Source organism: Macadamia integrifolia, chromosome 2 (genome assembly GCF_013358625.1).
Source record: "Macadamia integrifolia cultivar HAES 741 chromosome 2, SCU_Mint_v3, whole genome shotgun sequence".
Classification (NCBI taxonomy): domain Eukaryota; kingdom Viridiplantae; phylum Streptophyta; class Magnoliopsida; order Proteales; family Proteaceae; genus Macadamia; species Macadamia integrifolia.
In genome coordinates this window covers 2,291,047-2,362,019 of record NC_056558.1, presented here as the reverse complement: position 1 = coordinate 2,362,019, position 70,973 = coordinate 2,291,047, and the positions used below count along the sequence as shown (strand labels likewise).

The following is a 70,973-nucleotide window of genomic DNA, read 5'->3' as shown; positions in this document are numbered from 1 at the left end:
GACAGAGGCACCTTGCCGAACCACGTATGTCATTGCATTGTGGTTGCATGATTGTTTTTCTTTCTGTTCTGTTTTATTTTCCTCACTGTGAATTGGGTTCAGTTTCTACAAGAAAGAAGCTGATCACCTCATCACTAAATTGGCTCTTGGTTGGTATTTGTGGGCTTCAACATATATGTTTCAACAGGAGTACAAAACTAAGAATGAAGTATATGTTCTGGAAAATTTTGGAATTGGTGGTGAAGGTTGGTGTCAGTGAGGTGGCTGTTCATGTGGATTCTATGAATATTCTTGATGATCTTAGAAGCAAAGTGGCAGTTTGTTTCAATTCATTACCTCATATTTCAGAAAGAAGTTACAGTTTTGAATCTTGGTCTCTCCATTTCATTTGGCTTGGTTTGTTTCAACATAAAGTTAGTGGGTTATCAGTAATAACTCATAGTACAACAATAGAACTGTCAGTGGATGAATCTACTGAATAGAACAGACTACAAATAGGATAAAAGAAAGACTTGACTCCACCTTGTTACTGCCAAAACAGAGTCGTAAGAGTTCATGAATATTAAGTTTTGAAGAGTAAGAAATGAGTCAAAGAATAAAATAAAATTTTGTACCCTCTTATTGGATAACCCTGATGGAAGCTCCTTGAGGATAGAGAAGCATTATCTGGGAAATAAAAAACTCTGGGGCATTGAACTGACAAGTCAAATAATCTTGGGGCTGAGATTCTGGCATTCTTTTGACTTTGAGGAATTATAACTAAACATTTCGTGGTGCCAATTCAGATGAAAGTCATATCAATCAACCAAAATGTTTCCAACTTTCAGTTTTGCTCCTCTTTAAGTTTTAAAACCATGATTCTCTTAGCTGTATGGGAGGAGACCTATTCTCTTTTTGTTTTTTTGAAGATTTGCTTGTAAATAATGTTATCACGAACAGTAAACGATTTAATAATTGTTTAGAATCTGCAAACTGGCCTTTATGCCTCCATCTGATAAGTGGGCCCCTTAATAATTAAAGGGCTGGGCATGCTCATCCATGCCTATGGCCTACCCTTTATAATAATAATACTATAACCGGCCACCGTTGGCTTAATCCAATAGCCTTGTGTCTCATATTCACTTTATTATCTATTCCTAACTTCATGGACATTGCAATAGCTAACTTAATTAAATGGGAAAAAGATTGCTAACCTTGTGCACGTTCCTTCCTACTCTTCTCACAATACATAAAAGGTGTCAATTTCAAACCGAAATCGAATATCAAAATTCAAATCATGCCCAATTAAGCAGACCAAACATAACTAAATAAATTCGATTCATATTCGGTTTGAGTATGTGAGTATTGTTATTCGGTTTGATTTGGTTTCGATCTAAGATATTAAAACCATTAGTTCGGAATCGAAATCGAATCGAATTACTCTAAAAAGCTTAAAAAAAAAAATGAAAAAAAAAAAAAAAAAAAAAAACCCTACTATCGCTAAGATTTGCGAGAGATTTTCCATATTCCTTTTTGAGTTTTTGACTTTTAGAGGAGGCTGGGTGTGTTGGACATGTTATTATGCTTTTTTTTCATTCTAGCTTAGATCTTACTTGAGAATGGCATTTGCAATTTTATTCTGTAGGTCGTAATTTGATACATGTTTTGACTATGTTATGGTCAGATTTTGATAGGTTTTATTATCTTTAATAGGTGATTTTGAATGATTATCTAAAGAGACTTTATGATTGATGGAATGTGTAAGACAAAAATTGGAGAATCAAGTCGGTAACTTGAGCCCATTATGGCCATTGGTCTATCACAGTCATGATTCAAAAGTGTAACCGTTTTTCATAACCAAATTAAAACTGAGGTATAGAACCGAATTAAAACCGAATATCATAATCGAATTAGAACCAAAACCCAAACCGAACTGAATTGAATCAGTTTGAGGGTCTAAATACAGAACTGAGTCAGTTCTTGATTCAGTTATGGTCCACCATATCGCCATTTGGAACCGAACCAAAACCAAACCGATTGACACCCTTACATAAAATAGTGTTCTCCTTTTCTGAGTATGTGAGTCCATGTAGATGATGTCATTTTCATTGATTCACTATTATGTAGGAAACCCTCTGCCTTTCCACCCAAGGGTAATCATATGTAGGGAAAATTTAATGGAGGTATAAATTTGGGGAGCAAGTACACGCACCCAAGGTGCCGTGCCATACATCTAGTTGCATTGCAGGTAAAGTCCGTCAAGTAGCAAAATGAAGCATTAAAAATCAGATGGAAAATTAATGTAATTTCTTAAAATGAATGAAAAGAATAGGCAATCACAAGTAGTAGCTAAGGATCATACCAATGTACAAGGAGGGTATATGAATGACTTGGAGTACAAAACTTGACATCTGTTGATGATTCCTTAGATGTCAATGGTTGGAATTGCAATGTCACCCTTCCACATGGCATGATGGCATGAGTAGGTGGGACTATCAAGTAGAATCCTATCTTGACAAGTCTAGTTGATGCATTCACCTCTTGCATATAGCAAAATTTAATTCACAAAGAATTGAAAAAAAAAAAAAAAAAAAAAGCTTGGAAGGTAGTGTGGTCCCTCTATCCAAACACATAGGAGGTGCATTAATTGCCCCCACCCCTTGTGAAAGGAAAAAACCATGTCTCTATTGATGTTTTTGGACACGCTCTCTCATTGGCCCCAACCTGATTTTTAAGGAACCCTATCCCCCCCCCGCCCAAAAAAAATGTATATATATATATATATAAATGAATTTTACCTCTGAGATGTGGTCCTTTGTCATATAGACTCACCCCATTTTTTGCCACGTGATAAGAGTCTGAATTTGTAGGAGAAAGTTATCGTGCACCATGCAATGAAAGAACCATAAAACCATCAATAGCTCTTAATATACACTATTTATATATGAGTTGTTGATAACAGCCCCCACTAGTACCTATCCCTTTACAGGCTAAAGGAAAACTTGGTCCAAGTTTGTATATCCAAAGCTTCCAAATCTTGGGGTATATTCATGATAGGGCTTGAACCATGAATGCCCCTCCCCCACCAACCAATAAAAAAAAAAAAAAAAAAAAAAATCACCACCCAAAAATAAAGCACATATTTCAATTATTACTTATTATTTGTCATACATTTTGTGTCCCCATAGTAAAGAGCATTATTCCTAGAGAAATACCCAAGTCATTGCTATCGAATATGCCAAGAATACTCTTGACGAAGAAAATATTAGTAGGCATTAAAGGATTACCTAATACTTCTCTTTTGTATTAAGAACCAGAATAATGAATTCAATCACTTGTGGATATAGTCGTGTAGAGACATGGTTTTTGCACCTTCACCCCTAGTGATCGGGGTATAACAAAACGGAATTGGTTAGGAACGGCCAAAATATGCCTTAACTCTAGAAATTCATTATAGATCGATTGATCTTAAATGAATTCAATCACTTGTGGATATAGTCGTATAGAGACATGGTTTTTGCACCTTCACCCCTTGTGATCGGGGTATAATAAAACGGAATCAGTTAGGAACGACCAAAATATGCCTTAACACTTCATTATAGATCGATTGATGTGGATCAACCCAAATTGGCTAATCCAATTGATCTTATTCCAATCATTTAAACCTACTAGGGGATGCTGTACCTTTGTTTGACAAATATGGATTATTGGATATTTTTCAAGTACAACTCAAAAAGACCTTGTTGCCCTCTTAATACATGAAATTATTCTATTACACTTCATTGGTGTACTCCCCTATGTTGTTTGTTTAGAGATCCTTCTCCCTATACTTTATTCTTTGGAAAGACTTCTTTGAGCATGAGGTGTAAAGATATGACTGCAAACATGAAATTATTTATTTATTTTTTGAAATAAAAAAAAAAATGTATCTAAGTGTGTCCGAAGCCTCACGTTCGAAGGCACTTTTTCCTTTATTTTCTAAAGCGAGATAATGGGATACAAGGAAAAGACTTTGATTTGAACTTGTTAGATAACTACAAATTCGGGGTCATGTTTTTTTCCCCCCTCCCTTTCATTGGGTCAAGGTTGAGATCAACTTATGTTATGAAAGATGAAGAATTCCTTGAGTTTTGGAACTTGGATATGACGTCTCATTCAAAATTTGTAAGCAAGAAAAATGATTGTGAACCATATTAACTCATCTGGGAGAAAATCCTCTCTTCATCCTAAAGCCTATGGTGTCTAATGAAACATATGTACCTTCCCAATAAAAACAATCTACATATGACAGAAGTTTGTTGATTGATGGTTAACTCAGGATTACTCTGGTTACACAAAAAAAAAGAAAGGAGGGAAAAAAAAAAGGATTTCTATGGTCCCGGATAGACCACGTAGTTGAAATCATTACTTTCCACCTATATTTTACTAATGTCTAAATATCTTAGAAAACAAGTCTTTCACCATAATTATGCTAACTAGCCAGGGTTACTGCATGGCCATCAAGCTCATTAGTACTTTCTCTGCTTAAATTTAGTATTTTGACTATTTCAATAGATTGGGAATTTTTTTCATAAATCAGCCGTTGAATTTAGTGATCTATCTCAATTAAATGACTTTCATATATAATCTTTTTTTCTATTTATCTTATTTGTTTATTTATTTATTTTGGTTAGGAATCCCCAGTTTTCATAATGGTTTTAGTTGCTCAATAAATATAAAAAAAAATATTGACTTGCCACTTTAATAGCACATGCAGAAATTATATTGATGTAGAATTTCATAAATGATTAGAAATTGATGTGAAGTACATAGTCATAAAATTTAAGTATTTTCAAAGTTACCACGTGACTTGTAATTATAATTGTAGCAAATGAGAAAGTATTCCACAACCAACTTCATTATGAAAAATTTTCATGTAATTCACTTGCCACCAGGGTATTGATATCGAGGTCTTTATTGATTACAGTCAACACAAATCAAATCGCATCAGTCTAGATATTAAATTAAAAAAATAAATAAATAAAATATTTTTTTAACTGATACTCCTGATCCTTATCGATATCAATGTGTCGGTTGCTACAATATGCATACCGAGTCCCATACTTGCCACTTGACTAGCAACCTGAACTTCCCCAGTCTTGAATCTCTTGGTCCCCATTGATTCAATTTTTAAACTTACTAAGTTACCTATAGATCTTCGCGAGTTAAGAGAGAGAAACAAAGTCAAAACCCTAGTGGGTCAGAATTAGACTAGCTTGTTGGATTAGTGCAAAGTCTACAAAGAATTAACCTTCCCTAGCTATTGGAAGTACAGCCTATAGACCTCTATATATCTTGGCGAGTAAGAGAGAGAGAAAAAAAAAGTTGGAAAGAGAAAAACAAAGTTTAAAACCCAGGTGGGTCAGAATTAGACTAGGTAGGTTATTAGTTCAAAGTCTTCAAAGAATTAACCTTCCCTATCTATTGGAGGTAGAGCCAATGGATTTCAATGTGCTCACTTCTACTTCTAAATAATGCTAAGCGTAACTGAAGGGGTGAAAGACTCAATCAAGATATATAGGAATAAATTATGATGATGAGGTCGGGATTTTACATCACGTTTTTGTAGATATTGTCTGCTTTGAATTTCTTGATCCGAGAATCTTAGGTTGATTGGAATTCCTATAATTTTCATGTTTCTCTTTTTATTCATTGATGTATAATTATTTCAGCCGCAATAGATTGTAGAGCCAAATGCTGATCCTAATCTGAGGGTGTTAAATTCCAGCCCGGACTAGATAGACTGATCAGGACCTCCTAGAGATTGAACTGAATTGAATCCTTGCCACTTCGGCTTTGGTTTATATCAAATCAATACAGACGTATTGATATCATTACCGCCGGAGACTAATACGGCCTTTGATACGGATACTCGTAACCTTGCTTGTAAAGGGTAACTAGGAATCAAAACAACTTGTAACTTGTAAATATAATGGGAACTGGGAAGAAGAGAGTTATATTGCTATTAGTTTTTGGACCACGCCACTAATGGACATTTTAGGTTTTGCATAAGTGACCAAAGGGACCTCTTTTTGGAATGACACTTCATGGATTGACAACGTATCAATATGGTTTATTTGATTCCTGCTTAAAGAGTTAGGGTAGGTAAGGGGTCACTCATAAACCACCATTATTTGTTTCTTTGTAGCTGTGTCTCTTCAAGACCAATTTCCTTATCCAAAGAACATGTTTCCAAGAAAGAAAAAACAAAATTTTCTTGGAAAATTATTGGTCAAGGCTGATATCGATGTTCATATTGATACCGATATCAATATTATCAATACTATATGCATCAACTGTATACGGTGGACCATATGATTTTTTTTGGGGGGGGGGGGTGCGAGACTTTGATTAACATATCATTGTTTGGTTTGATAGAAAGACTATGAGACACGGAAAAATAGTTAAACCTTTTACTCCAATTGAAAAGAGTAATGATGCATAATTTGTTTCCTATCAAATTCAAACTATGCGATATCAATATTATCGATACTATTTGCATCAACTGTATACAGTGGACCATATAATTATTTTGTTTTGGAGCCGGGGGGGGGGGCGACTTTGATCAACATATCATTGTTTGGTTTGATAGAAAAACTATGAGACGCGGAAAAATGGTTAAACCTTATACTCCAATTGAAAAGAGTAATGATGCATAATTTGTTTCCAATCAAATTCAAATTATGCATAATCTGTTTTCCTAAGAAAATACCTAAAAATCCGTTTGATTTTGATTGAGAATTGGAAATGATGGGTAAGGAAGCAAAACTAGGAGACAATCATATAACTCAAGGAACTTTAACTATAATTACTAGTGAAGAAATAAAATCCACGGTTTGATCGTCAAACAGTAAATTTTTGTTTCAATTTTCTTAGGTTTCATTGCCCACTTTGAAATCCATCTGACTTTCCCATACTTCCTTTTTCTCATCCCCTTCCCAATGACAAAACACAATCGGAATGAATAGTCTAGTAAAAATTGATAAATTACTTATGATTTTAGGAATCGTATTTGGGTTGGTCATGTCGTTTGATACTACTAATATTTGATCAATACGGATCAACCAATATGGTACAATTGTGGAAAATTTAAAAAAAAAAATGGTGCTTTAATTTGAAATTAATATACCAACACCATCGATACACATTGATAGTAGTATCAATATCGGCGGTGACTGAACGAAATCCACGACATCACTAGAAAGGCTTCCAGCCATATCTCCTCAATCAACAACCTTAATTTTCTCATATTATATGATCTTAAGTAACTTAAAGTTGGTCTTATTGGATTATCAAGATCACCTACTCCAACTCTGAACATATTATATATATCAAAAGATGGTATCACTAATCCATTACAAAAAAACAACAGAAACGTGACATGAAAAGGTATGACTGGTATGTACAGTACAGTAGATGGCCATGATAAATTGACAATCGACCAATCAGGTTGGGTCTTAATGGATAGCTATAATGGTAGTAGACCTTGTAGTATATTCTTATGTAATCTTATGACGTGTTTTTATTAATTTAATCATATTTTTATGTATTGTAAATCTTGATTAGGTAACATTAGGAGAGGTGATTTTAAAATTCATACTTTAGATAAGTAGATTGACCCTTCGATTATAAAAAAAAAGGATAATGGATTGTCCAACTGACTCCAAATACAGTTGTGATCATGAGGGCTCCATGATTTCGAATATTATGACGACAAGCCAACTAGGCCAACCGACCACTCTCTCTCTCTCTCAACAAAAAATGTTCTTTGTCTAGAAGTGTGGTCTACATCAGTATTCTTTGTGTCTATCTATCATCTTTCAATATAGGATAATGATATTATTTCACAACGTTGTAGTTTAGGTTACACTCCTCGATAAAAAAAAATAGTTTCTAACAAAAATTCTATAAATGGCAAAGAGTTCTCTAAACCATATGTATAGAGAAGGGAATGCACCAATTGGAGTGCATTTCCTAGTCATAGATTTGGGTATCAGCATTATATTAGCAGAAATTTATCAACGAGGATTAACACTAATACATGGCTGATACTTCATCAACAGGGAAGGACTTTTTTTTTTTTTTTTCAAAAAAAATAAATTTTGTTGGTCAAAACTCAAAAACACCTATTTCTACTTTTCTACAACTGAATCTTTTGAGAATATACAAGGAAGATTATTTTATTTATTTATTATTATTTTTTTTTTTAAATACACAAGGTAGACTTGGTATGAACTATTAAAAATGGAAATATCATTTAATTTTTGTTAGTTAAAAATAATAATAATTTCATTTCAGATGTTTGACTTCATCTTTTTTCCATTTATTTGTCTCTCTTCAAACCCCTCTCCTCTAACAGCCTCTCCTCCTCCCACACAAAGAGAAAAAATATTTTTATTTTTAGGTTTTGTTTCTAATTTATTGAGGAATATTAAAATAGTAGAAGTAATAATTAAAACAGTACAACCAGTACAGTTGATCAGATACTATTATTAGTATTATTTTTTTTAAGTAATCCGAAACTATTAACCTTTAATTTTATTTATTTCTTTATTTAAAAAAAATACTAAATTTTTTGTTCCAAAATTTGCCACGTAGTGACTTACTTGGCACGTAGAAGATCGTTCGCACATAGCATGTGAATGATTTGATTTTGAACCGAAAGTTAAGGCATTGCTTATGTTGTTATCAAAGAAAAAGAAAAAGAAAATAAAAAAAAATAAAAAAAGGATTAAGGCTAAAAAGTTAATATTTTCTATGATAACTTAAGGGAACACAAGTGTGGGTCACTGGATTTTTGTCGGAGGCAGATCAGGATTCAGGCCTAATAATTTGCCATTATTATGGTTAGTTGGGTATAGTATATATTTCATGAGATAAACATGCATATTGGCTGAATGCCTAAAATAAAAAGAGCATGAGTTTCCCAAAATGTGGACATGAGGAATCTTTCACATCAACCAATCACAGAGTCGTAAATTAGTTATTTTTATTTTTGGGATCTATCTAACATTTTTTTTTTATAAAAAAGAAAAAAGAAAGAAAAAAACAATTACTAAAACTACTTAGGGCGAGTGGTAGCAGGACGTACATATTGCAATCTTGTTTTCACTTTCTTTTAATATTAACCGTCCATTTAAGTTAAGACTAATCTAAACCATCTATTAGTTTTTTATATTGTAACTGATTCCTAGTTTTTAGGGTGGAGAGATGACGGACGTGGTTACTTAACTTGTCTAATATTTTTTTATATAAATAAATAAATAAAAATTAAAAATCCAATATAAGCGGGCTCCTCCTTCGATTTTGTTGAGAAATCTCAATTCTCTCTCTCTCTCTCTCTCTCTCTCTCTCTCTTGCTGCTTGCTTTTTCTACAGCCGTCATAATCATCATCTCTCTTTCTTTCTCTCAAAATAGGATGAGATAAGAAAAAAATGAACATAACTATTTTCAGACACTGAGCATATGAAAGACTTGGCCACACATATCCAAATACCATGTTTACATATTAATCATTAGAGAAGGGATTTGGACAGTAAAGTTTGCATGTATGATAAAAGACAAATTTGAATTTATAAAGTAAACAAAGCTGTTGAATATCTATGATTTTATTATTACTTATTGGGTAGATATTATTAACCTATGAGAATTTACCATAGATGCAAATCTTCACTGAAATTGGTAAACAAAATTTCGACTAGACTGGAGAGTGGTGAAAAAGAAAGAAGAAAGAAGAAATAATCTTGAAGAAGAAGCATGGAAAGAGATAAAGAGAGGATCGAGATTTTTAAGCGGAATGAAAGGAGGAGTCCGCTTATATTGAGATTTTTATTATTTATTTATTTAAATATTAATAATATTAAACATAGTTGTAACTGTTTACAACTCTGTTAGCAGGATTAACATATTTAACACGTATCAATCATAACACTTACGTGAACATTCACCGAGTTTCGAATGTTCCGCATTCCTATTTTTCTACACGTACCGCGACCATTTTACCAACTATTAAATAGAGGGTTGAAGGAAAAGGGTGACTTCAAGCAAAAGGTGAAGACAACAAAACTGAATCCTTCTTGAGATCCTACACTCTATTGACAAAGCACCAACTAGCTAAGGAAACAATTGTCTTCAAATGATTTCATTCAATAAGTAGTTCATATTAGGGGTGCAAGTTTGGCCTTGACGGCCCAAACTTGCTCTTGGCCCGCCTTGATCCCGAATAAGTATCGATCCAAAAATTTTGGCCCTCAGCCCGACCTAAAATTTTTGACCCAGAGTCAGGGTCAGGGCGGGTAAGGGTTGATGTCTTTGGCCCGCCCAACCTGATTTTTGCCCTTGATGTTGACCCTGGTTATGACCCTGATGTTAACTATGAATGTAACTTAATTTTATATATTGTTTGACATTGAGTTAATGACACCTAATATTTAAATTTTATAGGGACCAATTAATGAGGAAGAGTGAAAATGGAAATGCAATGAATGATTCTGAAAGAAAATGATCGTTTTTTTTTTTTAAACAAATTTGAGTTCTTTGGATTTTTTGTTTTCTTAGGATATTCTCCTCTTAATTTAACATGACTAGGTTTTGAGATCTTTAGATTGTTTGTCTTATTATAATGGTCTTTTTGTTTATTATGACAAATAATTAAATTTTTTTTGATTATTTGCTTTCTTATGATGGTCTCTTTTTTATTTACTATAATAATTGGAGCTATTTGTATTGTTTGAATGTTTGCTTTATGATGTTATCCTCATTACAAGTAATTTGTAACTTTGTATTTTTTATCTCCTCTTTATTATTTATATTTTTTTTATTTTTAAGTTATTTAATATTTTGCAAGGTCAGGGTCAGAGTCAGTGTCATCCCAAGCCGACCCTGAAAAATCAGGGCCAATCAGGGTGGGTAAGGGTTGGGATAAACCCTGAAGGATAGGGCAAGAGTTGAAGTTTTGTGGTCCTGAGTCAGGGTTAGGGCGGGTTTGGGCCCAATTAAGGGGACTTAGGGTTGGGCTAGGGTTTTAAGAAACCCAGCCCAACCCGGCCCTGTTACACCCCTAGTCCATATGGTGTCTAAAGAGAAAGAATGTCAGTATGAGACCGCAACTCATTATGCGAGGGGGTGTGCGAAAGGTTCCCCACAATGTCTGGTTTAATTTTTATTTTTTCATATTAGATAAGAGAGAGAGATCAATATAACGCTAAAATGCAATTTTCCATCAATGAGGGAGGGGGGCAAGTGATTGCTCTATCCAGTAGGGGGCATTTAATAAAGAGATAGTGTAGGGTTCATGGTTGGGATGTGAGAGGGCGTAGGAATCTACACATTGGTGTCATGATTTTTTTTTTTTCATTAGTTAAATTCGAGGATTTAAGAATTGGATCAATTTGGACAAACCTGGCAAGTCCGGTGTAGATCCAACACTAGTTGGTTTTTAATATTTACTGATACCTTGTATTATCGACCAAACAATAAGGCTTGTAAGATTGGAGTGACCAAGGTTATCCAAATCAGGACTGGTGCAGCTTGATCAAATCTTTGATACCTAGTTTTAAACATGATAAAATCTTATTAGGACTAAAACAAAGAAAAAGGAAATTGTAATCTTATTTAGTTATTTTTTTCCTATAGCATAACACACTTCTTATTTTAATGAAGTTAATACCTATAATTTCATATGGATACTCGAAAAGCATGCAAGGCAATCAAAGCTATTGCAAATGACATAATGGCATGTCACTTTCAAGTTATTTTGATATTTTACTTTTTTAATAAAACAATGTACAATCAAAAGAAAGTTATAACTTTTTAATTCACCATTTGATTGCGACAAGATACTGCCAAAATTAAATATACTAGTAAGAAGGTTCTTCATTTCTTTTTTTTTTTCAGGTACGAAGGTTCTTCATTTCTTTTGGTAACATAAGAAGGTTCTTCATAAGGTCACATAACATATGAAAAAACCCGGTATATTTTCAATGCAATCATTCTATGCACAATACTTTGGCATTGAAAACATAGTTATAAAATTAGGTTTTTTGACTCTACCTTGCTTGCATCACCCTTTTCAGAACCTGGTGACGAAGGCAAGCCAAACTTAGTCAGGGCAAGCAAGTTTTTAATTTTTTTCTTAATATATTCCATATTCTCCTTCAATGAGTGAGGATGAAGTGAGGTTATGATTGCTTTGCCGGTGAGAAGAAAAAAAATAAGCCAATATTGAAGATAACGAAAAAAATTTATTGGGTATTGTTTAGTTATATATACCAAACTTATGATCTATGAATAATAGAAAAAAAAAAAAAAAAGACTTGATGAGTTTCACATGGTTTGAGAAAAAACACTGAATCACTAAAAAACTTGGACCGACTCATACCCAGTATAATAATTTATTACTTGTAGGTGAATCTTCATGAATACGAATCAAGTTTCATTTTTTTCTTGAATCAGGTTAGTTGTCCGAATCAAAACCTAATTTTCTAACTATTATTGAAACTTTATAATAATTTTTTTATTGAAACCTATAAAATAAGAAATTACAAAAAATAAATTATTTAATAAATAGCTGATTGGCATCGTGACATGACATAGTTGGCATTTTCACCCACAGAATGATCAATGATCCATGATCAACAAGACCACAAGGTCGTGTATTTCGAACACATGAAAAGGAAGAAAGAAAAGAAAACCGTACAAAAAGACCTCCTCGTGGTCCCGACCTAACCCATGCTATCATTAAATTTCCTTATTAGCTAATAAGTTGATATCAAAATAGATTACGATAGACCACTTCTGTTAATTTTTCTACTCTACTCCCCCAGGTACAAACGTACAATACATTATGTGCCTAGTCATGGATTTAAAATTTAAAACTGGATCATGCGAATGCCATGGGTTTCTAGTGGAATTCGGCCTATATTTTTATCCATGCCAGCCGATCTAAAAAAAAACCGCAAACCTGATTCTGATCGTGATTCCTTATTTTAAAACCCTAGTCAGAGACAAGTTTGAAAAATCGAGTGTCTATTTGGTTGGTTATGCTGATTTGAATTGGTCGATCTGAATCAGCATATACATACTACATTTCTAGGGTTAGGGCATATTTTGTCTGATTCTATCAAATTAAAATCTGCTGAGACTGATCTGATGCAAATCGAAATTGACGATCAATTTGGATTCGGATCTGGTTCAAACCCTAGTCCGGGCCACAGAACCAGATTGATTGATTGGGACCACACCCATAATTACTATTAACAAAAACGCGTTTTCCTTTGACCAGCCGATGAACGAATGGAACGAAACGGACGGCTAAAACCAACCGGTCCCCTACTACGATACCAGATCATCATCATCTACAATGAGAATTGAGATCCTACAGAGCTTCTCTTCTTCTGGAACTTCTAAAGAGACAGGATAAGGCATCCCGGGGTATTGTGGTAAATTAAGTCCAGTCCTGGCCCACTGTTATTATTAATTAATGATGCAAAATCATGAGTATATACGAAAATTGCACCGATTCGCTTTTGCCTTTTCCCGCCGTTTATGGAACATTAACACGTCGCTTGCCTCTCTCTCTCTCCTCAGATTTCTCATTTTCTCTCTCTTCCATCTATCCCTTGCATTGCAAGTTTTTTTTTTTTTTTTTCCGGTAAGGCCTTACGTTGCAAGTTGGGAACTTGGAACCCTATCCACTTCACTTTTTTTATATTTCTGACAAGTTCCTGAAAAAGAAAATAATTTATAATAAAGGCAGAAACTAAATTCCTTAAAGAAAATAAAAGAAATAGAAATAAAAAATAAATAAATAAAGGATAGCTGGATAGGAACATCGCGAGCTTTCTACTTGTTAGTTCTAGCAGGTCGCAGCTCCCTCTCTCTCTCTCTCTCTCTCTCTCTCTCTCTAGACCTCTCAAGTCCTCAAAGCTCAAGGACCGCAACACACGCAAAGCTGACATTCTTAAACATTCTTTATTTCATCTCAGTATTTTCTTCTTTAATTCGTGACGAACCTTGTTTGCTACAGTTCTGGAAGACGGATACCCTTGGCTGTCAATAAAATCTCTAGCTTATCCTTGAGTTCGTACCGATTCTTCCCAACCGTCTATGATTCTTGTGTCGCTGACCGGACTCCGGAGTTTGTTCATCATTTCTCCTTCTCTTCCTCTTCAAGTCTCCTGCTTTCTTGTTTTCGTCTTTCTTGGTTTTCTTGTTCAGCAAATTTTTGGTTGCGACTTGTGATGTGATTCTGGTTTTAGTGATGAGAGGGTGGTAGATTGCTATCGAAGAAAACAGATATGGAGTTGTTTGAAGGTGTTGGCGAGAGTTCCTCGCCGCCGAGGAGTTACGGGGGTTTCTGTGGTAATGATATAAGGAACGATGTTTATAACCGGTTGATAGAGAGTGGAAATGAGGAAGCCGTGTCTAATCCAGAGTTTCGGGAGCAGTTGGATGCTCACTTCAATCGCTTGCCTGCTAGGTACTCTCATAGTCTCATTCTATCTAATCTACTTTTCCTCTTGGAGTTCAGTTTGTTCTTGTCGGATCTTTTGACTCTAGGTGGCCTCTGTGAATTCAGCAGTTGAGGTTGACCATTTTTTAATTAGATATATCTAATGGCCAAGATTAGAACTCCTCGTTACTTGTATTTGTTCATGGATTTCAATTTGGAAATGGTTGTCGATAGAATGTGAATGATTCTCACTTTGAAGAAAGAATGGTAGAATTGTAGCTTCGACTTTCCCTTTATCGAATTGGTAGGCTCAGAGATGGATTTTTCTGTTTTAGTTATAAATATGGGCGCTTCGTTTCTGTCCCTGCTTTTATTATATTGCTTAGGAGGTGGACCTCGAATAGTGTAGCGTGATAAACTTCTTTGTTTCAGATATATACTAGATGTCGACATGGATAGAGTGGAAGAAGTATTGGTGCATCAAAAGCTTCTTGCTCTAGCAAAGGATCCAGATAAGAGACCAGTGTTCAACGTTCGTTACCTGGAGGTATTACTTCTTGTTTAGAATTCTTATGCATCTTATCCTGATTCGAATATTTTGTGGAGACCTTATCTTTTGATCTCCTCAGCCTAGGGGGTTTTTTTTCTGGAAGGGGTGGGTGGGGGGAGCCGGGAAGGGTGGGAGGTTTGTGCTTGGAGGAATTTTCCTTGGGCTTGAACTGATGAAGGCAACTTCAGCGTTGCAGAGTATGTGCAAGTAGTTGATGCAAAAAGTCAGTGTTTGAGAAAAAACATAAGATCTTTGGTGTGTTCTTGGAGTAGGACATATTTCATTGTTTAATCTGTCGAAGAATGTGATGCAACCGTATTAGTGGCTGCTTTTCATTATCGGATACTGATAAATTTGCAGTTTCTAAACGCCAGCTTCGGTTGAACTTTCAAATAGTGGTTTTTCTTGCTATAATATCTAATCTGTTGGTCCTTGATGGCGTATTCTAATCACTTAAGGGATTAGGGTTAGGAAACCTCATGTAAATCCCGAATCGCAGGGACAGTTAGGAACCCAGATTAAGAGGAAACCCAGTAAAGGAAAATCTACAACTCAGATATGACTCAGACCTTGGTCCAATGACCAATTAAAAGAGGGAACAAGATTCTAAAATTTCAGATTAATCTGATGGTTAGATCATAGTGATTCTGAAATTAGAGAACAAACCTTTGATAGTTGAAGAAGAAGACAGGGAAAGAGAAAGATATGTTTAGGCCTCTCACCTAAACTGTGGATTCTAATCACCTTAAGGATTAGGGTTAGAAAACCTCATGTAATCCCGAATCGCAGGAGATTTAAGAAACCAAGTTTAGAGTAACCAATAACGTAAGATCTGCAATTTAGACATGACTCAAACCTTGGTCAAAGGATCAATTAAAAGAGGGGAACACGATTCTAAAATTTCAGATCATTTCAGTGATTCTGAAACTAGAGAACAAACTTTTGATACTTGAAAAGAAGATAGGGAAAGAGAAAGATATGTTTAGGCCTCTCACCTAAACTGTGGAGAAGGAATCCCATCAACGCCCACCTTGGTATCCCACTAGGTTTCCCTTTTGCATTCCACAGTAGAGCAGCTTTGAATTCCACAGGGGTCTATTACTACAATGGAAGCTGAAAAGAGGGTGAAAAAGTCAATGATACCGTTGCAGAAAACCACTTGGGTACATCATTACTCCTGTGGATGATTGTGACGTTGAACATATCGAGCTTGTCATTTCACCTTAATACTTCAAAGAATGAGCTCTACACTGGAGGATTATATTCCCAACTTTTGAGAACTGCCAGAGTTTTGCTATGGGCTAAGTTGGATGTGCACCACAGCAGTCATTCTGTTGAACAGTTGCTGCATCAGTACCAGAGATTCCTTTTGCAACTAAAATGAGCCACATCACATGGATTGTGGATAGATCCCTATCATATTCATCATCAAGAATAAATTTATGCGGGGCTAATTTAGCAACCTATGATTGTCTTATGTGGAAAGATCAGCATGAATGTATGGAAAAAAAGAGAATTAAGAGAGGAATCATTTCGGTTAAAACGTGGAACGAGCTTTGATGACCTCATTGCCTGCTGAATGCAGACTATGCTACTTACATGAGCACCTCTAGTAATCCTCAAATTATGAATGTACTGATAATTTCTCTCACGCCCACAATGACAAGGGAAAAAGAAACACACCAATTGATATTTGATTCCTACTTATGTTTGGTTTTAGTAGAAATTAGAAACCTTGGAGAACCTTTCAGCCATTGTATAAACCTTTTTGATCTATGTAGTGGACTCACCACTTTTTTAGCCTTTTAGTATTTTAAGCTTAGCCCCTAACTGACAATAATTTTTTACTGGTGGCTCAAAAGGAAATTTTCTTTACTTTGGTTTTGTGTGGTTATCAATGATCCATGATGACCCTCTATGTTCTGGTTTTTCTCTATTGCTTTCTGCAGATATTTCAGAAATACGTTATGGTCATATATGTAAATTCGTGCTAGCTTCTTATGATTTGGCCTCTTTCAATTCCTTTGCTGTGGTTAGACATCTACTATATTTTACATTTGTCGATTCTGCCTTGGACTTGGCGGTAACAGTGTTGAATCTATATAATCGATAATGACAATGGAAATACCAATCTATGACAGTCCATGAACAATGAAAAGGTCCTTGTTTTATTATAATTCACATGTTACCTTTGGGCGCATCCTGGGATCAGCTAAGGTTCTTATGTCTGTGGTTTGAGAAATTCATAACCTATTCCAAGATTGGTTAAAATAAAAGGAAAAAAAAAAACTCTTGGGCTACCACCTAGTCCATTTAAATAGCAATTACCTTGAATCTCCATCTCTCCAGCCCAGAAAGTTGCCACTTTGCATAAAAATTGTTAGATTTGAAACATGCTGTCACATGCAGGGATACTGTTAGCATGGGCAGGAGTATAGACAAGTTGCACAAATGGCTGAAGCACTTTCAGCAAGAGCACCTCATCATGGGATCCAGTGGTAGCACCTTGAAGGGAATTCTGAGTGCACTCTCACTCTTCTTCAAGATCACAACAGACCGTCTGGCATTATATGGCCCAAAATTTGGGAGCCCACTGACAAATTGGTCTTTCGCCAAGACAATTCACTGCTGACCTTCTGGAAAACCTGGGTATTTTGCCTCTGTTTGATCTGGGTTCTTAAATTCCCGGCTCCAGATATATCTTCTCTTAGTTTTATTGTTGTAGTGGGGGTCACTTGGCCTTGGTTTGTTTCTTTCAATTAGTCAAATTGTGGTTTTTTCCAGGAAAAAAAGAAAAGATCTAATAAAAAAAAAAAAAAAAATTATAGAGATCTTTCAACCTTTTACTATAATTTATCTCCTCTCCCACCCCCCACCCTTCCCAAAAAAAAAGTGTTTCATCTTTCTTATCCTTTCTCGTGAGTCATTGTAATTTTATTCTATGTTGAAAGTTGACATATTAACTGTTAAAATGGCCATGAGAATGGTAAATGATCTGATTACAGTACATTTCTCTGCAAAGATGCAGAATTTCGTTCTTTTTCTCATACACTTTTTCTTAAGATAGCTATTCAGATACTCATTGTATTGTCTTTATGTTATGCTTGGAAGACTATGCAAACTAGCAAGGATGGAAATGATGATTTACAACAGCGTTCATGGAGTTATATTGAAGGAGTTGAACATGATGGAGTCGTGTCATCACAGAAGAGGTATGCCATTGTTGCAGTACCTTAATTTTATGATATCTTTTTATTTGTTTTGGTAATTTTTTCTCTCATGGTCCTTCCATCTAAGGGAGCATGCCACATTGAGTTGTAAAGAGATTTGGTCTTTATATCTTTACTCGTACTGTTATTAATTAAATTTCTTTTCTTTAATTCTGACTTTGGACTATTGATATAAGTAGAAATGGGGACTGTGAGGTTGATTTTGAACCTTGCTCAAGGCTTGGGGACTTAAATTTGGATGTTAGAAAGAATGCTGAGGACATGGAGAGAAGATATCTTACAGAGGCTTTTTCTGGAAGGTACCGTTTAGGGCTAGCTTATGTTGGTAAACTTCTTTTTTCTTGCTCTTGTTCTTCATTTTTTAAACTATTGGTGTTTGTTCTAGTCGGTCAGACGATAAAAATATTTATGATATCCAAAATCTTTGTCCTATCCCCTCTTTGTTTCCTTAAGTTAGCCTAAAATGGGTACAAATGTCTTTGGTGATGGAGAAGGGGATTGCTTGTAGCAAGTTAGCATTCCCAACCTGGACTGGTGTAGAAGACTGAACTGGGTGAGCTGTCATCAGCCATGAATCTGCACTAATAGCACATCGAAGACAGATATAACACTGCTAGAGAATAATCTACTGATCTCTGGGTTCTCTGTTTCTAACACGTGGGGGCTGATTTGGTCAATACAACCATTTGATAAAGAGAGCTCCCCGTGGATTGACTACTTGTCAGATTCATGGCCTAGCTACCATTGGATAGATAGGAGACCTTGTGGTCTGTCAAATTTTGAAAGCTAACTTAAATCGTATAGAATTATACCATGTATTTAACCTTTTCTCCTAGTATCATCAGCTGCCCAGGTCTTGACCAAAATTGACTTGTTGATTGTGTCAGTCTGTGTAATTATTTTTGGCTGAAATATACCACAAATAAGGGTGGTGGCCAACCTGTCTGCAAATTTTTTAGCACAAACTAAACTTCCACTTTGCAGATGAAAGAACACGAAGGCAGCTGCCACGCTTCACCTTTGAGATTTTCAATGAAGATCAGCCAAGGCCCAGCCAGAGATTACATCCTTGGCCTTATGTCATGGCTGGGTGTGGGCTTAGAGTTGAGGCTTAGAGTTGAGGCCCTGTATATAAATTGACCAAGAGGGCCCAGCTTGAGCCTGCCCATTTTCCTACCGTAAATGCAGGAAACAGTGAAAAAGTGGAAAGTTTAGATCTTTCTAAATGCTGCAATAGTAGAGTTGTATTTTGTTGTTGTGGAGTCCATGCTGTTATGTTGCTACTGATATATCTAGGCAAGTATGATTACATGTTTTGGCTTTCCAAAATTCAAATACAATGCTTCGGTTTCTTAAAATTACATTTTTATGGTACTTTCATTTTCCTATGTGGAGGGAATAACATTTGCTGTGTGTCAATATGATGTTGCAGGCAGGAACTTTTCCAAGTTTCACTATACAAAATCATTTTTTCTACCATTGACAAGCCCAAACTTCTCAGCCAGGTAGTTTGGATATCACCCTGGTTCTTTTCTTGTTTGTATAAAGCATTCTGTTGAAGACAAGCTCCCTGATTTAGTCATTTCATCTAATATATTCTGTTTATAGATTACTGCCTCCCACTTTCTTTCTTTCACAATTTCCTTCATATTAAAAAAACTCCTTTCTTGATGAAAGCTTGTGGACTCTCTTAATATGTTTGACATCATCATCATCATCATCATCATCATCAAGTAGCTATTTTTGAATGTTTTTCTGAGCCTTATTTTTATGGTCATTAAATGTTGATATACTGAGTCCCCCTGACACCTTGTAAATGTCGCATTAACTAATTGTTGTTATTTTTATAATCTAGAGTAACTTCTCTTCCCTTTTGTTTTAATGCTTACCGCATGGCTATATGAAGCTTCTAACCTTGTGGCGTGTCTCCTAGCTCTCTGCTTTGCTTTCTGACATAGGGCTGAACATCCGTGAAGCACATGTGTTTTCGACAACTGATGGCTACTCATTGGATGTGTTTGTAGTTGATGGATGGCCTGTTGAGGTACTTTCCTCCTGGTTCAAACGATTCACTTCTTTCTGTGTCTGATTTCTTTCCAATATATGACTAGCTTTTAAGTTTTTTACAAAACAATTCTATTGTTTTTGACCTTAGTAGATTTCTTTTTGTTATAGTGTCTTTTATTTTCATACTTCTCTCTCTGTCTCTCTCATATGTGTGAGTGGTGTTTGTGGGGATTGGGGGGGGGGGGTCATGCCATAGTTCCCCAAAACTTTCGAAACCCATGTCAGTTGCTGGCTTAATTCAACTTCTATTGGAAGCAATGTGGTATTTGTGTGCCTTAGCTAAGTTAGAGAGGCTCGGATGCCAGCCAACTTCAAAGAAATGTTATATTCAGAATTACCAACCTGTAATGGGAAACATTGAAGTACTTTAATCACAATGAAATAAAATATTTCAATACAATTTATGAAGGTTGCCAAACTAGGAGGAAGTGTGCAACTACTTTGATCACTTAAATCAGAGTTCATGTTATGCACATGTGAGAGATACTAAATGGGAAAGTTTGCATTTCCACTGCAAATTGATAAAACATACTATTCCATGCATCAAGGATCCTGGCTGTTACATCAACATGGCCTACCTAGCTTGAGAATGACCAAATTTCTCTATCCTAACTATGTAACTAAAGAGATCGAGATGGGATCTGTTAAAGGTGAGGTTGGTCTAGGAAGGGTTTGCCAACTTTTCAGAGATATTGGTTGTTTTCCCTTATTAACCTATAAAGCCAAGAAAAAAGATAATTTTTATCATGCACTGAAGTTATTGATTGGATGATCAAGATTGCATTGGCCAAGGAATCTCTGTTGACTTATGAGACAAATGAAGTAGGTCCATTGGCCCTAAATATTATCATTCATGATGGCATCTCAATGGATCTTAATCTTATAAAACCAACATTGGTGGTTATCTTGTTTCATCTAAAAATTGCATCATCTCCATAGGATCTCGTGAACCCCTGTAGTTTTTCCATGAAAGTGGAATACATAAAGCATGATTGGTGAAACTTATATGTTTTCGGATTAGCTGCCAAGGGGGTGTGAAGGGAACCTGAGGACTGGCTACTGAGAACACTGCATGAATGAGTAAATCCATTGATTTCTGTGCATTTTCCCAGAGTTTGGTATTAATTCATGTGAAGTGGTTCAAACCCATTCATGGGAGCCACACAATGAATTGCTGGTAACTAGGTTTGTCTGGCTTGCACTGTGGAATAGTTCAATTATGGGGGATTTCACAAATTTACATGCCTATTCTATGCTAGTCATGTTTAGGAAACTTGATTTAATTTACATGTGGGTCGGGCTGACCCTTGACCCTCGATATGAATAAAGAGATCTCCCACTCATAAAGTGATAACCAAAACAAAATTAATCACGACAATCATGTAAAAAGGGCAATTCTTTGATTATTCTTTGGACAAAATATAAGCTACCTGCTGCATTCTCTTGTAAATATTGAGTGACTGTGCCAGGGTAGGAAAAACCATAATAATGTATGTATATAACTTGGAAATATTTTGAATCCAATTTCTAAGGATTGTGGCATTTTGTATCCTGCATCAATTGGGTCCTCCAATCAGATCCAAAAGTTTGCCTAGCAGGTCAGCAGCTTCTTTTGGACACATGCACTATCCAGTGACAAGGATGTAAGGCAGATCTTGGGTCTTATCATTGAACAGCCTTGTGTCCTATTCCTTATGGATTATTTATTCTGTTCTCCACAGAAATAATCTATTTCTAACTCTATAACCCATCATTGTTAATGATCTGGAGTTGGCACTTTCTTGTTGTCTACAATCAGTACCAACAGTTCCACCCACTGGTTGATACGATTAATGCCAAATGAGGGGGACGTGTCAGCTGCCTTCTAGCCCTTGAACTATATGATTGTTGTGTATGCTTTGGCTGTAAAAAAATGCACCTGGCCCACCCTTTCAGATTCTCCAACCTTGGGATTGTCATATTCTGATCCAGACAGCACCATGCACTTCATAACCTCCGTCTTGCCAGGTTTCTTCTAAAAAGACACTGGACTGCCTTCAGTTCCTTCAAGGTTTCTCTTTCTCAAACTTTCTAAAGAGGATGTTCAGCTGTTCCCAGTTGACATTTGTATAACTTCTGTGACATTGATGTGAGTCGTTTATTCATGGTAATTGTTATCCTTTTCTATTTTTTCCCTTGATTGGAACCTTATCAATGATCATCTGAAATGAAGTATTTATTTCTCATCACTCATGAAGAAGGTGGTCTTCAGTTTGCAACAGTCTTTAGGTTACCTCCTCCCTTTGTCTGACATGTCCTCAAGCTATGGTGGGTGGTTTGTCTCTTGTGAGTAGGCTGCCTGGCAGGAACCTGATCCTTATTTTGTTTGTGTTTCTGAGATCATTAATGCGTTCTTGGTCCTTGCATAAGTGTCCTGGTTTTATGTTTGTATATCCTGTGCTTCCTATACAACTCTCACTTTTTCTTTTTTTCTGTTGGATGAATACAAGTTATATTACGAAGAGGAAAAGGGAAAGAATATACAACCCCCAAGGGGGAGAAGGAAAACAAAAGTAAGCTGAAACAAAAAAGCAAAAGCAACCTAGGGAGGGGTGGGGTAGAAGGTGCAAAATGGAGGAGGGCAAACCCCAGGCAACAACAGTGATCCTATTCCTCGGGGAGTCCCTTACACAACAGTGGGGGAGCATAGAAAGCTTCGAACTAACATAAAAAAAGATGGATTTCGAAACCATGTCCAAAGATCTGGAGTTGGAGGTCCATCTTCGAAAATTGCGTTCCATCCAAATGTGAGTGAGGGTAACACAAAAAGCTTAGCTTTCCAGCGGTGTCACAAATAGTATTACTTGTAAAGGTCTTGTCAACCCATAACCACTCTCTCGAGAGGGGAAGGAATCGAAGGATGCAGCGAAAATGGGGCCAGCAGTAGGAGAGGACTTTTTTCTAAATGGAGGAGAAGGGACAGCTGAAGAAGAGATGGATGGAATCCTCAATCTGGTTCCAGCAGAGGCAGCAAGATGGCGGGACTTGAATGCGCTTGGAAATGAGGAAGGATTGGGTAGGGAGGCAGTTGGAGAGGGCTCTCCAGGCGGTAAAGCTGTGACAAGGGATATGACCTTTGAACCAAATAACCTTATGCCATGGAGTGAGAGGATGATGAGACCGGACCAAATCCCAAGTAGAGGAGGAATTGAAGGAGCCCGAGTTGGTGGGGGACCAGAGGATTCTGGCCTCTCTACCCTGATGGCTGAGGGGAATTGGGGGGAGAGAAGACCAGATGTCGGAAGGCGAAGGAGGGAGGGCAAGAGCGAAGAGCCATAAGAGATGATGGAAGCAACAAAGGCATATTTGGAGAGACCGGAAGAGTAAACAACTTTGGCCCCAACAATTGAAAAGAGGACACTAGAGGGGTGCCAATTATCAAGCCAAAGGGAAGGAGAGGATCCATCATCAATTAAGGTGACAATGGCCTGGAGGGAAATTGGGCGGATTTTAAGGATCTTGTCCCATGCCCATGAAGCATCAGGAGGATAGGTGCCAGTCCAGAGAGAGTCTCTCCTAAGCATGGAGGAGTGAATCCAAGAAACCCAGATGCTAATATGATTGGAGACAATTTTCCTGGGGAGCTTGAGGATACCCATAGAATTGATGTCTCGGATCCGATGCAAACTTAAATCAACTTCTTTCTTAGGAAGCAAGTAGAAGACCAACTAATGGGGTGAAGGAATCTGGATGAGTCCCCTCCTTTCCAAAGGAAAGAGCACAAAGTGAGTATGACTATTCAGAATAATTTGAATCCTTTTTTTCCAAAGAAATCTGGATGATTTAACCGACTTGTTGGTTATAATGACTAATGAGATTTTAGATGTCCTGTCAATACTAAGATGGATATGACTATTCAAAATAATTTGAATCCTTCCCCCCCCCCCCAACCCAAAAAAAAGAAGGAACTTTTGATATGCTGTGATAAGTCTCACCACTGGTGAGTTTGATCATCCGCAGAGTTGTTCAGAAGTTTATTTATTTCTTCTGAGCAGCAGCTTGGATGGCATGGGAAGATTAGAATCATTACCTCCTAACTGTTCATGGCTCTGAAATGAAAGTCTGATTGATGTTTTTTTGGTCAAAATATCTGTTGTTCTTAGCTACTTACATCTACATGTATATATGGTCCTTGATAGGTGAGGCTCGCTTGTGTATTTGCACAACAGATACTGACATGATTTATTGTGTGCAACTACTTCTCTATGTCCTGCAATCTCTTCAACAAATTTGACATCTGAAAAAATTATTTGTCTTGTATGGCTGTTTTTTCCATGTATATGGGCCTGATAATTCATTGATCACATATTCCCAATAAAAAATAACTTGTCCATTATCCTGTGGGGACAGTGACCTTAACAAGATTAAGGAGCATTGTGATTCTATTTCCTTTATGACAGGGATCTCTGCCAAGCCCAAATGTTGCTGACTTTGAAATGATGTGGTCAGGACACAGATGGTTTGCACGAGGCAGTGGAGAAAGCAATTGCAAGAAGCGAGGTAGTTTGTTTCTCAATATATCTTCACCCCCCCCCCCCCCCAAAAAAAAAAAAACCCCAATATTATATGCTCTTCCTTTCTGTTATTATACAGGATCTCATCCTTGTCAGAATGCAGCTTTCTTTTTGCATCATATATTTGATCTGAGTAGGTTCCCAGTAGTGAGGAAACATAGTTAACATGATTATTTAATGTTGTAAACTTCAATAGTTTATGAGCATTTCTGCCCTTTCTCCTTCTGGTAACTTCAAATACGATGATGATGCAGCTTGGACGTATGAAAAATTGAATGATCTTTTCATTTTTGCTTTTGAAGCTGATGTTATTAACTTATTCTTTAAAGGGAAATAGCTTGGTGAAAAAAAAGTAGTAACCTTGTTTGAGCTTTTATTATAGTACTTTTTTTTTTTTTTTCCGACAAAGGTAAAATCCTATCATTTCAAATGTCTACTCAAAAAGTGTGTAAGACAATGGCAGCTCTTGGTAGTGACATAATGGTTAAAATTCCTTTTTTACCCTTCACTGAAAATAACTTTTGGGAATAAAACAAGGGCAATCAAAAGAAGGTGCAACTTCTAAGTTGACCACTTTGGTCACAACAAGAAGCTACCTTATTTAGTTTTATTTTTATTTTTTTAAATGAATGAATGAGATTATTGCAAAAAGAATATATAGTACAATACAAGGGTAAGGGCAAGATCCAACTCTACCAAACAGGAATGAAAGACACCAGACTACTTATCAATTGAGCAATACCTATCTTAAAAAAAATGTAGAAAATGCTTCTACTGTGAATTTTGAAGCACAAAATGGAATCTAGGTTCAATTACCGTTGTTTGGCTAACTTATCAGCCAACCCATTTGCTGACCATGGCATCCTCTAATAGAATATATTAAAGGAAGTTGATATAGGTATTTACGTGAAAAAAGGAAGTTAATGGGGATCAAATCCATCTAATGAAGTGCAAAAATATCCAAGCATCCCCTGGCTAAAGTCCAAGGACTGGTGGCATGTCTCTCAACTCTAGTGTAAAGGTATTTGTTGGTCGTAGTTGATTGAAAATAGCTATAATAGTAGATAAAATATAGTTATCTAATATAGTGAAATTAAAAAAAAAAAAAATATTGTATTTTTGTTCACTAGTTAACATGTTGTATTAGCACTAGTTACAATTTACAATGTGCTGATTTAGTTAGACAAGTTAACTGCAGTGATCGGTTGTTTTGTGTGCATATGATGATATGCAACCACCATTGTAACTAGTGTTCCTACACTTCTCTCGCTTTTTCATCTTTGACTGTACCTTATCTTTTAGCATGGGAAAAAAAAATGTGTCAGTATGTAGGGGTTTTCAGGATCATTGTGTTTATCCATATTCATGTTTTAATATCCTGCATCTGTTTTCTGATCGCAGTGCCCTCCAGGCTTCAATAGGCTCCATTGAGAGTTTGCAGGCTGAGGCAAAACTGAATGCTTTGTCTGGTTCCATTGAAGAAAAAATTCTTTCTTACCATCCAAATAAACCAGCAAAATAAGTGGTAAATTAGGGAAAAGGACAGGTTGTCAATTCGGTTAAACAACTTATCATGGTCTGTCTTGGAGCCAAGAGTTGGTTTCCATGATCGAAGACCAAGTGTCTTTTCTTCTGTTGCTAAGGGACAACTGAATAATATCAGGCTTTGCGTTTCAATCATGTTACAAATTGCACAGAAGGGTTCAATGTTCACTTCTTGGGTTTGTTGCTAATTCTTTAGCAGGTTCCATAACAAAACTGGTGTACAAGTGATGACTGAGCCATTGGAGTTGTTGGGAGAATAGTCCCACATTGGTTACCCTTGAGGCCTTCTGTCCTCTCTTATACCTATTAGTCCCTCCACCCAACAGCTCGAGATTTTGGGATGGATATATACATGGTATTAGAGTGGATTTTCTCCAGTCTTGCTGCAGGTATCTCTAGACCTGCCTACGTTCATCAGTGCATGAGTATGCAGTTTCGTTTGCCTACACGTGAGGGAGAGTTTTAGGAGAATAGTCCCACATTGGTTATCTTAAGGCCTTCCGTCCCCTCTTATACCTACGAGTACCTCCACCCAATAGTTTGAGCTTTTGGGATGGATATTTACTAGTGTCCTTGGATTGATTTCATCTTTTATGTTTTTGTAGCTTTTTGATCATCCATAAATTTATTTTCATTCTTCTTTTATTTTCTATTTATGGCAGAAAAGACTTATTTTGAGCAGCCTTTAACTGAATGAACAAGGGTGGGGAAGAAAAGGGAAATTAGGTTGTCAGGAGGAATCACTTCAGTAATCAAGATTGTTGATTTTATTCTACCTAACTGTTTGTAAATACAATTGAAGAATTGTTTTTGCTTTCTTTGCTCTCAAAATTTCATTATGTAGCTCATCAAGAAGAATCAGCTGGCAGTAATCAAAGCTATCTGTCTTTATCGACCTGCTACTCTTTCTGAATGCAACTGTAGAACTTTTCTTCTTTGTTCTTAAAATTTGATGTAGCACTTTCTGGAAAAGCTTAACCGCCGTCTTTCTGAGGTTTAATTGATGCAGTAGCTATTTTACAATTTTATCATGATATCTTTGGTACTAAGTTGTAGTAATTATCAATTGAGTGTCGAGAGTTGTAATCCGTAATGCCTTCTGAAAATGTAGGGATCACTGTCTGGTTCTTCCCCTTCACATTCAGTCATAGAGAAGGCACCAGTAACCCAACCTGAATCTGGTGGTTGGGAGATTGATAGAAGATTGTTGAAGATGGGAGAAAAAATTGCATCTGGATCTTGTGGAGATTTGTGAGTGGGACCTTTATCTGCAATCTCATATTATGTTATGTGAATTTCTATTAATTTTTGGGTGTTATATTTGTCAAGGTACCGTGCCGTTTACCTAGGTCAGGATGTTGCTGTTAAAAGTCTTAGATCTGAGCATCTTTATGGATCTTTGGTGGTAGAATTCATACAAGAAGTAACAATTCTAAGGTGAATTATTCTTTCTGTTGTTTTGCTAATTAATTAATCACATTTGATGACTCTTTAATTTTCAGGGAACAATTTAGGTTCTACTAACTATTTTGTATGCATTGCAATTCAACATTACTTTCTTTTTCTTATCTTTTTGTAGTTTGTACTATGAAATTTAGGCTGTATGCTGAGCTGATGCCTCCATTGACTTATTTAGTTTGCTAAACACGATGGCAAATGTCTTACACTAGTTTCAAAATATTGCTTTTTATTACATTTTCACAAAATGATTAAAAATCTGAAAACCAGACTGGAAAGCATTACTTAGTTCTGTGCGAGGGATTGGATGTGTCAAGGTAACTATTGATGTTTGCCTAACCACATGAAAATATCAACAAAATGAAAATATATATGTAGTGTATGTTATTTGAATTTTTTTGGGGGTGAGAATTCAGGGTCTAATAAATAGAAAAGGTCATGTTCTCTTGAAGATTTTTCGGCACTTAACTGATCCAAATTTTTTTTTTCCACATGTCACATTAAAGAGGTAAAACCTTGAAACCTATGAAATAAATAATAAAGAGCCCTTCCATGAGTACTCTTCGCATTTAGGGAGTATAGATACAGGGGTTCGTATCATTGTCTGTTTATACCAATTCTCATGCTGTTCAACATTAACTCTTTCTTGGCCTTATATTGCAGGGAGGTTCAACATAGGAATGTTGTTCGTTTTATCGGTGCATGCACAAAACCGCCAAATTTCTGCATAGTAACAGGTAGAGATTTTCCTGCTGGCATGAATAACCTTCCCTTGAGTCTGCTTTGAATATAATATTCAGTTCATTATCCCTACTACTTTTATTTTTTTTTTTTCTGGTCAGTTGTTGTACATTTAATTGTTTTGTATCATTTATCTAGTAAATTTCATGTCATTCTGTCCATACAAAAATTTGAATCCAATCAACATAACTTGAAATTAATGACTTCATGATCTTGATTAAGAAATCAGCATGATTTTTATTTTTATTATTATTCTCTTTGTTGGGTGGTAGTTTCAGTTGCTAATTGAAAGTTAGCGGGTGAAGATGGGGTTTACATAAGTTTTTGGGACGTTGGCATTGGAAAATCCAATTTTATGTGTTTGAATAACCTGATTCTGTCTATTTTAATCACAAAATAAATGGTGAAAATTGTTGTTAGAGCTGAGGATTTGAAGTAAGGGGTTGCAACTTGATGCAGATTTGAAGGTCTACTCAAGGAGGAATAGGAGGGTTGACCCTAGTGGCTGATTGGGTGGCCCAAGGGCTCCTTTAGATAGCCCACAATTTGGGCTAGTGATGGGGAATATTAGTTTCTATATTAGTTTCTAATATTAGTTATATTTAGTTTCTAATTCATGTTTTATGTAGTTTCTAATTTCAGTTCATATCTAGTTTCCTTTTTATAAATTTAGTTTTAGTAACTATATGTAATCAGTTTTAGTAATTTCTGAGTTACTATCTTTTGTAAACCCCCCATCATGATTATAAATAAAGAGGAGGGCAGAATAGAAGCCCACGATTTTAAAAATTAAATAAGTTCTCATGCGGCTGCCACTGGGTTGTTCCATGGCTGTGTCCTTGTGTTTGATCGAGGAAGGACTTGGTGTGCGATCCAAGTGACTCCTTGCGGCGTGAAGTCCAGGAGGTCTACTTCAAGTGTTATTCTCTTAATTTTTATATCTTTTTCAAGGCTTATTAAATTTGCAAAACCAGGTATGTAATCTATCATTCTGCTGCCCAGAAAAATCTGCAAAACCGAGTATCCGACCCTGCGGGAAGGACCTGTTCTAGTTATCCAATTGGGGCAGTTTTTTGGTCGAAGGTTCCTCCCTATACCAGTGAGGATCGATCCTACTCTTGGCTGATTCTGCTCAGCCATTGATGAGATATCAGAAATCTTCGGATTTTTGTCTTTTAATGGACTGAACCTTCTAAATAGTAATCTGAGTCAATCATATGCCATTTAATATTCTGCTGTTGATGTTTTCCTGAAACTACTGGGATCGACTGCTAGGTTTCAGAACCTGTTGTCCAGATTTGTTAGTATACTGCTGTTGGTTTATTTTGGTGGATTTTTTTGTTGTTCTTTGTTTTAAAAGTTCCTGCAGTTCTGGGTCTGGTTTGGTTGTCAAATCCAGTCCTACATTACAACTTCTAGTTCAAGTTTTGTGGATTCTACCTTAGTGCTTAAAACACGTCTTTGGTCTTATGCTTCACTTCTCATCCCTCTGTCTCTTTTTCCTTCTAAAACCCCTAATAGAGAGTGGGGTGCATCCTCTTTCTCAGTTCCTTCCTCCTAGTCTGTATCATTATCTGGACGGTTCTTTTCTGTCCCATTGGATCTGATACTTCTTTAGTCAGTTGAGCCTGGAAAATTTTCTTGTACTTCTTTCACTTTCCATGGATATGTAAGCCAAATTCCACTCTTCTATTGAAAATAGTTTATAATTTTTTCCCCTTTTGTTTCAACTTGTAGTTGTTTAGTTCAGAAATAAAAAATTCCAACGGATTTTACTTTTTATTTTTTTTTCCAGCTTAACTACTTAACTTGATCTGTTGGGAGGACATATAGTTTATGTATTGTGAAATTCAGGCAATAATGAATTGGAAGTCTGCGGTGGAGCAGTAGAAACTGCACTGGATTAGACACTGCAAGCAACAAAGTTGTTGAAATTCTTGTGAAAACAAAATCTTCCAAATGTTATTTTCCTAGCATGCTGTGGTAGAAATTGTAATTTCTAGTCTTGTGAATTATGACCTCATTTTTGTGCTGTGACATGATGATGCCAGTGTTCTGTGATACCCAAAAAAAAAAAAAAAAATGTTCTAGATGTTTAGAATGGCTTCAGGGCAATCTCTGCCTCAAGGGAGTCCTTATGGCCATAGTTGTCATGGCGTCAAATCGATCCAAGGCGGTGGAGGGGTGGCTAATCGATTTGGCGATGAATCACCCATTATGGTGTTGCCATGGCGGTCAAATCGCCCATGTGTCATTTTTTATTTTTCCTATTTTCCAATAACATTGTTAGAAACAGAATCAATTTAGTAATTAACAATAATAACTTCAAAAAAAAAAAAAAATGGCGATCGATTTATGTGTACAACGTCATAAATCGTCGCCGGGGACGATTTGGCGACGCCATACGACCCTTGGCGGTCGATTAATGAAGGTGACACTAATTGGTCCACCGATTTTCCCTCTCCAAAACGCCGGGACGCCTTGGCGCCGCCTTGGCGACGCCGTGACAACTATGCTTATGGCATGGTCTTAGATTTCCATGCCTAAGAATCTTTGGTGCATGTCTGGTGCAATCTGTTTCAATTTATTTATTCCCCATTCTCTTGACCTGCTTAATCAATTGTTTCTTTTATTATTTTAAAATCATTTGGGTAGTTTTTAGACCAATTTGTAGTTATTTCACAGACAGTTTCTAATGGGCATTCAGGAGCCATGGTCCCATTGGTCAGCAAAGTTGTTCTCATGTGACTTATTTCTTATGGTTGAACATCATCAGTTGAAGACAACTGCTACTGCAGTTGGTTAGTACTCTGCTAATTGAGTGCAGGCATCCCAGGAGGTCATGGGTTCAACTCTCCAGTCTTCACTGTGTGCAAAGAAAGAAAAAAGGGGGGGGGGTGGGGGGGTGGTGCATCCCCTCTTATTCCTCCCTCACCCCTCTCTTAGTAGTAGTAGTAGTCGCCTATATGGGAATGTAAAGTAGGATGTCCAAAATGTACATTTAGATGTCTATCCTTCTGGGGTTGACTTCCATTTTTTGTGCATCATTAAGCGTCTTCTTATAAGAAATGTTGTTTACTTTTACTCCTAGCTGTCAGGTATCTGAAATTGAAATTCTATACCTTTCTTTCAGGAGATAATCAATCAGGCCTTGGATTTTAGTGGACATTGCTCTTTCTCAAAGTTGATGTAATGATTTGATTTCCTGCTTGCAGAATATATGCCTGGGGGGAGTCTCTATGATTTTTTGCATAAGCATCAGAATGTCTTGGAACTCCCGTTGTTGCTGAGGTTTGCCATTGATGTTTGCAAAGGAATGGAGTATTTGCACCAAAACAACATAATTCATCGGGATCTGAAGACAGCCAATCTACTCATGGACATGGACAAGGTATATAGCATTCATGTCTGATTGAATTACAGCATGGACAAACTTTATGTATGTCCTTGTATTTTAGTTTATATCTAAAAGAAAAGAATAGAAATTATTTGTCTTAGAATTGAGTTGGACCAAAATGAAATTGGAATTTTGAAATTAAGTTTTTTTTTTTCTTCGAGTTATCATGAGATATTTTTTCTTTACCATATGAGATAGTTTTCATCTTAGGATATATTTTTCAATACCATAGTTATATGATGTCAGCAGTTACTTTTTTGCAAATATCAATAATCTATTTATTCTCCTCTCAAAAATGAAGGCTAAGACTGAAGTTTTGTGGAAAGAGCCCCTTATTGGATTTGTGATGATGACTACCGAGACAGAATTTGTAACTTGCTATCCTCTTGCCTAGTAGGCAAATATTTACCTCGTGGAAAGGTAAATATCATGCATACAGGGTCCGGATCTACTACAGAATGAGTCCACCTAAAAACTGCTAGGTCAAGAATCTAACAAGCTCTCCACTTCAGCATAAAAGATATTCACAAAAATTGGAAAGAAGTACAGGACAAACAACAAATAGGACATAAAAAGATCAAAATATTCTTTGTTATTCATATGAATAATGGAGGTGACATCGTGGAAGAGAAAGAGCACGTTAGTTGGTATTGGTGCCATAGAGCACATATGGGTTGGTTCCAAATTGCACAAATTGATTGTAAGCCAAACCTAGAAGTTCTAATTGATGCCTGCCAACGACAAATCAGTTGAGTACTTTAGGGGCCCACTGCAATGATTTGGAGTCATTCAAAGCATCATGGTTGCAATGAAAGGAGCAGCACAAAGCTCAAGCCTTGGATGCAAAATATGGGGACATTTAGGATGATGTTTCACTGGATGCTGAGTCTTGAAGAATTTCTGGTCAGCAAGATTAATGGAGAAGATCTGCTCAGAGGGATTGTTTGTGTAATCGTGAGCATTACTGAAACTTGACAACTCTGTGATGCAGATTCTTCACCAAACTAGGCTTGTTTTATTAGGAATAATTCTAGGGTTGTATGTCTTGGCCTTCGATCCATGTGGTTTGGAGTGTAATGGGTCACTTTTATGGGTCTAAACTAAGGGTATTATGGTTGCATACGGGATTAGTATTTGATTTGGTTCATTAGTGAACCCTGTTGGTTCAATTTATGTTATCTTTGTTTTCTTAGGAGTCAAGTTATTAGTTGAGTCAAGTCATTAGTTATTAGTTTCCTTTTTTAGTTGAAACTATTATACTAGGAGTATATTTGGTTTCCTTTTTTGGATCCTGCTGTTAGGATGTAATTCCCTTCCCATTATCACTATAAACATAATGCAAGGCTCATTAGAAGCCAACGATTTGAAGAAAACAATTGCTGTAGCTGCTGCTGCTTTCTCCGTGGAGATTTGTCTTGCGTTTGATCAAGGCTGATGGAACTGGTGTTTGATCAGTTGACTCTCTGCAGTAGGAAGCTCGAGAGGTCCTCTCTCTTATTTTATCTTCTTCTCCAAGCTGTCTAAGGATCCATTGTTGCTCTTTGTTCAAACCAGGTACACAGATTCACGGTTCTCCCAGAATTTCTATTAGTTTCCTAATTGGTCCCTGCTCCCTGAAGCACTTCCAGCCATAGGATTTAGCTGAAATTCTTGTTGAACCTTCCTCCCTACCAAATTGAGACTTGACCCCGGTTTGGGCTGTTTCTGACCAGCCAATTTTGAGATATTGAAAATCTCTTGATTTTTGTCCTGTAGTGACTTTACAGACCTGGAACCAGAACCGTTATAGTTAATCTGTTTTCTTCTGTTTCTATGGGTGTTTGTTCAGGATTTATGGTCTGTTATGACCCAATTCCTGTATCTGATTTAGTCCTTTCATCTGGCTTATATCCTGATCTTATAAACTTCAGTTTCTGGATTCAAAACTCTGATTTACAGATCTGTTTTATTCCTTAGTTCTGATTTGTTTTGTATTGCTGTTCTACCTTGGTTATTGATTATTCTTTGATAAATATTCTGCAGTTCGGGATTAGGTTGGCCTTGCCAATCTTAGTTCTACATTAGTCTGTTTCCAAGAAGTCAGATCTTTCACTTGGCTAGAATGTTACCAGAGGATTTTGGATTCTGCATGATCTTGTCTTAGCTGAGAGGCAAGAGAATGAAATTTATGTCATAGAAGAGTTACTGTAGTGGGTGAGATGTTCTCCTAATATAATGCATATGATGTACCTGTGAAACTACCTTTGTGGATTGAAATGGCACTAATTTTTTGAGAGATAAATTCAATCATACTGTGAAAGGTTGCCCTTGAGCAACCATGTCCATTGTCGAAGTGTTAAACAGACATACAAGGTGGGCAAGACTATGGCATCAAAGTCCTCACTCCTGTGGAACATGGGGTTTACTATCAAACTGAGAAAACCCCCAAGATTGTTTGACCTGAAACAAAGCATGCATCATTGATGGTCTGCCCCAATTTCATGACTATATGCCAACAGTTTGTTCATCTGCAACTTCATCAAGAGGTGCTGGCAACAGAAGCTCTGCAGTGAGATGCCAGTGTAAAGCCAGAGGGTGGAGGGGAGTCAACACCCTGTAATAATGTCTTTTTTTTTTTTTTTTTTTTCTGTAGTTTTCTCCATGGCTATGAGGTGAGAGTGGCAAGGGATGCTCTTGGAGGTTGAGAAGTTTCGAGTGCAGGTTGTGCTGGGCAAGTTAAGTTAAATGGTGGCACATTGTATGGTCTTCTATTTATCTGGTTTTTTCCTGAGTTCCCCCCCCCCCCTCCAACCCCTAATTTTTTGTGTGCGTGTGTGTGGTCAGGGGCTAGCTTTGGGGAGTTGGAACCAGTGGTCTAGAGGTAGGTGTCCATTATTCTTTTGCTGCTTGAGCCTAGGTTTCTATAGTAGGAGGGAGGTTTTTTGGGTGGTTGGGATGGCAGGCTGACATCTAGACGGCCTTAGTTTATCTTTTGCTGAGTGATTTAGCTTTCTTGAATTGTATGGCCTTCTTATACTTTTTTATTGTTGAATTTCCCTTTGCTGCCACTGGAAAAGACGGGTCCAATTTCTCACTTACTAAATTAAAGGGCATAAGTGGTTAGGGGACCCAACTAAATTCAACTAAGCCGTCTCCCAATTAAATGAAATTGGAAAAATGGATCTTGTCTCGCCATGCTGCTCTTTTAGAGCATGTTTGTTGTCGGATCAAATCGATTCGAACTTTTCTCACCACTTGTTACTGTCATTTTCAGTCTACCCTGGTCTCGGTTGCGGAACCCAGTGGCTAGGAATTGCTAGATGGTTTGTGTAGTTCTGCTGAATGTATGCTGAATGTTCACGAAGAGTTTTGAAGTATTGGCATCACCTCCGGACTTTTTTCCTCTTATGTCCTGCATTAATCCGACTCACTTGTAGAACAAGCCAATGTATTCCTTGATGAACAGTAGCACATATGCTCCAGTGGCACTGGAACTCTGGAAGCATCATGATTGTTGATATGAGTATATGACATTTAGACCATCATGGATGGAAACCAAGTTGGTGGGTAAACAAAATGATGGTTAGAGCCTTAGCAACCCCCTCCCCCACCAACCAAAAATAGGGGAAAAAAAAGAGGGTTATAATTTTTTTGGAACAGATGGTTGCATTTTCAATTACTCGTTGCAATCGGTAGGATACTTTTTTTGCAGATAGAAGCTTAAATTATTTAGTTTCAGGTTGCATTCAGCTGGTTTAGATCCTTCTTTTTTTTTTTTCTTGTCTTTGTTGTACTTGCATAATCTTGAGTTGTGGTTTGTCATTAATGCTTCTGACAACTTAAAAGCTCAAATTTTTCTAGCCTAATGGTGGATGTTAAATTGGACTTCTAGGATGACTTGTTGGCTTTGCTTGAAATCAGTGTTAGTTTCAGTAATCTCTTAACGTTTAACTGGCAGAAGGTATACTCATTCTAATAATTTTTATATTATTTTCCTCCTCAAGGTTGTAAAAGTGGCAGATTTTGGAGTAGCTCGGTTCCAAAACCAAGAGGGAGTAATGACAGCAGAGACTGGAACATACAGATGGATGGCTCCTGAGGTTTAAGCCTATTACTTTTACAATCCTTTTTATTGCCTGAGCTTAGTCTCATAGATTGTTAGGGCAATGTACGTGTTCAGAAATCCATGGTGACGGTTCTGGGGTAACTGAACTGATTCCAACAGCTTCCTTTGAGTGGTGCAGTGTCACTTGTGGACTCTAATGTTCTGGTCTATATGTAATGATCTAAACACTGATTGTTGCTGAACTGGTAGTCATATTCTTGACTACTCGAATATCAATAAATTGATGCTTGCTATGCGACAAATCCAACCTTATAGATGTTTGTTTCCTCTATTTTTATCTGTTTGGTCTGTTGTGTTAACCATGATGAACTCCTACTGATCCTTGTGCATATTTAGTACACTCTGCACTAGTTTTCCTATTTCATCACATGCATTTTACTTGTCTTTTCTATGTATTATTTTTTTTTTTAGAATTCCAAAACCCTAATGGGTTGTTTGACTTGTTTCTGCCTTTGAGTTCCTTATCACTTGAAATATATTTATTTAATTATTATTTTGGTGTCTCTGAAGGTTATAAATCATCAACCGTATGATCAGAAGGCTGATGTGTTCAGTTTTGCCATAGTACTATGGGAACTTAGAACAGGCAAGGTACATCCTGAATTGTGGCTGCTCCCACAAGAGTTTGGTGATACATGAGATTTCTTGATTACATTCATCTATCGGACAATGTTTCTCTGTGGAATTATTTCTTTGATCATTGACTTGGCATTGCAGGTCCCATATGATACCTTGACACCTCTTCAGGCTGCCTTAGGAGTGAGACAGGTTTGCAGTCTTATCACATCGAGTTTTTATTGCAAACCCCAACCACCACCACCACCACCCCCACCCCCACCCCCAACAAAAAGAAAATCAAATTTAGTTATACAAACTCTCTACAGTAGGCCTTTTCACTGTCAATTTGGAAAAGCAATTTTTTTTTGTGCAAAATTAAATTATTTTACAATTTAATATGAATAAATATAAACCCTAAACCTGCTACTTGGCAATGGCTGCATAAATCCTTTTAGGCAACTCCTATATCTTGGCACATATCATTTGTTACATCTGAAGACCACCATGGCTGGGAAACCAAGTTGTACCAACTGGTGCAGCTCTCAACCCATATCATCTTTGGCTGTTCTATTTTCCCAACAAGTATACTTTGATAGCTAGGACTGAATAAAATTCTTTGAAAAAACTTCAATACTGAACTTTATCATATCTTGTCTACCATGTGCTTCTTTTGACAAGAAGAAATTCTCATTCCCCCAATGATCATCCTAGGACAACTCCTTTTCTTGTTGCCCTTTCAATTGCATAGAAGTCTCTTCTTGGTACAGTCATTGGTCTTTCTTGCACTTGTCCAAACCATCTCAGTCCAATTCTGTCAGGCTGTCACCTTTCAGGCTTTTGCTATGTTTCCATGGATACAATTCATTTCTAGTTTAAGCCTTCCTATTCTTCATTGCCATCCTTTTCAACATCGTCATTTCAGCTTCTGATCATTCTATAGATGTGTATTTTTGGATCCGCCAATTGTTGCTGTCCTTTAGGCTCATAAAAGTTTTCCTTCATTAGGACTTGTGTCAGCAACAGAATACTCTAGGACCCCCTCCACCTTGTTGATACCACCCCAATTCCATGGCCGTAAATCTTATATATATCCCTCTTTGCTACTGATTTTTACCTCAAGAACTATCAAATTCCTTTTCCTTGACAAATATTGACTCTTTGCTGCTATATATTGACAAATATTGACTCTTTGCTGCCTCCCGTCATCCTTATCTATATATTTTATGTTCTCTTTGCTGCTATTTTGATAGGGGCTCCGACCAGAACTTCCTGATAAAACACACCCTAGACTGTTGGAGTTGATGAAGAGATGTTGGGAGGCAGTCCCTAGCAATCGGCCTTCTTTCTCAGCTATTACAGTTGAACTTGAAGAACTGCTCCAAGAGGTTCAGGTAGAATGCCTTCCCTACTACCCCTAAATCAGTCGTTCTTATTTATGTTAATTTACTAGCTCTTGAACATCTTGCAGGCAACTTCAGACAGTATGTGAACATGTGGGTTTGCGACTCCTCAAGCGGCATCTCCAGGATTTTCGAGTGAGGAACATTTTTCACAATTCATTCTTTCTTTTGTTTTTTTTTCCTTTACATATTTCGTTTTCCACAATCGTCAAAGGGTCATCAGAATGTTATAGAGGAGGTTAGTGGGAGGAGGGAAATCCATGAAGGCTTGTAAGATGATTGTATCCAATTCTAGTGTTAAATAGCAATATCTTGGTCAGGTCTGTAATGTTGCCGTGTTGTGTAGTTATTTTTTTTCCCCCACCCCACTAAACACAAAGTGCGGTAGCCCGACAAGCCCAAAATGCAGTAGTTTCACTGTTCTTGCCCTAAATTTTTTTTTTTTGCTCACTGTTCCTGCTTTCACTTCTGTATTGGTCCGTAGGATTTGAAGGTTCAATAACTTTTCAAGCCTCTTAATGGAAAGTGCAACTGAAAATGCAATTGTCACCATATCAATATTGGGTTTTGGCATACCAATAAGTATCGAGGGATACACCGATGTGATGCACCATATTAAGGTTTTAAAAATCGGAATTGGGGATCAAACCAGTCAGAGCAAATTTCAATCTAATTCTGGATCGGTATGAATCTGATCCAGAATGGGATTGGCCTTGTAATCAAGAATGGGCTAAGAATCGGTCTGATACAGCTGAAAATAGAAAGATGACTAGGAAACGGCTGATACGGATTGGATCGGTTGTATCTAATTTCGGTCCACCATACCCTGTCTTGAAGCGGACAGAATCAGTGATCCCCAATTCCAATCTGGATTGACTGGTTTCAGTTAAATCCCTCATTTGTGGTGCAATAGGGGAAACCTATGTAGGTAAGGTGTTCATCATGCATAGGTTTCTTAAGGATATTTGAAGGAGATGCAAAAAGAGAGGAGTTGCAGGTGTTTTGATTGAAAGGGAAAGGGAAAGAGGGTTTTAGTTCATCAAGGGTATATTGGGGTTTTAACTGATTAGTGGTATTTTAGGGATTATTGAAAAAAGTTGGCTAACTTAACAGTCATTTCAAACAGTTGGAGACGTTAGATAAAATCTTTCTGTTTAAGGGGAGGTGAGTGATATTTTTGGAAAAATATAGAGTCAAGTTAATATTTCGCCATAGTTCAAGGGAGGAGAGTGATATTTCCTCTACCTACGTCTAGGCAAGGCCTAAATCATGGTTTTAAGTATTAGTATCCTATGGGTGGAGCTCTTAAGTGGCCCAAGAGAGGTGGCAGCGCACATATGGTGGTTTGAAGCATCTCAAGGCACGTGTCCATATGCAGCGCACATATGTTGAGGTGGCAGCGCACATAGGCTTTAGTTCATTAAGGGTATTTTGGAGAATGAAAAAATTTGGTTGACTTAATAGCCATTCAAATGGTTGGGGATGTTAAATAGAATATTTCTGGTTAAGGTGAGGTGAGTGATATTTTTGAAAAAAATGTAGAATCAAGTTGATATTTCACCATAGTTGGAGAAGTGGAGTGATATTTCTTTTTTAATTTTATCGAGATATAATGGTCATTTTTCCATACGTGTGTGGCGCTGCGCAGGGATGAACAGCGCCACACACTCCGCACATAAACCGTTAAAACTTGAAACTCCCAGGCGTTATTATTAGTCACTTAATCAATTATCATAAATCCGAAGCTTTTACAGAGATCGCATATGTGTGGTGAGAAATGATTGAGTGAAGCACTTAAGTTGGGGATCTTTTGCTGAATTTTATGTAAATACCTAAAACAATGCAAGCAAGCAAGCAAGCAAGCAAGCAAGCAAGGACAAATCAGAGATCAAAGCCCTCATCGACCTTTACTCTTTTTGAATTTATTGTTACTATCATTTTTTTATTTTCTTCTTGTTATTAATCTGTTTTTCTTCCCTCGGCAAACCGTTTCGCAGCACAAATTACGCTGCTTCCGAAACCTCAACTAGAAGGAGAACGACTTAGAACCCTAATTCTCCAACGGTTTCGCCAATGCTAAAACCCTAGAAGTGCCTTCTTTCTCTCTGGACAACTCTGATTGTCTGCACTCTGCAACCCTTCCTTGGATTAATTATTTACCGTCGATGAAGGAATTAGAAGAAGGAGAAGGAACCAACAGGTCTGGTTCGGTGGCAGGAGCAGCAGCAGCCAATACTGATGCCCGTTCTTCTCTTCCTCCTCGTAAGAGACTTCTCTCCGGTTTGAAGCAGGATGGATGTGAATCTGCGGATTCTGCTTCATCTGCTTCGTCGGTTCGGTTCCGAAGAAAGACGCGAGAATTGCCGAATATCTCCGATTGCCATGCATGCGACGCTCAAATGAGCAATAAGGGCAAAGATAAGCTTCTAACCCTAGATAGTGAGTGGCGCGTTTTGCTACTTTGCAAGAAATGCTTTGACGGTGTAGAATCTGCAAAAATTTGCTCTTACTGTTTTTTGGGAGTATCTGAGGAGAGTGCTGGTTGTCGCAAGTGTCAACGGAGGATTCACAGAGCTTGCATTTTGAAGTATCCTGGGTTTGTTCTGTGTTCCAATTCGGGTTCAGGTTCTTTTACGTGCATTGATTGTTGGGTTCCAAAATCGCTTGCTAATTCAAATGGAGCTTGTAGGAGCAGGAACCCTCGTGGAGATAGCAAGATAATGTCAGATGCTTGTTCGGTGGGTGATTCTTGCTCCAAGTCATTGGAGGATGCGGTAAAAGATGCTAACTTGGCTGCGGAGAAGAAGATTGCTTCTGCAACTTTGGCAAGACAGAAGGCTTTCACGAAAGCTGTTGCAGCAAGAAGAGCTGCAGAGCTGGCAAGAAATGCTCTGAATTTGGCTGTGGTGGCTGCAAGAGATGAGAATAGAGAGAATGATTCTCCAGCAAGTTGTGCTTTGATTGTTGACGATGCAGAATTGGCACTCCGGTTGCATCGGGCAATCAACAGCTCACCAAGGATCGCCAAGGACTTGTGCTCATTAAACTCAGACTACTTGCGTTCTCCGAGGATGCGGCACCCTAATGGTAATTCATTAGCTAGGGCCTCTGATCCCGGAAGTCCTAGTGTTTGTGGAAAGCTTGAAATTTGCAGCGATAACAAATTATTTGAAAATCCTGATAAAACTATTTCAGAACCTTCAGTTCGCATTTTCACGCCGGATCATGATTCTTTAACTGACTTGAGTGCTTTGGGAGAAAATACTGTGGTGGACAAAGATTCAAGTTCTCAAGTAAAGCAGTGTAAAGAAAATGGTAAGGATGGTGTAACAGTAAGTTCTGAGGAAGTGTTTGAAGAAGGTCCTCTTAAAATAGTGGATTGTAAACATGATAAAATGGAACTGCTCATGAAGGAGGAAGAGGCGAGCTGTTCCAATAATTTAGTTAATTCTAGTGGGGATGACAACAATACAGAGTCTGGATCCCACTCGTATCACAAGAAAGATGAATTGGGCTATAAGGTTTCAAATAATGGTGGAACCACCTGCCAACTCTCATGCGATGGAGATTCTCCTATGCTGCAAAATAAAAGACGCAATGAGTCTGATATGTATTTAAGAAAGTATAGTAAGAGGCACTCAAGCTTAAAAGATGTTCTCCATCGTAAGACCAAATTTCTTTATGAAGATTTGCCCCTTGAAAGTCAGGCTTCAGCTCCTGGACTACCTAGTTTACAGATGAACTGTTCTAAGGCATCGAGAACATTATCTGATGCTTCTTTCCAATCTCCTTCAGTTCCCCTGCAAGCTTCTGCATATGCAAGTGGGCCATCTGGAAACCAGTTGTGAACCTTCGCAGGTAATGAAAAGTTGATTCACTTTCTCGCTGTATGATAATAGCTGTTTTCTTTCCCTCCCTGACTGTGTCATTGATCAAGAAGTAATGGATTCCTTTGTAATGTTTTGTACCATCCCTCTATGTTTGTTCATCATAATCGAACTCAAGCAGAGAAGCTTTACGTGAGTCCCTCTATAAATTTAGTGTATTTGTGTTTCTTTCTGTTTTATTTGGTTAGTAGGTACTGGGTTTCAATTATGCTCTTTCAGTACATGATACCTCTTTAATAGTGGCTTCCTATGGTTAGATGATTTGCTTTGTTATTTTAGGGAATTAGCATATTGACAGATTTTCTAATAAAAGAAAGAGAGAAACAAGGTATCCAGAGCTTTCTTGATTCGCTCATCCTTAAGAAGCCTTGACTATTTCCTCTGACAGCTCGCATGAAGGAGAAATATTAAAGGTGGCTTCTGCTGCATTGGCTTCCTCTGTGAAGGACTTCATAGATATTAGTCCATGCAGTCTTTTCTGAATTGGTATTCTATGGTAGTTCAAGATTGTTTGCTTGCATCATTTAGCTTTCTTGTGTAGTTCCTGGCCTTTGATGGACAGTCATATGCATAGTGAGTCAGTCCTAGTCGTAAGTCACTTTATTTATTTATTTTTTCCCCCCTGATTTGATGTGTTAATTGTAGTCCTGGAGCTTATAGGAGTTCAGTTGGGTCTTTTTCTACACTGGTAATGTAGCTAGTTTAAAGTTCTAGTTGAAGTAGGGGTGGCTGAAGGCCTTGAGTCAGTTCTGTTTTTGGCTTTTCATTGTGTTATTTGGATTTCCAAGTCAGTTAAGGAATTATTAGAACGTCTGAAATTGTGGTCTATATATAAGTGCACTGGCCTAAGAGCCACCCACAATTTTAGCAATACATTTTCCAGTTTTATGGCGACATTCTACTGTGGACTCAGTGTTCAACGTGGGTGGATTCCTGCTTTTTCTCTTCTCCATTCTTCTTCTTTTTCACTTTTCCAGTTCTCTTCAACTTTCAGGTTGGTTTTCAAACCCCTTCTTCATTAGTGGCACCCCTATTTTCCATCTATTACAGGTAGTTCATCTTGATCTTAACTCTCTTATTGGTGGTTAGTTTGCCTTCAAAGTAATTAAATTTCAACCATCTTCCGTGGTTTAATTGGTTTCTTTTATACTCCTGTTAATTTGATATCTGTCTTTTTTAATTCGAGATTCTGTTTATTTAATAGTTCCTATCCATATATTCTGTGAAAATTCCACGTCTTATATCCCATATCTGCTTTGTTGTGTTTAGAATTCCCCCCTCTCTGCAGATCCTATCCCTTTGAGATCCATTGAGATCTCCAAACTTAGGTTCTAGGAGGATACTGTTCTGCATAAAATTCCTTCCCCATATTTAACTCATCTATGAGACAGGTTTCTGGCATGAGTAGTTCCAAAAACCAATTCGACACCCTTAGGCTATTGCCTGCAATGTGGCAGTTCTGTTACTGCTCAAACTAAGTGAACATGTTGTCCACATCATGACCTAGTCTTGGATTTAATTTGATTCAAGTCGAATTGTGTGCGGAATATTATGCTTCAGAAATTGTTTGAATAGTTGGTTCCATTCGGAGATTTTGACTCTTGAAGAATCAAGAGTAGGATCTCCGTAGATGCTGACTATGATTGAGATGGGCCACTATATTTGAGATGTAATTTGTCCAAAGACCTCATCTTTTTAATGGTCAGAATGACCAGTTCATCCTTCCAGATGACAGTTTCATAGCATCCAAATTTGGTTCTTAGGATAAAGGTTGAGCAGAGCAGATCTTTTAGCAGAGGTACCTATCACTCAAATTTATTCTCTCTCAATTTTGGACCTATCGTCCTTACCAACATCATATCATAGTGGAGTGAGAATTGTTGCATCAAGTTACCTAATGCTAGGGAAAATCTATAAGCTGTTTCTGGATCCTATCCATGCATTCTCCCCAAGCTCAAATGGCATCATGCCAGTAGCTGTGAGATTCAGTGCTGAATCCCCAGAACCATTTGGCTAGTGAGGCTAGTTTCCTCTCATCTCATGTAGGCACCTTAACTTGAGAAACTGTCTATTTAGTTTTACTTACACTTCCTGACCAAGTGGTCTTTATTTGAATCTCTATTCCAAAGGGAAATTTCTCTTGATTGGTTCATTTCTCTCAACCACTTCTTTTAGGGTTTCGAATATGATATGGTAGTAGTTAACCCCCTACCCTGTGGGGGATTTTTTTTGGGGGTGGGGGGGGGGGGGGAAGAGAGAAAGCAGAGAAAAGGTTGTAGAACTAAGATTGGATGGAAAGTTGATGCACTCAATCTACTTAGAATTTTAACCATGGAGTCTGATAATTCCATTTGCATAAGTCTTCCCCTTAAATCCAAGACTAATTGCTCAAGGTGTCATCCCTCAGCCTCACTTCCAAAATGTTTGCATGGCGTAGTACCCAACTTGTCTTCAATGTTAATCCCTTTCGACTTGCTTTGCTCCAAGTTTTCATGATGCCCTTTATTGTTTCAAAGTATTTTATTGTTTTCATTCACATGATGAATGTATTATATTTGTGTCTCACAGACGAATTTGGTGTCATCCACAAACTTTAAATTAGACACCTCCACCTTCCCCCGATCACTGTGATTTCTTTGAAGTTTTACTCTTAAGCATTATGAGCAAGTCTACTCTTCAAGAAAGGGGAGGTGTATCTAGTTGCCCATCCTTTCTTACTTTAGAAAGGCCTTTAGAGTAAGCCATTGGTAAAGATGGAGTTGGAGAGTACATATGGATCCAGTAATCAATTTCCTCCATCTATTTCCAAAACCATATTCTAACAGACATAGAATACTCAACTTTACATTTTAATGTGCCTTTAGGGATCCATCTTGCAAACATGAAACCACCTCTTGGACCCCTAATCCTTCATTCTTCTATATAGCACCAAATGGTATATAGGATTTTTGGAGTTATTTTGTACTAATGTAACACTAACACTTCACCTTATATTGGGATGAGGATATTTTGACATTTATGAGGACATTAATGCCCTCCTTCCGTACTGCATGCCACCCTATAGAATCTTAATTTTTCTATATATTGTATGTTATATGAACAAAATACAATCCTTAGGGCTAATTGAAAGTTCCACGTAATTATCCAAAAATAAAAAAGTCCGATGATGTAGGAAAAGGTTCATATTTGAGTTTGATAGAGACCTGAATGAAATGGAGGATTCAAGGCTGGTTGATTGAAGAAACAGTCTTGAGAAGAAGTATTTATAAGCAGGGTGATGGATATAGAGATATAGATTTTCAATAGTAGTAACTGAATTTATGAACTTTAGATTGGACAATGGTTGGGGCAGTGTCTTGGATGTGGATGAGAGAAATTTCAGCAAATATGATAAAAATAAATTGGCAAGAGGTAGGTAGGTTCTGTGGGAAAGACACTAGTAGTTGTGTCAGGATCATGCCTAGAGGATCTTGAAAACATTATGCTTTCAATATATTTAGATGATGAATCAAACTACCTGCATATGTGGAATATCTAGAAGAAATTGACAAAACTCTTTTAGGAGTCATCCTCTGACTCAAATTTTCAGAATAGATAAATCATTTAAGAAATTTAAAATATGCTAGTATTTACCTTTATTTATTTGCTTGAACATGGGTTTGTCAGATACCAACTGAAAGACTTCTACACTGCGACCAAAATAAAGCAAAGTTTTGACCTTAAAAAATTAGTCCCCTAGAAGAGCAACTGTACTAGCACCTTAGCTCCACTTAAGAGTACCCAAATAAAATAGGGGCATCTCAAAATTAAGTTTGGACATAAACCGTTCATTCCAAACTATCCAGAGAAGAACATAAAAATTGTCTAGATTCAAATCAAATAAAAAATTGAGCATATAATACCATAACTGTGTGTGACCCCAAAAGAGGAGATTTTTGAACGTCTCAAGAAGTATATGCTCACACCTTGACCTTCTTTAGGCACCCAACATGTTTTCCTATGCCTTGGTGAAACAATGGAGTCCACTGGATCCATTGTCTCAATGTCCTACGACTCAAACTGAAATGCAGTAAAGCACCACTGTGCCCCATTTCTATCTTTTTTATTCTTTTCATAGAATACTGTACCACCATACCTTATGCTTTGATCTACTCTGCTTCTCATAAACTCAGATCATTTGATTTATGGGGTCCCATTTTTGCAAGAACTTTCTGCAGAATAATCCATTGAAGTGACACTAAAGATTCAAGAAGACTTCTCTGTTTCTTAGAAGTTGAAAAGCCTTGATGTGTACTTTTAAATTTCATTGCAGAACAAAATACAGGGGAGAAGTACTGAATCCTTTTTTCTATCTTTGATAAACTTGGTAAATGCATAGAAGCATTAAGACCATTGTTAGTTTGCAAAATGTAAACTAAAAAAATAAAAAAATAAAAAACCTTTGACCCTTTCTGAAACAAGACCCTACATCTGTGTGTGTGTGTTTTTTTTTTTCCTTCCTGTCCTGTATGAATAAACAACTTTATTGTGTCGCAATGCATCGTCAACATATCAGGGAAAATGCAAAGCCAGTGTCGCAACCCCAAAGGAAGCTTCTCCTGGCGATCATGGAGAAGATCGAGTAGGAAGTCCAGAAGCTGAAGGATGTAGGCTTCATCCTTGAAGAACAGCACTCAGACTAGTTGGCAAACATAATCCCCAGTAACTAAGAAGTGTAAAATCCGTGTTTGTATAGACTTCTGTAACCTAAATGATGTGTGTCCAAAGGTTTCAGACAAGTGACCAGTAATGTAAACTTACTCTTCCTCTTCCTTTAGCAGCTGACTGCTTCCTAACAGAAGAAAGAATGTCATATTGCTGGTCGTTATCTGTTTAAAGTCTATCTTATCTTTACCATATGGCATTACCTTAAAGCGCTTCCTTTTGCAGCCAGAAAACCATGCATCTCAAAAACCAAATCATCATACATTATCTAATGGAGCACACAAACTGCCTGATTTGAAATTGGAACTGGTCTTTACACTGGGTAATTTTTATTCATTAGGGTTCTGATATCTAGTACTCCCGTTCAAATGGCATGTTTATCACAGCAGAGGACTTTAGCTGTAGTTAAAAGTCCACATATTGAAACTTTGAGCTTGACTGTGAATGAGAATCTCCCAGCAGAAATGAGAACGCAACTATAATTTCCCAGGTGGGAATTGGAACTGCACTTAAAATGAACTGGTGTATCCGAAAATTGTATTCCCCCCCCCCCCCCCTCCCCCTTCTTTTCCCTTCATTACTAACACAAATTTCATGTATGGGATAACTAGTACAGAAGTTAGGAAGAAAATGGCAAACTTGTATTGAATTCAGATGTGGTACAAGCTTCTTTCACTCCAACAAGAGCAACATCTGATGAGAGATTTAGTGCATTTTAGAAGCTAATTGGATAAAACGGCTTATATTCCACTTTCCACCCCTCGGTCCTTGCACACTAGAGACCGGATAATAGCTTTCGTGCTGCAGCTTCACCACTTTTTTTTGTCCACATATAGTTAGGCTGACATAAGATAAGTTTGTTATTATAAAGGAAACAAAAGGCCCATCCTGCTATGTTCCCTTCTACAGAACAGGAAACTACAAGAATGATGCTATCATTTTGGTAGGGAGGGGTAGATATTTGATGTGAGGGCTGGCTACATGTCACTTGGTTCATAGCTTTACCTATTGTTAACCCATTATATGTCCAAAATTCAGCCCGTTTCAAAATATAGGAGGGGTTGAGTTTTTGCGTCCCAAACAGAACCTGATTCCTGTGGTTCCAAATAAGCTAGCATATTATCATGATGTTAAAGAAAAAAGATTTTAAATCTTTTTTATGGATGCCACCAGGTCAAAATAATACATAATTGTCTCAACATGACGAGTGAATGGGGGCAATGGTTTGATGGAGACTAGGGACTGTCGTACTTGCAAGTGGATCCCACACACTTGGCAAGATTCTACGTCCAAAAGATTATGGTAAATTAAGATGGAGACATAATCCCCTTAGTGTTACCCTCTATAATAGGATGATGTTTTTTTTTAAATCTTTGAATGATAGACTATATAATATTTTTCTATTTATCGAATATATGATCTTGATGTTTATATATAATTTTTTAATATTACATTTTTTTTTTATTTTTTATTTTTACAGAGAATAAAACAAAAAAAACATATTTAATGCACAAAGCTCTTGCTACTATTTGATCGAAGATGAATCATAATGTATGCAGTTTTACTCTGTTCCACAAAGAGACTGTTTTGAGATGGAGATAGGGAAATATGGAAGGGAAGATGACTATCTTCATTTAGATTTTAAATAAAAATGTCATAGTAGAGGGCCTCAGTAATATTAAACGAATTGGACTGAGACATCTTTTTTTTTTTTTTGGGTAGAACTGAGACATCAATCAAGGAGATAATGTCGATTTGAAACTATTATCAACAAAGACAAGTGGATCTGGTGACTTTACGAAGCCGTGTCCCGGCGAAGCTGCTCTGAACATCAACATCAGCTCTGAGCATATTCAAATAATATGCCCAACCCTCTCTGTCCTGTTCTGCTCACTTAACACACTGAAATGCATTATGAAACTTTCAAATTTTTAGATTAGAAAAAGAATAGGAGATGGAAATAATTGAAGAAATTAAACTAAACATTCAAAATAATAATAATAATAATACTAACAATAAAAAAAGAAAAGAAAAAACAAATCTAAATCACTGTGAAGTATTGACTATATTTTTAATAAACTCACACTCCCCATGGTACAAGTTCAAAAATACTTTTCTCCATCCTTCAAAGGGTCAACTATTCATGGCGAGGAGATTCCCTTCCTCATGCTATCAGCTTGGATTACATAGACATGAGGGTAGTGGTTTTTGCAGATATAAGCCACCATTCCGATCTTTTAGACCTTGCCCAAAAGTTAAGAAATTGAGTCGGTTTGTTTACGGGAAAAAAATTGTCTTTACACATATAAATGATGTGATTTTATGGTTGAATTTTAGATTCATTGTTAACTTTCACATCTTATTATTCATGATCACAAATACTCTTCTTAAGTTCTAATACTCTTCGTATGATGAAGGGATTCTTCATTCACCTTAGGTGAATGAAAACTCTATTCTAGTGAATCTACTTCTTTAAGTCATCCAACCACAGCCTCATATTAGTCACGTGCTATGATGTCGTCTTAAATAGTAATAGGGTTAACTGCTTCAAGAGGATTCTAAAACCCAATCAGTAAGAGGGAACAGGATTTACCTAATCCCTAAAATATAAACAAAGATAAGATTTATTTCAAATAAAGTAAGTGATCCTTGTTAAAATACTAAATCAGATTTCTTTCAAATAAAATAAGAGATACATGAATGTGACCATGTTTAAGAGGATTGGTCACTTCAAACCAAAAAGAAAAAAAAAAAAAAAAAAAAAACTATCAACCAAATGTGGGTTTATCCAAAGGACTTTTCTCTATGAGTGTTTGATAAATTTTCCATTTTCTTTATTCATTTATTTGTTTACCCATATTTAACCCAAAAAAAAAAAAAAAAGTTTCATAAGGGTAGATATATCACTCACGCAATTTAGAGTCAATGTTGTACTGAAGGGACCCACAGGATCCGACTGCAAAAAATTGATTGATGCCTATGACCTTTCTTTTAGTAAAGCAATTGAATCATCCAGTACTTTTACACGCGCACACACACACAAATCTCTCTTTATTATTTTGATAAATTGAAAAAAAAAACTTTTTAAAAGATAATCCGATTGTAATATAGGGGTTGAAATCTTCTGCAATTCCGATCTCGTACAATTCTGTACAATACCATCTTCAGACGGTGACACGTGTATTGATATCAATACAATGGTTCAGATCTGGTACAACTAATAAAACATTAAATCAGTGAAAAGACATTTAAATCAGATCTGGACCATTGCATTGGTATTAATACACATGTCACCCCTTGAAAATGGTATTTTATGGAATTGTACAAGATCAAAATTGCAGACGATTTTTTTCCGTAATATAGTGCTATCTAGCTGGTTCTCCCTGTCTGTGGCTTTTGACAGAGACACGTACACGGAAATAGAATAGGTGTGAGTGAAAAAAAAAAAAAAAAAATCGTCTGGTTTTAAGGACCGGTCCATTCATAGGGCTCCTCTATTTGTTTGATAGGATTGAAATGCATCCACAGGTCAAATTACTGACTATATGGTATTGCCATGACAAAACAATATAATGGGCCAAACTTTTGGTTTGTTTTGTTCACAAATAAGAAGTGTTTAAGGAATTCAAGGGGGTAGTGCAGTTGATGAGCAGCGAATTTAATATGAGCTATAAATTTGGACGTCTTAAGTTGACTCCCACTAGGTATACCTTAAGCCACTCACACCGGAGTGTTTAGTGTCCTTCATTGCTTTCAGTGAAAGTTGAATGATTCTCATTCAACCTCGGTATGACTTGGTCCATACAATTATGGGGTCAATATGGGCATGCGAGATTAGTCAGATCGAAAGCTTGGATACCTGTCATTAAAAAAAAAAAAAAAAAAAAAAAAAGGAAAAATGTTTTAGGAAATTGAGATGCTTTACATTAGAATCATATCAACGTCATATTGATACTTTATCTATTTTAGGATAATATTTCATCCTTTCTATGCCAATAAACAATGACAATTCTTTATGATCAAGCTTGATTACACTAATATTAATCACAATGAAGATCAATCTGCTGGGACTATCAGGACATGTATAAAACACTTAGGTTACCAAAAAAGGAAAAAGTATATAACAATAAATGGGAGCATATAGATTGAATTTAAGTATAGAATTCGGTAATTAGCAATCCAATCCAGATATCCAATTATCCAAATTACTTTATCACCAATTCTTTGCTAACCGTGTGGAAGAATCTCTCACATTACACCAATGACAATGTGCATGATGGTATCGTATGTAAGAGCTCAAAATGATCAAGGAGGAGAAAAAAATAACTAAAAATCAAAAGGTACAAGATTTGTAAACCACCATCTAAAATTTGAAACCTAGGACTCAAATTACAGTGATAACTCTCTGTAAAATATTTTATATACCACTCTTATTTCAGTGTTTTTCGATAATACCACCTTCGAAGGCTCAAAATTGCACTGGCAGCGTGTAAGACAAACCACCCCTACCACCCTCCCAAAAAAAAAAAAAAAAATAAAATGTAAATGACAAAATGATCAACTAATTAACCTGTGTTCTAATATGACGCGGCAATCATGGAGGACTCTTCACTTGTTTCAAATTGAAGTTTTATTCTGGAATCCATTAACAATTTCAAGATAGTTGATAGATGGTTGGACATATATGCAGATTGCAGAGAAAAACATGTTTCTTGCAGACTTGGAATCTAAAAGCCAAGTCTTTCCATGGAAAAAAAAAAAAAGCCACTAGTGAAGAAGACCTGCCAAATTATTGGTTTGAAACGGATTCTTCAACCTTGATTTTGATAATAAAGTCACAAATTTTTTCTTAAAAATTATTCAGCATTTGTGGTCAATCTTGTTCCTCAAAAAATTCTCATTTATATCAATCATGAGATCAATGTTATAGTAGATCATCTTGCAAATCAGGGTGTTACTCTGAGAGCAGACATTTATTGGGCACCATCTCCTTCGTCATTCTATTTGACTTAGAATGGGATGAAATGTCTAAACCCCATTATAGATTTTGTTAGACTTTAATAAAATTAACTGCTAATGACAATGTCGAAAGTGTTCAAATCTTGTTACTTTGCTATTCTATTTTATTTATTTACTTTTACTCTTCATCGCTTACCTTAATGAAAAAATATAACTCTTCCTAATACGCCTTGGTTCAATAGATTGATAAACATTGGCAGAGAGAGAGAGAGAGAGAGAGAGAGAGAGAGAGAGAGAGAGAGAGAGAGAGAGAGAGAGAGAGAGAGAGAGAGAGAGACCTCTTCAGTAGCCAAGGTAACAAAAGCTGAACAGATGCATCTATAAAATGTTGATTACAGACACAGGCCCATGCATAAAACGTTTACCATTAATATATTATATTAATTGTACTATTACAGGAAAATGATTAAAATTCTCTCTCTTCTCCCTTTCTTCCCTTTCCAACCTGGCCCTTTTCCATGATTATTACTAGTCTATCTCAAAAACAAGAATCACGCGAGGAGATTAAATTTGCTTTCCTTCTCTTACAATGAAGATCAGGAACCCTCCTTTTTATTTCGCCATCCTAATAAACCTCTTTCCTGCAAGAAAAAGAAATGAATAGAAAAATGTTCATAAGTTATGTTATGTTTTGATATTTAAGGTATTTCTATATAAGATAAGGAATAATGTGACAAGCTTACCATTTTGCCTCTCTAAGCCTTTCTTAGTTATAATGAGGAGGAGGAGGTGAACTGTAATGGTAGACCGGTGGTGGTGGCGGCGACTTGTAGATGTAGACTGGAGTGGGAGGCTTGTAGGGTGCCTTAGGTGGTGATGGTGGTGGGTACTTGTGCTTTGGTTGAGAGTGGTGCCCATGGGGTGGTTGGTAGTGTTCCTTTGGTGGTGGAGGAGGAGACTTGTATTTGTACACTGGAGTAGGAGGAGGGCGGTGCTCATGGGGTGGTTGGTAGTGTTCCTTTGGTGGTGGTGGAGGAGACTTGTATTTGTAGACTGGAGTAGGAGGAGGATGGTGCACATGTGGTGGTTGGTAGTGTTCCTTAGGCGGTGGTGGAGGAGACTTGTATTTGTAGACTGGGGTAGGAGGAGGGCGGTGCTCATGGGGTGGTTGGTAGTGTTCCTTTGGTGGTGGAGGAGGAGACTTATATTTGTAGACTGGAGTAGGAGGATGATGGTGCACATGTGGTGGTTGGTAGTGTTCCTTAGGCGGTGGTGGAGGAGACTTGTATTTGTACACTGGAGTAGGAGGAGGGCGGTGCTCATGGGGTGGTTGGTAGTGTTCCTTTGGTGGTGGTGGAGGAGACTTATATTTGTAGACTGGAGTAGGAGGATGATGGTGCACATGTGGTGGTTGGTAGTGTTCCTTTGGTGGTGGAGGAGGAGACTTATATTTGTAGACTGGGGTAGGAGGAGGGTGGTGCTCATGGGGTGGTTGGTAGTGTTCCTTTGGCGGTGGTGGAGGAGACTTGTATTTGTACACTGGGGTAGGAGGATGGCGGTGCTCATGGGGTGGTTGGTAGTGTTCCTTTGGTGGTGGTGGAGGAGACTTATATTTGTAGACTGGAGTAGGAGGAGGATGGTGCACATGTGGTGCTTGGTAGTGTTCCTTAGGTGGTGGTGGAGGAGACTTGTATTTGTACATTGGAGTAGGAGGAGGGTGGTGCTCATAGGGTGGTTGGTAGTGTTCCTTAGGTGGTGGAGGAGGAGACTTGTATTTGTACACTGGAGTAGGAGGGTGGTGCTCATGGGGTGGTTGGTAGTGTTCCTTTGGTGGTGGAGGAGGAGACTTGTACTCATAGGGCTTCTTGGGTGGTGGAGGTGGAGACTTGTACTTGTACACTGGGGTTGGTGGTGGTGGTGATTTGTATTTATAGACGGGGGTTGGTGGTGGATGAGGCTTACGGATTGGTGGAGGCGGTGGTGATTTATATTTGTAAACTGGGGTTGGTGGTGGGGGTGACTTGTACTCGTATGGAGCCTTCGGTGGTGGTGGAGATTGGTAGTGGTAAGGAGGAGAGGGTAGAGGAGGAGATTTCCTGGGCGGTGGAGGAGAGGTGTAGTAGTAGTTGTTTGCAGTGGTCTCCAGTGGCAAGCTAAGAGACAACACCACCACTAGAAGAGTGGTAATGAGGGAAGCCATTGTGCCCCGATTGCTTCCTTTTCCCCACATCTTACACTGAGAAGTGTTGCTTTGGATATGTCCTCAGCAAAGAACCCTTTATATAGCTTCTGAATTTACCTAACACACCAACTCAGCTCAGTGAAAAAGGACAAATTACAAAAAAAGTACAGTTCAAAGGGAAGCCTCTGTGTTCAAAGGATGATAAATTTGACTGAGTTAGGAGCTTCTTTAATCTGTCACTTCTTGCTAGCTAGATAGATCCGCCGCCTGCAAGCTAAGCAAGAGGAATAAAGTATCGCCCATTAAAGCTTTTGTGTAAGGCCAATAATTTCGAAGGCTAAAGTCTTGAAGGTAAGAATGTAACTTTGAAAACGTGTCCCCTTAGCAGCGCTCTCTCTCTCTCTCTCTCTCTCTCTCTCTCGTCTCTACGGTGTCGCTTTATTTACTTTTCCGAAGGTGGTGTCCCCTTAACACCTAAGTCTCTCTCTCTCTCCCCCCCGCAGTGTCGCTTTATATACTTTCCAGAAGTTGGAAAAAGAAGCATTAATATTTATTAGAGTTGAATCGATCCTCCGCAATTTGATTTGCATGGGCATTGTTGAAAAATGAGGTGACATCTGTGAATGTACGAGGAGAGAGAGAGAGAGAGAGAGAGAGAGAGAGAGAGAGCATAAGCATGCATGACCCGCTGCTAATTTCCTATCACTTTTGTCCTTCACTCACCAAATTTGTACATTTTTCATCAAAGCAATACCTAAGAACCCGTAACAAAATTTGACATTTTAATAGGTCTTGTGGAGATTAAAGAAATGAGTAACTTCATACATTTCATATCATCCATAGCTTTCTTTAATCTCATCCTCTATTTTGGGTAATCTTAAAACTTCATGACATCATAATACATTATTCCATTTTGTAACTTTCTTATGTTCCACACTATAACCAAATGGAAAGGTTTTCCTCTATTGTAATCATGAGTGAAGGAAAACCACGATATGATCGACATTATTATTCTCCCTACAAGTTAAAAATCTGAAATACCATTTTCTTACTTATGACACTCAGCCCAACCCCTATTAATGCTCATAGTGGAATAACTCCTTCACCGTGGATGAAATAAAAACATCCCTTCCCTTGATGAAACATATAGAAGCTCGAAATTTAAGGGGGAAGGGGGTAAAGTGTAAAAAAACTTAAAAATGGGTGTTATTGTCAAGTCCAGATTACATTTGTTTAGATTAGATCCTCTTCACTTTGAGATGATTAAAAAAGGACTAGCAAGACACAAAACACAGGAAAGATAATTGATTAAACTCATTGTCATTGAGACAGAGAAAGAGAGAGAGGGGTATGAAAGGAAATAGCTTTACGTCTCTTGATGCGAAGGCCCGAAGACCAACAGGCCCTAATGATTCACTTTGCCTTTGTCGGTTCTAATCCACCTTTAAAAAATGTGAATGGGGTCACATAGTACTGGCGGCTTTTTTCTTGCTCCCGGACACATAATTGGAGTTGGATCGTTTTGTACCATAATTTTAGATATCGGGATCGAATCGGCTATATCGTCTGATTAATATTGATACCTGATCAAAATCATTTGCGTGGTATCATAATAGGTTTGAATGAATATGCTTTATAACTTGGAGAAAGAAATGCCAACATCAATCGCAATCAACACGGCATGAGTTTCAATCTATATGGACCCTTTTGGTTACTGATCCTTTGGGCTTATGAACATTTTCTGCCATTGGCTCTAAGCCCTAACTCTGGAGAAGAGATATTGCAAGACGAAAGATATGGTGATGTGAAAGGACCTCGAAAGAGCATAGGTTGGTATTTCAAGATCGTCAACAGTAAAGAATATATTGCTTCATATCGGTGGTGATGGATATTAATGCTGATATAACCTTATTCTATACTGGATTTTTTCCTTAAATAAAAAATTTGGTTCGGATAAAGTTGACCCACGACCCGGGTTAATTACCTAGGACGTAGGATGACTCCAGAGTCCCTGACCCATTCCGGATTCGTTAGGAATTGACCAATCACCTAACATAATCCCAACTTTCTGTGGTGTAGAATTCAGTGTGCATCATCATATCTAGGGTAGGTATTATCTTTATCTTACTTTTCTTCCTCCAAGGATTAATTTCTACTAAATTTGGCAGCAAGTGCAGCTCAAATGCTTTACGTCTCACATTTGCCAAGCCATGTTACTCTTAAAAATAAATGTAGTCATGGTGGGCTATTTTCTAATAGTAGATTATTCCTATTTGGCTTTTCTAGTTATATATGTGATACAATTCACCGACACAAGGCAAAGTGTTTCAGGTTTCAACAGGGATGAGTTGTATTAAGCAATCATTTTTATTAATTTCCTGCTAATCACTATAACTCCTTTAAGGGGAGAGGAGGGTTCCTTAAAAAAATGCAGTGGGCCTCGGGAATAGCATGTGAGTTCAAATTATATGCAGTGAGCGATGAGGTACTGTGAATATCCAATGGTTGGGAGGATTAAGCCATGCACCCCAATCGTTGGATGCTCAATGCGCCTCATCGCCTCACAGTAGACGATTTTGATGCTCAACATCATGGAGGTTAATAAGAATATTAATAGAAACATCAACACCGGTGAGATTTCTACCTTTCTTGAGAAGTGGAGTGATCATTTCATCTCCCATTGTGCCTTTTAAGCTTCTTCCCCTCCCGCCTCCGTTTAATTAGAACAAAGGTTGAAAAGTATGAGGGGTGACATGTTATGCAAGTTGGAAAGGTACTAACCCAAAAACATTTTTCTTAGAAAAAAAAGGATGGAAAGGATGGTGATAACCTGGTTATTAAGGCTCTCTAGTATCATTTTTCTTTTTTATTTTTGTTCACAAAAATAGTTTTGACTGCATTTGATATCATTTATGGCGCTTGTTTCTATTTTAAAAAAATTGATAAAACACAAAAGCCAAAAAGAAATCATAAGTCATTTATGTGTTTTGGCCAAAAGTGATTTTCAGTTATTGTTGCACTGAACTTTAATGAACACGTGCTTAAAGTCTCAATATGGAAGGGTAAAATAATCATTTGCTTTGTAATTAGAAATCCAAACCTCTTGCCCTTTCTTCTTCAATCCAAAATGGAGAAATAAAGTTATAAAAAAGATGGGTGAAGAGAATCTCTACATCCATTTCTTCAAAAATCCTTTTTGCACATAGAAGTACCAAATTCTCTCATAAAAAACCATTTTTCTTAAGCAGTTACCAAACCATTTTCATGCTTTGATAAAAAATAATTTTCATTACTGATTTTTGTTAAATAAGTAAAAATAAAAAAGGAAAATGAAACCAAAAAAGGCCTAGGCTACTAAGATCTAGTGCTTTTATTATAAACCTAGCTTTCTCACAAAGTAGGGCATGGTTTTTTATTCTTAGGAAACAAAAGGCGGGGTAGGGATTGGAGAAAGTAAAAGAAAGAATAGAAATCCCCAGGATTAGGGTCTCAATCTTTTTTGTAAAGGTAGTAGTGGTTTCTAGTGTCTACGTACCTTATCTTAACTAATGATTGAATGCATTAAAAAAAAAAAAAAAAAAGAAAAAAAAAACCCTCAATCCACCAAAGAGAAATTACATGTCACTTTATAATTCAAGATCATTACCCCGGGGAAGAGCGTTCAGGTTTAATCCTCACCTGTACTCCACTGTTGACCTGAACTTGCATGCAAGATTGTATATAATACAACTAATACAATTCCATTGGAAGCAGAACCAAATCACCAGCTCCATAGCACAGGGCCATATCCCATACCAACTGGACATTGCCATAAATCAACAGTTACCAATGGTTAAAAAGTAGTCGACCAGGCTATGCAAAGCATGAAATTGACATCATCATCATGCAGCCGTCTTCGTCTTCGTCTTCCGATAAAAAAATCATTCCATGAAACCTGAACTGGGTCAGAACGCAAACAATCTATTCTGAGTACAGAAATGAAAATCATAATCTAAGCAACATTTGAGTTGATAGTAAAAATCATCATGACCAATGTAACAACCAAATTTTAAAATGTAATTGCAACATTGTCAAATGCACAATTGAACTTCCCAATTCTAGCTTCTGCGGCAACGTTACCAATCAAATTTGACAGTCCGAACTTTGTCTCATTGTATGATCAAAATCATAACCCTCCTACAACTGATCCTACTTTTCAACCCAAAAGTACCATACATTGTGTGGTTGACCATGAGCAACCTGAATTCAGTTATATCCAGTAAAATCCACGACGAAAAGCAATTGGGAAATACTGAGAAAAGGTAAGATCTGCACCCTCTAATCCATTGGCAAGTTAATTACTACCACCAAAATTTTTCCTTGGGCCTGATTTACCGCTTGCCACGATGTCCAGGGCCAGATCTTGGACCAGGATACCGAGCAAACTGCATCCGCAGGAAGGGAGAATCTGGGTCATGATCGTCCATGTTATAACCTGCACAAGACATCCAGGAGCAAAGTTAGCATCTGTTGAAGCTCCCAAAAAAGTAAAACAAAACTTGCCATAGAGCCCTCCCACATCCCATCCCCCCAAGGAGGGAGAGAGAGAGTTGGGGTCCCTAGAAAAGGAGAAAATCTTCACATCAAACCAAGCACAAGCTCCCCTCCAAACCCTCACCACCAACCAGATGCACAAAATGCACCCCAACAACATAAGCAAATTAGATTCCAGTTACAAATGATATTACAGTGGAAATGACCCTCGCACCATATGCACCAACCCCATTGGGTAAATCAAACCGTGGCTTAAGATGATGAGCTGAATAAATACCTTGCAAGGCATTCAAACAAGTTGCAGCACAAGCTGGACTTGCAAAATCTACAAAACAGAGTATAAGAGGGTCCCCACCTTGCTGCATGATATAAACAGAGGGTTTAGTAAAAGAAGAAATTCAGTTCTAAGAGCCAACAGGGAAAAAAGGTAATGGAAACAAAACTGGCTAGACCAGCCAAACTCCAAAAGTGAAAATAGAAGTTTATATTGAATGAGTCACTTACATGCTTAGGTTCTTTGTTCACAAGTCTCACTTCCTTGTAACCCAAGAAAGGGCGAAATATATCTAGAGATGTGGTAAAGGAAAAATAACAAGCCAAATCCTTCCAAATTTAAAACATCAAAACCCTGAGAATAATAAGAAAAATTTATATTAAATTCATTGGCATTGTACCAGCAGTTTTAAAGGATACGGGCTACTTCCCTACGTGTGCTATCAGGGGGAAGTCCCTCCACAAACAAAGTGTTGGAAGCATCTGGAGGCAGAGGCGGTGGCATTTCACGGCCTGGTCTAGCCATTGTGTCCATTGGATGCTGACTACCTAAACCCATAACTCGACCATTGGCTGCTAGATCTGGACCAACACCTGGACCACCTACCATACCACCGGGCTCCCCAATGGGAAGACGAGACATTCCTCCACCAGCCCCATAGCCCCTTCCTAACCCAGCTCCACCACTGAAGTTACTGGCTTCTCCAGAACTGAATGAAGAAGGTTTCTGCAAAAGCATTGTGATGAACATTTTAGCACATAGACAGATAGACGTTTCCCTAAACAACATGAGCATCACATCGGTCTGAACAGGATACCGCGCCCTGGAGATAACGGTCATATGCTGATCCAATTGTTTTTGTGTCTTTTACAGCATGAGGCCCACCACGATCATCATCATGTGGCAAATAATTAAGCATCTCATGACCCATAGGTGGCATAGAGGCTCGGAGATCTGCAGATGTTGAAGATATAAAGATGAACTTTTCAACTACAACATAAATTTTTAGATTGTACCATGGAACACAGTAGCGAAAAGAAAGAACTAAAATATCAAGCATTTGAGATTATTTGTAGCAAATGTAGCATCTCTGTTCATCCCTTTTGAGACTTCATCGGAAAACTAAGCTCTTAAACTTTTGAAGTTTCAATTATTTCACAACAGGAATAAAATCACGACATACGAGAAAAATACCTAAGAGACCAAAGGTTTTTCACCCATATCAAAATGGGGACTGGCTGTCAGGGCAGTTCATGGTAGCGCCAACGCCCATCCAAAACAATAATAAGAAAAAGAGGGGTCTGTGATTTTATATGACATCCTCAACCTTATCAATCTCTTCTGATCAGGTGTCATGTCCATAGACAATAAAAACCTTCCGTTATAAGGTGTTAGGCAGAGATACCAAAGAAAGTAATACTCATTAACGACCAATTTATCCATCTGATTTGCTCAAGAGAATTTACAATCCTCACTTAGTCTCTTCGGACTCAAAAGTTATTTACACATGTGATTAGTACATTTTATGGGGTGATCACGCAACCCTATTCAAGAGACTAGAAAAGGTGGAATCCAGGATATTCAGCAATTCCATGATTGGATTTTGGTAGGGAATTTAGATGAAGTGCAAAAGTAGAATTTTCAGTAGAGGACTAACAGCTTTCCATTTTGTGGATTGCCAATGGCATAACGCAAGCACATTATGTAACCATTAAAAGAGCTCAATCCCTTAAAATGGTGAGTTCAAGAGAAAAGGGACAGCCATTTCAAAGTGGTATGACAGATGGATATAGAAATAGATCTCCCCTAAAGCAAACCCTGATCTAACCCAAACTAATTCTAAATAATCCTATGATAAACAAAATGGGAGTATGGGAACTTTTTACCTTTTTATTTTTTATTTTTTTGGGGGGAGGGGGCGTTGTCTCAGAAGTATCCTCTGATCAAAATATCTAATCATATGAAAGCTGAGAACCCAGGAAGGAAAGCTAAAGACCTTTCTCAGGGAGTTCAAACATCCAGTCAAAAAAAACTCCTACCCTATAAAGGCTAGATGGATATAACTCATCGAAGCACAGTATCCTATAGTTGACAAAGATCAATATTCATGGATTGCTAACCTCATACAATATTTGAAGAGACTGATAGTAGCAATTTATATTAAAACCATACTTAACTCTGCAATATCCTAACATATCCAAATTTTAAAACACTATATCCCAACGTTTCCATCACAGGCCCTGTCAAGCTATAATTAACTCAAGAACATCCAAAATGCATCCACCTGTGCCCTCCATAGGAGTAGCAAACTATTAGGCTAATCCACTGTATAAACAGAAGTTTCCATGTGTGTATGTGGTGTGCAGAAGGGAGAGAGAGACAGGGAGGAAGGGGTGAGCCAGAAAGATTCACAGAATAGAAGTGATGCTATTTTGAAATTTGAACCATAAAACCCCCTTATGAACCAAATATATATATATATATATATATGCAACAACCTAAATTAGAACTAAAGTTATGTCATTGACAATTAAAAACAGGAAGATTACCAATATCAAGGGGTGTGAATTGGGCCAGACCATCAGATAATGAGCTAAAAACTGAATATCAGGCCTGGCATCAGGCTCAGCACCATTCATCAATTGCCCAACCCAGCCAGGCCATACAAGAACGTTAAATGCAGATGGAAATAAAGATATTGTAATCTTTGATGGCCCTATAAATGCTTTATAGGACTGTTCATGTTATAACAAGGTTGTTTAAAATTTTTATATATATAAAAAAGAGGTACATTTTTTGAAACAGTTATAAGAGCAATGACGGCAAATACACTGATTTTTTTTTTGGGGGGGGGGGGGGGTAAAATGAAATGTCCACGGTTGAGAAAAGTATTAAAGAAAAATTAGAAGGAAGATTAACAATAAATGAAATATTTACTGCACTGAAACTTAAGTAAGGATATCCATAGGAATTTAGTAAGTAGATGAGCAGTTTTAAAATTCAGAGTACTAGGCATTTCCATAATAATGTTTGAACTACATCTAATCTTAAATCAAATAGTGATCTCATTCAAGTAAGAATCAAAGAAAAATGAAGATAACTTTCAATGATGAACCATTTCTTCTTTTTCTATTTCATTTCATTGAAGGAGATGGACAAGAAAAATAAATAAAAATGTGAAGACCAAAAAGAGAGATAATATAAAAGAAAATAAAATATGCATTCATTATTAGGGAAATGAAAAGTTATATAAAAATATAGTGCAAAAGACTCAAGAAAGATTCTTGGAGACAAAACTCATTGTTATAAGGTAGAGGATAGATCAAGTATAGAGGCCCAACTAAGAAAATTTGGGTCCATGGTCATAAGCTTAAACGAATCAGATCAAAGATTTAAAACAAATGCGGGGGCACGCAAGACTGCAAGAGCCATTATAGATTATCTCAAAAGGCAATGTTTAAATTCAAGAGAGGCAATGAGTTAGAATGGGCTGGATGCCTTATTAGTCAAGGCATCCATAAAATAGGTATGGTTTAGGACCTTTCAGCTGTTCAGCATATGCTACTACTTATTGTTTACAGATACCTTAACAAAGTTATGCTAATATTTAGTCTACTTAATTGTAATATAGAGTATAAACTAAAGGGAAGAGTCATTCGCCCATCAATTTATAATCTTTCAACATTCATCAAAACATACATAAAAGCAAAAGAATGTGTTCATTTTTCTAATTATTGTGACTTTAGGACTTAGATCCACCATAAAAGCATACAACAACATCCAAGCCCGGACATCCTGGACTACCCATCATGAACCCCTGGTTGCACACGAAGCAAGCCGTTGGCGCCTACATAACTGGTGGCATGCTTACCAAGCCATCCTGGCAAGCTCTTCCGGTTTGATTAGTACTACATCCATAAGACCACTCGACCGATCTCATCTATCCTGCGCGGTTCCACCCCTTAGTGGGAGCTGCTCTATTTCTCTCAAAAGAGAATCCCTAGGAAGGTCGATCAAAGAAAGGTAGCTTGCTTCTCTCTTGGACTGATGGCGGCTTATATAGTGGTCGGCCTTCCTACCAGAATGCCTCCTTAGTCGAAGAGCCAAGCCAGCGTAGGCAAGGTATATCCTTGTGCGAGAATAGATCCCTCCCTCTGGACAAAGGGGCATAGAAACGACTGAACCAAGCATCTTTCCATCAGCTAGGTTAGGGAAAGATAGGAGTACTCCTGGGATCGAGATCTCTTTGCCAGCAGATCCATGGGTGGAAGATGGCAGAGTCCACCACATAAAGAAAGCCCCTCCTTTATTTGTTTTATCAGTGGGACCCAAACAATTGACTCTCTCTTACTGACTCTTGTATTACTATGACGATCTACGTTCATGGATTACATAGCTGACCGGTTATATATAACCTTCCTCCTTCTAGTGGGCTTCGCACCTTTGCATTTTTAGGAAAGCAGCATTAATACACCTTCAGATGAAGAAGGTTCCTCTTGAACTCAGCTAACGAAAAAAGGAACTCACTTCACTAAAGGTTTCAACTCATTAGTCAGAGGTATAACGAAGCTAGTAGTATAGTAAGAGAATCAAGAAAATTCAGTACTTGCTAGCCCAGTAATCTCATATATCCCCTTCTTGGACTGAGTAAGGATCGGGAAGCAAGGCTTCCGAGTGTAAGTAAGTGAGCCAAGCTAGGAGTTCGCCTTTGAGTTCTAGTTGTGAGTTTCAGTCTATAGGAATAGGGAAGCCTGATAGAAATAGATAATTAGTAGTTCCATCATTTGATTTGAATTAGGCTTCTAAGCCCTCATTCCATTGCGAATTGAGATTCATTCTTCTCCTTGGGATGCGGGATCGGAGTTCGGTATATACTTTTGGAAGGGATCGAAGGCATTCCTCAGCAAACCTAACGATTGGACTGGGGGAGGCAATGTTCCCATTGAAGTACTTGGGATCAGTAGAATTCTAAAACTACGAAACCAAATGGTTTCACACCGGGGGAACAACATCTGGAGCAACGACCCCAACAGTTTGGAAGATATCTTGAGAAAAGGTTTTAGCACCGATGTATCCTATATGTACTCAAGTGGGCTCCCCAGGGGAATGAGAAAAAGTGGGAAGTAGAGCTGCTACCCAAGAGTTGCTAGTTGCATGCTTCACTCATGGCTTGCGTAGTGCTTACACACTTCACTTGCAGCTTCCTCTCTACTGGTCTTTGGAGGGCAATTCATCTTGTACAATTCAAACGGAAAGTAATCTCATGAATAAGAAAAAGGATCGTCGCTAAGTGGCAAAGAGCATTAGTTGCCAATGACTTCTATTCATCGGTTCGAATCCTGCTTGCGGTATGTATGTAATACAGATTATTATAAATATTCCACCAATTGATTGGAGACTTAATTATTGGTATATCGATCGGTCCAGGACAGATTGAAATTGGAGCCGGTTCGATAGGAAGCTTTTGAAAATGCAATGCACCCAAATAAATAAGGAACGAGCTGAATATAGAGGTTAAACGAGCATCCCACACCCGAAAGGTGACCCTACAACTGCATGGACTGGGTCATACCGAGATTGAATGAGAACCATTCAAATTTCACCGAAAGCAGTGAAGAGAAAAACCACCCCTGTGTGAGTGGCTCCAAGAAGGTAAGAGCAGTCGAACTCAGAACCACACGGTTCCTAAGGCGAAGGTCCCTTGCCAACTCGGCTACCCCTTGGGGTTAAATAAATAAATAAATAAGGAAATTAAACGCCAAAATAACGCCTGCCTAGATCAAAACCTGACCATGGTATCCAAAGCGACACCTAGATGAAGCTTAGGCCAACCAATATAAGGGGCCAAGTTGTCAAGAAACAAAGAAAGTGCAGGACTTGCCCATTCTAAAGGTCTAGGTGAGGCAATGGGCAAGGCCTTGAGAACTATGATGATCTCCAAAACAATATAGCCCGCCCCTTCACTTTGCCATATTTTTCTGCAACCCAGAATAGGATGCAAATTCATGTAGAATACCCAAGACAGCTGAGATAGAACTGCGGTTGGCCTTCACAAAGATCATTAGTTCATCCGGAAATATCAAATGAGTTAATTGCAAATACTTGCCACGAGGAAATAATTGCATCCTTCCCTCCTACTCCAGTTTGCCCATCAGCACCTAGAAGAAGGATCCGTTTGCCTAATTCCTCTGCCAATTTCAAAGAAGGGGGGGATTTTAACAGTATGGGTTGCTCAAGCCACTCGCCAGACTCTGAACCCGACTATAAAATTCCTTTCTTTCAATACTCCTAGGTTCAAAAGCTCGTTTTTATGGGAATTCAGTAGAAAACCTTTTCGAACAGAAGGGAAAACGCATAAACAAGCCACAGAGTCATAAAAAGAAATGACTAGAAAAAGATCAAACAAAGCAAGGGGGAAATTTCACTAAACCAATGCGGAAAAATTTACAGAAGGCTACAACATGCCCCAAAATCCACGCTTAAGCAAGACGAACTTACCGTAATCAGCCCGAGGGCGTTTGGGCATAGGCGGTTGTCGATTCCAATAGGCATCCGCCATGGCAGCAGCAGCGACAGAGTGAAATGAAAAGGGAAGTCAAGGCAAAGAACCAGAGAAATCCCTCTCAGAAAAACAGAGATTCGAAAGCAAAATGAAATAAAACCCTTCTATGGATTTCGAAGTTGATACCCTAGCTAATTTTTTTTTCCTTTTCTTCACTTCTCTTTTGTTTTTCTCTCCTTATACTTTCCCAAGGTTTGATCGCCACGTTGAACGTTCCCGCTACTGAGTTTACTTTGCCTGGGTCAGTGAGTCTAGTACTGAGTTTACTCCCCCTGGAATGGCCAAAATGCTCTTCTGACGTTTCGCCTCCAATTCCTTTTTCTCCATATTGCAAAGATTTTAACTAACGTCTCTTTTCCAAAAAAAAAAAAAAAAAACCTAACGTTTCCTTTGGGAAAAGCTCTTTTTTGGGTAAATCTTTGGGAAAAACTCAGATCGCCCTTTGTTGTTTGCTTTCCAATTTCACCATTGGACATTTGGATGATTAGTGCATCTTATTTGTTCAGCGTGGCATCCGATGGCTGGAGGATTTGGACACACAACCCAATACATGGGAAGTCATTCCAGGTCCTCCTAACCATTGAATGCATGTTGGGCCCTTTCTATGGACACCAACAACTTCAAATTTGAACCAATGAAAAAAAATATATGTTTTTCTTCACCCATATTGAAGAGAGATTCAAAGAATAATGTTAAGGGTATCATGGATCTTATAAAAAAGGGCAGAGAGGAATAATGACTACCAATGGTAGAGTGAAGTTAAACTCTTGCATTAGGGTAAAGAGAAATTTTAGCCATTGGGATTCTTTATTTCCTCACATCCCTCATCCCTGTATGAAGTTCAAAATGTCCTTGGCACTATTTCTAAAAACTCATCCAACCATTTAGAACCTATGGATTAAGAGATTCTCTCTTCACTGTAATTGAAGGAAAATTCGAAAAAAAAAAAAAAAAAAAACTCTTATATTGTAAAAATATCAAGTTTTCCTTCACTCAAGGTGAAGAGAGAATCTTTCAAGCCACAAGATAGGACCATTTGATTGCATTAAAAGAGGGTATTTCGGTCTCTCAATAAGAAGGACAAGAGTTGATGATGAGACTTACTAGTGTCAAATCATGGTGGATGAAGAGATTCTCTTTTAACCTTTCGCCATGGTAATGTATTTGCCAAAATGTAATTTCAAAGTGTTTATGAAAAAAAAAATTGAATAGAAATGTTCTACTGCCAAGTGAAAAATTAAGACAGAAGAAAAATGGAAATTTCCTCCTCACGTTGGTGACGCTAAACTATAAAGTTGTTTTTACGGCTTTATTTATTGAGGAGTGGGGGTTGATCAAATTTCAAAGTAAAGCCAATAGAAATGTCTATTATAAGGTTGCATCCTAATACATAGGAGAAGTGAGGCGCAATACAATGATGCCATATGAGCTGACATGGACTTCGGAGAACATCAAGAAACCCTTGTGGCTCTCTTGGTTGTTTTGACATGTGGATTGATTCATGAGGTAATTTTGAGTACTACATAAGATGCAGCATCCGTTGGATTGGTCATATACTCATATCTCTAATTTGGAGGCCTAGACCAGCTACATGGTTGATGCATAGGGCTTCTTGTCAAACTGCAATTGATAAAGGACGCTTCTTTGTGGGGTCATACATCCTTGTATGAATTAATGGGACCCCTGTTAGACAGAAAGCATCAACTTCCCCACACAGGCTCTACATGTTGCAGGATTGCAGAATAGTCCCTCATCATTGCATTGCTCCAAGAGTCTGTAGGAATGGAGATGATCACATTCATCCTTACAATAACAGAGCTTATAATTTGATTAAAAATAAAAAAAAATAAAAAAAATTAATGAGTACTCACTTGCTTGAAATGAGAATTAAGCAAAGCAGACATATATGCATGCATAGTTTGTGCTTTTATACATAAGCATACTTTCAAGGATGTGCTTGCTCTAATTTACGAGGTCAAAGATTGCCAAAGTTGTTGTTCTCTGATATCTTGCATCTGTAGAGGTAATAATGCAAAAAATAGGTGCAAATCTTTAGCTTGCTAAAAATTTTCAAGTAAAGAATTGTACCTCTGAAGTTGATCATGACTGCCAAGACATTTTGTCTACTTCCGTCGTACATGGCACCAGTTCTTTTCCAGTTCCCAAGATATGATGCTCATAATGGTGACAGGATTATGGAGCTTGTAAATAGGTTGATTTATGGATTTCTGTACATTGCTTTTCTTGAGTATAGAAGGAACAATATACAAGTAGCTACCGTCCTTTGCTAGCAGCATGCTCCTTTAGATCCATTGGATCCAATCTTGAGCATTTAAATTTGCTGAGTTTAGCCCAAACTGCAAAGAACATCACGTATCATATATATGCCCTTCTCTCAGCCAAATAATTCTTGGTTTCTAATGCAACTGTGTCAATGTGTACAAAAAGACAGATGAGAAAAGAGGGAAAAAAAGATTGGCTTATTAGCTGTATCAATTCAACATCTCATATTTCTCTGCATTATATCTGCAATACGTACTGCATTTTTTGCAGGTGGAATCTTTCTCCTCCTATGAGTTCTACCAGGATAATCTCTTGAGAGAATGGAAGGAAGGGAGAACAATTTTGGTAGTCCATCCCCCACTAGTCCCTTATTGAGGAAACCAGCCTGCTCGTAAGAAATAGTATTGCAAGTTTTTCTTTATTTGGAAAATTCACAGGTTTGCAATGCCCTCTGTCAGTGTTTCAGTTTCAGTAATGCTGCTGCTCTGCTGTATGGCCAGCAGTTTTAGTATCCCCATGATCTCATGTGAAAATGGTTTTGAATGATCCCCTGCTATAAATTCTTGAACTACATTGTTGACTTCAATTAGGCTACACCCAGGGGGTTTCTTCGTTCTCCTATTTCTTATAAGCTTGCGCATCCTTGAGACATCATCCCACCTCCCCAACTCTGCATAAATATTTGAAAGTAGGACATAGTTCCCTGGATCATCCGGTTCAAGTACTATAAGGTTCTCCATTGCAATCACAGCAATCTCAAGATTGCCATGAGTTCTGCAAGAACTGAGTAAAGATCCCCAAATGGTTGAATCTGGTGCAACTGACATTTTCTTGATGAACTCAAGGGCCTGATCAAGGGATCCAGAACGACCAAGAAGATCCACCATACATCCATAATGTTCAACTCCTGGATCAATATGATAATCCATTCTCATTGAATCAAAGTACCACAATCCTTCAGTTAGGAAGCCAGCATGGGCGCAAGCAGATAAAAGGCCTAGAAAGGTAATACTGTTTGGTGCTACTTGATCTCTTTTCATTTCTGCAAACAGTTCAATTGCTTCAAGAGCCTTCCCATGATTAGCAAGCCCTCCAATCATTGTACTCCAAGATATCACATCTCTGTAGGACATCTTAGAAAACAAATGGGAAGCTTCATCTATGCTTCCACATTTTGCATACATTTCAATCAGAGCATTACATATGAAAGTGTTCTTCAAAAGCCCATTTTTGTCGGCATAAGCATGAATCCATTTCCCCAGCTCCAGAGCTCCAAGCTGTGCACAAGCTGGCAAAATGGAAACAATGCTGATCTCATCAGGTTTTATGCCTACAAACTGCATCTGACGGAAAACATCCAATGCATCAGTATAGCAGCCAATCCAGGTGTACCCAGAAATCAACGTTGTCCAAGAGATAATTGTCTTATCTGCCATGGAATCAAAGATCGACCTTGCCCTTTTCAGCTGTCCTAATCTGGCATATCCTGAAATAATAGTGTTCCACGAGATTGTATCTCTCTCTGTCATTTTCTCGAATACTCTGTGAGCATTAGACATACTAGCACATTTTGTATACATATCCATAAGTGAGTTTTCTATCACAGAATTCAAAGCTAAACCACATTTGAAGACATGTCCATGGATCTGCTTACCAAGATCGAGAAGTAGGAGCCCTGCACAAGCTTTTATTAAAATGGGGAATGTGAACCTGTCTGGAAAAACAGTATTTTTCCTCTGTCGGCCCCTGGTCATTTGCTTGTAAATGATGAGAGCTTTTTCATGAAAGTGGTTATTGGTATAAGCTCTTATCAATGCGTTATAGAGAAATATATTCGGCTCCACTACTTGCTTGAACAACAGATAAGCATATTCTATTTCACCTTTGACATTACAAAAATCGACCATCTTTGTCACTAGGAAGTTACTTTGTGATAGAGAGTACCTAAGCATTCGGGCATGAATCTTTTTCAATTCTTTCATACTGAGACATTTTCGTAAAATGGGTAAAAATTGATCCTCCAGTTCTCGAATCATCAAGGCACCAATCTTCGTTTCCATCAATAGCAGAACTGCAGAGTCACAATGCTCAACAGAGACTTATCCAAGGATTTGATGCTTCAATGAGGGTGAGCTTTCGACCTGATCCAATCAATTTACAAGCTTCAAGTATGCATAATTTCCACGTAAAAGAAAACTGAATCGGAGATCCAGGAAGGTTCGGATGAAACAAAAACCCAGTCTTTCATTAAATAGGATATCATGTGAAACAGTGGAAGTCCAACAGTATATGGTAATTGCAATCCAGAAATTAAACCAAACCCCTTCAAGAGACAAGAGTTCGAACTATGAAACTTGAGGTTTCAAGATTAACCCACGATTCAGCAGAAGCTCAATTGAAAATATAGGGGTTCTAACACAAAGAAAGGGAAAGGAAGTGAAGGAACATACAGTGGTCGGGACGCATAAGTGTGGGCAATGCCTGGCGAAGATGCGGAAGAGGTTGCAGACTTTCAAACTCGTCCACCATGGCTGCGAACAGTCGTGGACATCAGAGATATCGCTAGAGAGTAGAGATCCTCATGTATAAGTAGAGAGCTTAGCGTAAATTAATTTACAGCAAATTAGCAGTAACTGGTTGAATCCTGTAACGTTATGAAGCGCAACGCTTCTCCAATCTTGTTGTAAAAACTAGTTTGGTGACATGGAAATTGTAACCATACTTTTCACCTAGCGGGATCCCCTCGCCACTGCTATCAGTCCCATTTGATTGGAACAGGGAGGATTGTTATTACAGTAGAGAGTCTAAGATGTTATAGAAGTCCAATCATTTTTTTTTTAAAAGGCGAGCACATAGATCTTAGGAGTCCAATCAAAAAGTCAACGGCTATGGGTGAACGAATTCTTCCTATCATTTCAACAACAAAAAAAAAAAAAAAAAAAGGTTCAACCTTATGCCAACTTAATGGGTCATGCTACATAGATCCGTGCAGAATGAAACAAGGAAATGTAGCTAAAGTCCAACAAAATAGGAGAAATGAAAGTAAAAACGAAAAGCACAACCCAACAAGTCATTCTATATTGTCCCGTACAAGAGCACTCAACTGAGAATTTTGGGCATTATAAGTAACCCAATACACTACCAAGTACCGACATAACATCCTTATCTTGTACTTCAAAAATTACAGTCATTTTTACAAGATAAACAGAAATATTCAGTAACACCCGAAATAACTCCCATGGCCATCCTTCATGGTTCCCTTGAGTCAGCCATATTGCTGGATCCATGTCGCTTAGCAACACTTCTACTCTGTTGCTCCCATGCTCCAATGCTTGTTGCAACCCTTGCATGATGAGGAAGGCCTTCGGTGCCAATACCTGTCCTGTAACACCACAACTAAGCAGAAAATTTTAAGGCGATTTTTCTTTGATCATAGATCTTACTTCTACTCAATGCTCTGAGTCACCACCAGAAGGTTTCTCAGCTCATTATCCTTTGAAACACTTCCAACAAT

At 37.6% G+C, this 70,973-nt stretch overlaps 6 protein-coding genes across 12 annotated transcripts in view; 2 read left to right on the top strand and 4 right to left on the bottom strand.

Annotated features, from left to right (window-relative positions):
* The first annotated feature begins 13,873 nt into the window (after positions 1-13,873).
* On the top strand, positions 13,874-38,403 carry LOC122071917 (serine/threonine-protein kinase STY46-like). Of its 2 annotated transcripts, none has more exons than XM_042636394.1 (16): positions 13,874-14,498; positions 14,904-15,018; positions 18,133-18,233; positions 18,431-18,550; positions 19,684-19,756; positions 20,185-20,295; positions 24,807-24,857; positions 27,528-27,667; positions 27,746-27,853; positions 28,538-28,611; positions 31,831-32,006; positions 35,996-36,091; positions 36,628-36,708; positions 36,835-36,885; positions 37,926-38,066; positions 38,154-38,403. In XM_042636394.1, the coding sequence occupies exons 1-16, from the start codon at positions 14,317-14,319 to the stop codon at positions 38,316-38,318; spliced, it is 1,785 nt and encodes a 594-aa protein (XP_042492328.1). In that variant the 5' UTR covers positions 13,874-14,316; the 3' UTR covers positions 38,319-38,403. The 2 variants fall into 2 exon arrangements, with proteins under 2 accessions (XP_042492328.1, XP_042492329.1); XM_042636395.1 differs by having other exon boundaries at positions 13,876-14,498; positions 38,144-38,296.
* Positions 38,404-39,828: 1,425 nt separating this feature from the next.
* Positions 39,829-46,860, top strand: LOC122072178. Its single transcript, XM_042636750.1, has 2 exons — positions 39,829-41,933; positions 46,518-46,860. Exon 1 carries the CDS (start codon positions 40,241-40,243, stop codon positions 41,921-41,923), a length of 1,683 nt encoding a protein of 560 aa, XP_042492684.1. The 5' UTR covers positions 39,829-40,240; the 3' UTR covers positions 41,924-41,933; positions 46,518-46,860.
* A 5,120-nt stretch (positions 46,861-51,980) lies between these two features.
* LOC122089014 (extensin-like) lies at positions 51,981-53,888 on the bottom strand. Of its 2 annotated transcripts, XM_042658428.1 has the most exons (3): positions 53,512-53,888; positions 52,369-53,472; positions 51,981-52,266 (listed from the first exon to the last, which is right to left on the bottom strand). In XM_042658428.1, exons 1-2 carry the CDS (start codon positions 53,853-53,855, stop codon positions 52,392-52,394), a joined length of 1,425 nt encoding a protein of 474 aa, XP_042514362.1. In that variant the 5' UTR covers positions 53,856-53,888; the 3' UTR covers positions 51,981-52,266; positions 52,369-52,391. The 2 variants fall into 2 exon arrangements, with proteins under 2 accessions (XP_042514362.1, XP_042514356.1); XM_042658422.1 differs by having other exon boundaries at positions 52,369-53,888.
* A 3,897-nt stretch (positions 53,889-57,785) lies between these two features.
* Positions 57,786-65,466, bottom strand: LOC122072234 (RNA-binding protein 1-like). Its single transcript, XM_042636813.1, has 6 exons — positions 65,113-65,466; positions 59,432-59,568; positions 59,034-59,340; positions 58,845-58,906; positions 58,618-58,699; positions 57,786-58,281 (listed from the first exon to the last, which is right to left on the bottom strand). Exons 1-6 carry the CDS (start codon positions 65,171-65,173, stop codon positions 58,178-58,180), a joined length of 753 nt encoding a protein of 250 aa, XP_042492747.1. The 5' UTR covers positions 65,174-65,466; the 3' UTR covers positions 57,786-58,177.
* Positions 65,467-66,459: 993 nt separating this feature from the next.
* On the bottom strand, positions 66,460-70,252 carry LOC122058155 (pentatricopeptide repeat-containing protein At2g20540). Of its 5 annotated transcripts, none has more exons than XM_042620689.1 (4): positions 69,910-70,252; positions 67,265-69,600; positions 67,048-67,191; positions 66,460-66,950 (listed from the first exon to the last, which is right to left on the bottom strand). In XM_042620689.1, the coding sequence occupies exon 2, from the start codon at positions 69,517-69,519 to the stop codon at positions 67,891-67,893; it is 1,629 nt and encodes a 542-aa protein (XP_042476623.1). In that variant the 5' UTR covers positions 69,520-69,600; positions 69,910-70,252; the 3' UTR covers positions 66,460-66,950; positions 67,048-67,191; positions 67,265-67,890. The 5 variants fall into 5 exon arrangements, with proteins under 5 accessions (XP_042476623.1, XP_042476632.1, XP_042476640.1 ...); XM_042620698.1 differs by having other exon boundaries at positions 67,048-67,602; positions 67,716-69,600; XM_042620706.1 differs by having other exon boundaries at positions 67,048-67,533; positions 67,716-69,600.
* Positions 70,253-70,558: 306 nt separating this feature from the next.
* LOC122072185 (putative pentatricopeptide repeat-containing protein At3g15130) overlaps positions 70,559-70,973 on the bottom strand; it is a 2,980-nt gene continuing 2,565 nt past the window's right edge. The window contains exon 1 of the mRNA XM_042636755.1: positions 70,559-70,973. This exon is cut by the window's right edge and continues 2,565 nt beyond it. The gene's annotated coding sequence lies outside the window, so the exon portion shown is untranslated.

What these genes read in the sequence shown, in the direction of transcription:
- LOC122058155 (XM_042620678.1), bottom strand. Translation starts at nt 69,519, where the DNA reads ATGGAAACGAAGATTGGTGCCTTGATGATTCGAGAACTGGAGGATCAA.
- LOC122072178 (XM_042636750.1), top strand. Translation starts at nt 40,241, where the DNA reads ATGAAGGAATTAGAAGAAGGAGAAGGAACCAACAGGTCTGGTTCGGTG.
- LOC122089014 (XM_042658422.1), bottom strand. Translation starts at nt 53,855, where the DNA reads ATGTGGGGAAAAGGAAGCAATCGGGGCACAATGGCTTCCCTCATTACC.
- LOC122071917 (XM_042636394.1), top strand. Translation starts at nt 14,317, where the DNA reads ATGGAGTTGTTTGAAGGTGTTGGCGAGAGTTCCTCGCCGCCGAGGAGT. An exon ending in TACTCATGGACATGGACAAG is followed by an intron (nt 32,007 to 35,995) that starts GTATATAGCATT and finishes TTCCTCCTCAAG; the next exon opens with GTTGTAAAAGTGGCAGATTT. An exon ending in GGGAACTTAGAACAGGCAAG is followed by an intron (nt 36,709 to 36,834) that starts GTACATCCTGAA and finishes TTGGCATTGCAG; the next exon opens with GTCCCATATGATACCTTGAC.
- LOC122072234 (XM_042636813.1), bottom strand. Translation starts at nt 65,173, where the DNA reads ATGGCGGATGCCTATTGGAATCGACAACCGCCTATGCCCAAACGCCCT. An exon ending in CACACGTAGGGAAGTAGCCC is followed by an intron (nt 58,907 to 59,033) that starts GTATCCTTTAAA and finishes CCACATCTCTAG; the next exon opens with ATATATTTCGCCCTTTCTTG. An exon ending in TGAACAAAGAACCTAAGCAT is followed by an intron (nt 58,700 to 58,844) that starts GTAAGTGACTCA and finishes TATATCATGCAG; the next exon opens with CAAGGTGGGGACCCTCTTAT.